The sequence below is a fragment of the Colius striatus genome, chromosome 3, assembly GCF_028858725.1.
Source record: "Colius striatus isolate bColStr4 chromosome 3, bColStr4.1.hap1, whole genome shotgun sequence".
Taxonomy (NCBI): domain Eukaryota; kingdom Metazoa; phylum Chordata; class Aves; order Coliiformes; family Coliidae; genus Colius; species Colius striatus.
In genome coordinates this window covers 56,434,614-56,495,561 of record NC_084761.1, presented here as the reverse complement: position 1 = coordinate 56,495,561, position 60,948 = coordinate 56,434,614, and the positions used below count along the sequence as shown (strand labels likewise).

The following is a 60,948-nucleotide window of genomic DNA, read 5'->3' as shown; positions in this document are numbered from 1 at the left end:
AAGACTAATCTCCATATACAGAAGAACTTTTAGAACTGTGTTTGCTTAGTTTCTTGCTGTTCCTTAGTATTAGAACGGAGATTAAGATACCTTTGTCTCTATTTTCAAAGCCCAAGGTCCGTAACTGGAAGTAATGGTCACCTATTTAAACTGATATCTCTGTCATCACGTTTCCCGAGAAATTCCACTCTTCTAGTGCTTAAGCTCATGGTATAAAGCACAGTAACAAAACCACTGTGTATATAACAGAACAACAAATCATAGCATTTGCTAGAAAATGGGCAATAAACAATGTTTCTGAGGACTCCAAAGCACCTGGAAGACACAGCTTCTCATAGAAAACAACAGAAAATAATTTACTGTTCAGAAAACTTAATCTTTCCCCTTCCTGCATTTATCCAAGATGCAGATTTTTCCCAAGTTGAGTATCAGTGCAACATTTGGAAGCATTAATCTTTCTGTATTGGTTAAAATGATTCCTAGACATTGGAGGGTTTTTTCTAAAAGCTCTGTATTTCACAGCGATAATGCCTCTAGAACTGATAACATATCCATGGGACTGAGGTGATATAAATCACAAGCATCAAGCAATGCGTAAATTTTTCTCTAAACAACATAGATGTGTTGCATATAAAGTACTTTCTCCAAGCATCTCTTGAGTAAAACTCCTCCAGGTTTTAAGACCTTATATCTGAGCAAGATTGTGTCCTGTCAAAGAGATTTGCTGTGAATTTTAATGTTTCAGATCTTGGGCATTATGTTGCGCTAGTGCTTGTAGCATCTACAATGCAGTAGACATCTTTAACTATTAAAAAGTACATTTGTAGCTGTCTTCTGGATTCCCCAAACCTAGAAATTAAAAAGCCTTATTACATTTTATTCAAAGATGATGAACAGTCTCCAAATCCTGCTTAATTGATACCACTTTAAAGGAGATATGTCACCTGAATAACATAAAATATTCTGTAAAGTTGCGCACCTTAAGTCTGTCTGGGAAAGGAGAACATATATCTTCACTAACCTTTCAAAGTGGTTTTCAAGTTTGATGACTGCCAGGTCAATCTTACAGAAAGATCTCTATAAGATATTGCTGATTATCTATGGCTTCTATGATTCAACAAAACAATAATGAGATATACAGTTCACTGCCACCTGTAATGTACTGCGGACTCATCTGTGCTCACTCTTCCAGTAGCTTTATCTAGACAAGATAGAAGAAAATGAAGGAAACAGACACACGTAAGAACCTAAAAATCCGACTTTTGAAGAAAAACAGCTTTTACCTACCGTTACTTCATCTCACAAAGGAATGAGAAGTGTATCTGGGCAAATGGCACGTTGATATTTCAGCATGCACCTATTTGAGATGTGTAGTGAATGTCCTTGTTCTGTACTTTTTCACTTAAAAGGATATTTTCAGGAACAAAAGCCATGGTTTGAATGTTGAAAGCAAATGACAAGCACTTAATGCCTGAATTAATAGAAACATTTTGCAGTCTGGAGTGTTAAATCACATAGGCAGTTCATGTTCACTTTTTATAACACTTTGCAAACTTTCAATTGATGCTTATAAGAAAGAACATTTAACTTCTGTGTAGAACATATGAATTTGTGTAACAAGGTGCCCATTTTTCATTCTGACACAGCTTTAGAATGACGATCACTGCTATACAAAGACTAAGTGGATCAAATTTTTGTTGTGCTTTTTTTAAATTCAATTTTCTAGTGCAGAATTTTTGTCATAAAGATTCCTGCAGCACTGACAGGAAGATTTGCTGATACAGTGAGAATGAGATAAGAAAAAATACAAGTGTTTTCATCTAGAAACTTCAAAACTAAGAAATATGTAGTTGGCTTTTCTGATCATAGCATGACAGGAAACAGTATTTGCTTCAGAAGTTCAAAGCTGCCAACATTAAAAAAAAATCAGGCAGCTTTACATAATATTTTATTTACAGAAAATATTTAATTATCTGTAAAAAAAAAAAACTTCATACAAATGTAGCATTAATTTTACATCCTTTTAGAGGAAATAGGAAATTGGAACAGTATTCTCTCAATTTAGGCCATAATGGAACATATTATCCTGTGGTAGTTATGTCATTATTACCATTGGACACAACCCCATGGAGCTTCAAAGTCTTTTACGTACCTACATTTAATACAAGCAAGTAAAACTGATTATTTAAAAAAACATATGTAAGGAAAAATTATGTACTGCTTTCAAGTATTTCCAAGGCTACAGAAAAGGAAAAGGACAACGGATGGTTGTTGCTATATTATAACAAAATATTTATCTAAAAAAGGTTTTGCCTTATCTGAAATCTATGTAATATTTCATATGCAAAATAAGAGTCCCATCCCAAAATGATGAATCCTGAAACCCATGGCCCTCCACACTTCTCTGCCTTTTCCCAGTGTCTCAGGTAGCCTCCTACTAGCTTATCTGAATTTTGTTTATTAAACCAGAAGCGGGACTAGCTGAATGAGTCCCGTCACACCAGAAGCATGTAGTTGAACAGAACTAAGTCTTGGTCTTTTTGCAGATACTTTCACTTTACTAACACATTTCTCTTCTTGCTGACTTAAGGACATGAGGTGAGGTAGCATTACACCATGATTTTGAAGGTAGCACTGGGAGAGGAAACTTCAAGCCTCTCTACTCGTGATTGACTGAGCTCCACAATGGACACAAGGCAGTCAGCTTATCAGCACAGACAAAAGCCCTCAGTGCTGTTCTCTGGCACACTGCTGGAGCTGCCAGCAGAATTTCATGTTTTGGTAACTCAACACGTTTTCATGTTATAAAAGAAAGAGGCAGATTCACCGCAATGGCTGTGTACTTATCACCTGTTCAACCCCAGTTTGAAAGAAACGTGAAAATCTGAAAAGTCAAGCTAACTGAAGCATTCTGAGGTCGCTGCTGAACCAGAATTTCCCACAACGCTATCATTAGGATCAGATTTGGCTTATGGGTTGCAGTATGAGACACTGTATTACTAACTGGTACTACAAACAGACTAAGTAATTTCCTATGATTGGATATAATACTTTCCATAAATTTCAGGCTTCACCTAAGAGTGTGAAGTGTAACTCCAGATCTATATGTGTCTAATTTAGAAATCCATTATGTCCAAGGTCTGTTGCTGACAATAAATATCAGGGTCATCAATTCTTAAAAATACATTTATACAGATTTATATATGTTTTCAAGGCTTTGTTTGCTTAATGAAAGCTGATATGTGCTTTCACAGGGCCAAAGATAAGTTCTTTTCTCAAGGGCTTTCCATGAGTCCTTCTGCACAAGAACAATGTCTCTGGTACCTAAAATGGCACTCATTTCTTCATTAGTCTGATTTGACCACGTCAATTACTCAAAATTACACACAGTGCAGTGTCAAAAATGTTAAGAGAAGGCTTTTCATCTTGAGAAGTGTGATTCTGTCAGGACACAGATCCGGCAAAGCCTGTTTACAGCCTTGAGTGTCTGAAATTTCACAAGGTGAAGCAAAGCGCAAGGCATAAAGTCAACTATTGTGGCATCTGTGCACAAACTAGCAAGTTATGGCATTTCCAGGAACCAGATGAAGGATAGGGGATAATACGTCAACATTGTACCAACAAGAGTAGATGATTATCTCCAAATTCTCTCAGAATTCACAGGACTCAACTTTCTTTTGCACTATGGAAAATTAGAATTTGAAAACACTTAAGCAGTGAGACATACTGGGTTGGGTCATGTCCTGTCACCCGTGCACTGTCCTCTCTGAGGACAATTGTAACAAACTCTGCCTCAGATGTTCACTGTCACTGGTTGTGTTTCCGACCCAAATTCTCCACTGTCTCTGTTGACCTGTCTCAGCATTTCTTGCCCAAGCTCTCTGAAGTACCTCAGCATTCCCCACAAGGTAACCTCTGCTCTCCTCAGAGATACATGAGCTCTTCTGCTGATGCTGAGGTGCCTCAGCCTTTCTTGCCCAAAGCAACACCTGAAGCACCCTGCTCCTTCTCACCAGTGCCCTGGCCTTGCCCCTTCTCTAAGTACCTCAGCACTCTTGCAGCACCTGAGTGTGCTCCTCCACTGAGGAAACTTGGTGCTTCTGTCTGACAGCTCAGCACTTTCTGTCCAAATACCTTCTCTATCCTTTAAAGAAGCCTCAGACAAAGGGGTATTATGGACTTATTGAATTCAAATAATTAGAATATTACTTAAATTCTGTCTGTGGCACTGCAAAACGAACACTTGCTGAGGCACCCCAGCACCGCTGTACCTCAGAGATATGTTAGAACATCATCTGTGTAAAATACAGTCAAGATATCTGTAACGGCCAGTAGGATTCAAACTTGCCTGAATCCTCCATAAAAGCATCCCTATCAGGACTGTTGTTCCAAATTGCTAGCTCAACCACCGGGCAATTATGGCTGATTTGAATTAGATCATATCCAGAAAACTGTCACAAATTCTGAGAAGCACTGGAGAAAAATGTTTCATCTGAAAATCTTTATCCATAATTTACTCTGCAAGAAAAGATGCTTCTAGATGAAACCCCCTCTCCTAGTATGAAACAGTAAATCTCCTGAAAGATAAAAAATATTAGATATGGAGTTGAGTAGATGCATAATATCAACACTTATGATGGCCAACAGATCGAGAAGCCTGTTTACAGAAATCAAAATGTCAGTTACACTCTTTGAAGGTTCAGGATTAGAGGTAGATATTAATGTTCTTGGTCTGACTCATTTTTGGTGATATAGTGACAAGAAGAATATTGAACTTAAAAGAAACAAAATAAGTGAGTTTACTCACTGAAACACATAAAAACCCTGCAACTATCAGCGAGTTTAACATTTTAATTAGCTGTTTGTGTGGAAATTCCTAGTATCCATGTTTAGTCTTAGATCTGTTTGTATAACTGGGCAGGAGATAACTGGATCTCCAGTTCACAAGTGATTCCAAAGACAACTCCATTCTGGGCCGTAAGCAGAATAGTAATTGCTTGCCTAACTTCCTCATCACTTCTATTTTCATCAGAATGTCACAGACTATGTGACTGAAGTATACACTTTGATTTGTGAGACACTGGGAAGATTTCTCAACCAGTTTTTGTATCTCTCAAACAGAAATGTACAGGAAATACAGTACTTGAAAAGTCTGTAAAATACATCAATATATAAATACTGCCTTTCTTCAAAGGGAGGTGAGCTGGTACAAACTTATTTAGGTTACATGTTAATTAGAGATCAGAAAATGAAACAATTTATCTGTGAAAACATTTTAACTCAGAACATGTAATTGGTGAACTTGTCTTCTGAATATGTTTCAGGTAGGACTATATCATCTGGAATTATTAGCAATTTGACTAAACGCCAAGTTTCCAGTTTTGAATTCACTGATATTACTGTAACCTATTTGATACATTTGGATTCATGACTAACAATATAATGTACTTTTTGTAGAAAACAAAAAACAAAGTGGCTAACAGTAACACCTAGCTATTTCTATTTCTGGTATTCTTATTTTCTAATTAAAAAGCATCTAGGAATATCTAGCTAAGTAATCACTGAATCACCTAAACAAACTCTTTTAAAACATGGTGTTTTGTTATTATTGTTCCTAATCCTGGTCAGCTTCACAAAGAACACCAGCCCTCAAAAACATGGTTTATTAAATATAAATAAAGAAATAAATAGAAATCACTGTTTCACTGTATCATGTAACAAGAGATGACAAAGAAGGAATTGAACAAAGATTACATGCATGTGGCAATAAAGTAATAAATCAAAACGAGCATGTATTTTATTTGTTTTAGTAATTGTTCTTCAAGCATCTTTGTATTTGATTATCTTATTTATGTACAAGCTAGTAAGTGCAATAGAAACAGATTTTAAGAAGGTAGAGATAATCATTCAAATAATGTCACATAATTTATGTTTTACCTTCATATTTCAGATTTACTCAGTCTTCTGGCTAGATTGGATTTTTTAAATTTTACAGTAATATGGCTATGTAAACCACTAAAAATACTCTATTGCTTAGTCTTCCCCCTCCCCTCTCCCCAAACTACTCTACTAATGCTCTCCTCTGCTCTTGTATATTATCTTTTCCCAAGTAGTTTTTTAGGTAGTTTACAGTTTGTTCACAAATTAAGGCTTCATATGTCGATGCCACATGCATTACAATGTCATGGTCTAACAACTAATGCTCTTAGATTGCCTTCTTTTTCACAACTACTGCTTCCTCTTCTACCAGTAGCCAGACTTCCCCTTGCTGCCATGGGCATTGTCTTGTGTTTGATGTTCTAGTGTCACAAGTCTCGTACTCTTCTCTACGGAAATTGTGTTGTGGAGTCTGGAGGTTTTCCAGGAACTCCTGGATGTGTTCCTGAGTGACTTGATCTACGTGGACCTGCTTGAGCAGGGGGTTGGACTAGATGATCTCTAGATGTCTCTTCCAACCCCTACCATTCTTTATTCTAAGATTGCCTTGACATATATGAACAAGGCTATGCATTATATATGAAGCAAAGAGAAATAATTGCCTTTTCACTGTTTCATTTCTCTCAATCTTCTTAAATCTGTATTTTCACCATCCTGTTTGTCACAAAGGCTGACTTGTATCTTTTCATTAATTGCTCTTATTCCCAGCCAATCTAATCATCTCCCTCTGTCTTGAAAGTAATCGCTGTCCTGATGACACTGTGACCTCTGATCTAATATAATTTCTACCAGTTATTTGTACTTTCCCATTATTGTATTGAGCTTTTCAGAGTACAATGTGATTTCTACAGGACTGCTACAGAGAAAAGATATCAATATCAGTACTATTACTACATTAAGGTACTCTATTTTGAGTTCTAGAAAATGGAAAGATGAGAAATCAAATCAGAAGCAACAGTTGCCTGAATGAATAAGATGTACATTGAAGATAAAAGGGAGTCTGAGAAAATGGCTTCACTTATAAACTTGACATCTGAAGTCTCTTTTTTTCATCTGCAACTGAAATTCCTTCTTCTCACACAGTACAAAAAACATGGTTACATAAGAAAGCTAACAAGCAGGGACGCACAGCTGCCTTATCTTTGAGAGTGTCCATATAGCCATTTTATGTATACATGATTTCAGCTATGTGGGAATAAGGAGCTAAATAATTTACAATAAACAAGTATTCTCAGATGAATAGAAAACAAATGAGCATCTCTGGATTGCATTTTCTTCAAATATAGTGAGCTCCCTGAGTAAATAAATCCAGTTAAGGAAATTATAGGCCCTTTTTTATCAGAGAAGGCCATGATTGGTTCAAGTGTCACTTTTTGGCCACAAAATGAGGGATACCTTTCTCACTGATGGAACTAAGCTCTAATTCTTTACCAAGGAGTTCCCCATGGGCTATAAAATCAGATGTCATGTTGCTCTAATCTTTTGTTAATATTTTCTTTCTCTAAATTTGAGTGACACTTTCCTCACTATTTTCTCTTCTTGCCCACAAAGAAAACAAGACAAAGCAAAGTGTTCTATCTTGTATTATCCATCAAATTATGATCTTGGATAGGGGCAGTACACATTTGTTTGAAACAAACACATTGCTTCTGAGTGGAAGGGACTGAACTTTTAGCAAAGTTTTCCTTCCTTTTCCATGTTATTTCAGAATTATGTTTCTGATAGAAGTATGTCATTTGTATGAAGAGTTTAATTAACAAAAGAAGCTAATGATAGAAGGAAGTACATTCATAAGGAAGACAAAGTCCTAGAATATCTCTACATTCACAATGACAGCTTGACAGAAAACAGAAGCTGAAGAAAAAAGAGATGGCTTGAAAGTAAAATACCTTTCAACTGAATACAGATCATGAATCAGGATAAATCTGTTAAATTTTAACTGTTGCTAGCATATGATCTTTTTTCTTGGCTTCATCAATAAAGCAACCAAGACTTCTCCAGTTTTCTCTGAATCTATCTTGAACACTAAAAACAATTTCTCTGTTGCGTATCTCCAAAATTCAGAAAGTAAACCTCACTTACTGACAAATGGAATTTTGAGATAATTTAATTAATCCAGGCAATAAGAGAAATAAAATTACTAAAGGACATACAATAATTCCTCAAGCAAGCAGAAATCCAGTCTGAATACACCAGGACGTGGATGGATGGATGGATGGATGGATGGATGGATGGTCTTCTAGCACCACGCTTTTCTTTTTTTTTTGGTGCCATATTGTGATTGAAATTAACCTTCCGAGTGTGAATGGTAAATCATTTCTAAAATAGATTGGCTAATATGCCTATATGTCTCTCAAGAAAATTCTGCACAGAAATAGGAGTTATTACACCATGTGGCATGTTTATTATGTCTGTCTCCTAGCCAACATCAAACCAATTGTGAATATATTAATAAGATGACTGATCAGTTTCTTAGTGCATACAATAACTCAGAACATTCCTTCTGTATATGACTTAGTGTACATAGAATCATAGAATGATTTGGGTTGGAAAAGATCTTTGAGATTATTGAGTCCAACTGTGTCCCTAAGTGCCACATCAACATGTCTTTTAAATACCTCCAGGGATAGTGACTCAACCATTTCCCTGTGCAGCCCATTCCAATGCTTGACAACTCATTTTTCTCAATAAGCAGATCAGGCAGAGAGTTCCTGTTTTGTAGCATTGCTTCAGGAGTTTTGGATGTTAGAAAGCCTCAGAGGAATCAGGCACTCAGGAATTACTCCTCCAAGAAAACACAAAAAAAATTGTATTGGTTTGGGCCAAATCTAACTGAAGTATCTTGTCTGTAGCAATAGATGCTAGTGCTTGTCTAAAGAAAAAAAAAATCACTAACAAAGCCAGCATAGGTGCTCCCAGCCTGCAGCAATCTGTGGCTCAGGAACTTCCTGAGGCAGTGACATTACTTTCATAATTAATAAAGAATTCCTGATATAAAAAAAATCATGGCAATGAGTTCCATAGCTCAGTTATATATGGTGTGTGAAGGATTATCTTTGTCTTTTTTTTTCTCTATTTTTACCTGCCTGCCAGTTTTAATGTAATTGTTTTAATGCCTCTTGTTACTGTCAAGTGTTGTTTCTTATACATATCCCTCATAAATCCCTCTGAAAGTACATCTGACTGAAGAAGATTCTCTGTTTAGTACAGAATCTTCCCTGCACTTATTCTAGTTCTGCTCTATCCTCTCTGATGTGAGGGATTGCATACAGGATTCAAGATGCAGAAGCACAGTTGATTTATTCTGAAGCAAAATATTTTTGGGGGTTTGTTTTCCTTTGTTTTTTTTTTTTCCTATTTTGGTCTTTCTCTTTTCTTTTTCCTTTCTAAGATTCTTATGAAGTGCTCAGCTACTGTTTCATAGATTTATTTGTTATAATCCCAAGATGTCTTTCATGATTTGAACAGATCAGAATCCATTACAGTATCTGTAAAATTAGGGCTGTTTTGTCTTGTGTGTGATTTTACAGTATTTTGATTCTGAAATTCTCCTGCCTTTATTGTCTAACCACTCAGTGTTCTGCAACTCTTCACAGTGTCGTGGTTCATGCCCAGCTGGCAACAAAGCCTCTTGCTCAGCGCCCAATCCCCCATATAACCCCAGCTTCCTTTTGATGGCAGAAGCCTCAATGAGATGGGAGGAAAAAGATAACCAAGGACCTCGTGGATCAAGACAAAAACAGGGAGGGCTCACTGTCAATTATGGTTCCAGGCAAAACAGATTTCACTACTTGACTCAGAGAGGAATGTAAAAACAGTTTATTCTACTACTAACTAGAAATAGAACAGACAGAAAGCAAAACCAGACCAGGATGATGAGAAAAATACAATATCACTTTAAGATCTCCTTTCCCCACCCCTCCCTTCTTCCCAGGTTCAGCTCCTTGCTCCCAAAATCTCTACCTCCTACCCCCTCAACAGTGCAACAAGATTGCACCTTTTGCTGCAACAGTGCCCTCCCACAAATTCATCAACTCCTCTGGGTGCAGTCATCACCACTGGTGTGGGGTCTTCCACAAGCTGCCAACAAATTTCAGCTTCACCACTTCTCTACATAGGTTTAAGGGAGACAGCCGCCATCTCACCATGAGATGCAGGGGAGTCTCTACTCCAGCACATCTCTTCCTCTCTTTCCCTTGGGGTCCTTGGGGTTGCTTCTCTCTCATCCAACTCCTTCCACCACCTCCCAGAAAAGAAGGAAGAATCCTCCTCTTCCATCTTATTCTTAAAAAGTGGTTGCAGAGATGCCCAAAAGGCTCATCCCCAGAAGTGGGTCTGACTCAGAACTGGGGAGAGTTTTGAGCAACTTCTTACTGGAGACATCTTTACAGCCCTTTCTCCATTACCAGAAATGGCTCCAATGAACCCATGAAACACAGTCACCCACATCTTTATTACCTTCTTTAGTGTAATGGTCAGCAAATTTTGCCACTTTGTTGTTTTCCACATCACTTGTGACTATTCATAAACCAAAGTCCTCATATATTGTCCATCTAACGCTTCAGGCTAAGAAGTGTCATGTGCAGGTTAAGCAGTTCACCTCTTTCACATATTCTAAATTCACTTTTAAAAAAAGAATCAGCAAATAGACCAGAGATCAGAATTCCAGAGCTCTCACAGATTTTCATGACATATAGTTTGGGACTAAAATAATAAAAATAATATAGATTATTTTATGGTCTTAAATAAGGGGAGACTTGATGTTGTTACTGTTGATTCCATTTGCACTGTACTTCTCCCTTTGTCTAGTCAAAAATTATGTAATTTATGTAACAAATGCCTAATGTTGCTATAGGGAGAAAGGTTTTGATCATTTCATAAGGTTTGTGTTACTTTCTTTCTGAAGCATGATAGAAGCATTGCTTTTCATTGTATTGTACAGTTCATCAAACAAAAAGCAGGATTTTCCATTTTGTGATGTGGAGAGTGGATGTTTTTCTAGTGCTCCTGGAGAAAACATGAATCACATGATTGTCTAAGATTGGATTTGATGAGCCAGGTCTCTTCCACATCTCTGCTCCTTGGTTCTCAAAGTGACTTGTAACTTCTTAAAGAACAGATGGGATTAAGTCGAACAAATGGAAAGAAAAGGAAAGGAACATGGCATAGTGAGAGAACAGAGGGTCTATAAAACTCGTGGGACAGACGGAGGGACAGCATGAAACACAAATTCTCTAAGTGAGAAACAAAGTTAGGAGGGAAAGCAGGGGCAACAAATTTTAGCAAGTCCTGTGTAATATGTTCATACTAGTTTCTCTTTGCACTTTCTTTAGATCATTTTGGTGTATTGGGTACAACTGTGTATGTAATGTGGTATGTCCTTGCTTTTTTGTCTTTCTGATAACTATTAAGTCAGAATAATCATTGAGTAAGTGATCTCAACTGTGTTTGTTTCTATATGTATCTTACTGGTGAAATTTCATCATGTGAAATTTCATCACGTGAATTTCCAAAATGACTATTTTCTACAGACAAAGGGTTTGGTGTTGCTGCTTTTTTTGTTTGCTTGTTTTTTAGGTACAAGAAGTATAAAGTCAAAAGTACATTGTCTCCCTGTGGTTAAGTCTGAACACAATTGAAAGATCATCATGTTCCAGACAAATAGATGAAAAAAATCAGTGTGTTTTGTGGAAACAGCTCCCTGAGTACCAAAGAAATGCAAAGGCCAAATAAGTATGCATAAAATTCTTGAGGACATAATGACTTCCCAAAAGCTATTCAAGGAGTCCAAACATGCAATTTTCTCACCCGCTGGTCTCCTGAAACTTCTTGTTACCTTAGGTTAGACTGTTTTCTTCAGATACTTCAAAGAAAAGTCTTTTAATGTTTTTTCCATATAAACCAGATTTTGTATCAAAGGGACTTTTTAGAATTTTTCATAGTTCTTTTGTTATTTGGTTTCTTAACATTGGTCTCTTGAAAAAAAAAATCAAAAACCAAGCCACCACAAAACTAGTTCTTCTTCATGACTGGGAGGAGATAAATTTAGCCCTCAATACCAAGAGTCTGCATATTGCCTCTTGTCTCTCAAATACCATAGCTCTTGGGTCTTGATATTTCATGTCCTACAGCCCATTTATGCCGATACTAGCATTTGTAGGGCTACACAGTGAAATATGGGATCTGGGACTGATCTGGCTGAAAAATAACCCTAGGGGAGTGTGGTGGTGCTATAATTTTCACCATATTTCCCTACCCTGGCTTACTCATATCTGCCTGAACAGAAATGCTAGCACAAGGAACAGGATAGAAAATGAGAAGTGGGGGAAGGGCAAGCACATGTATTTTGCTGTCAGTGCTGGTTTATGCTGCAGTGAAGTTATGCAACTGTAATGTAAGAAATACAATCTGAAATACATCAAGTATGCTGAAATCTGCAGCAACACATCTGAATACAGGGAGAAAGATCTTTTAGATTCAATTATTACATAAGTGGATTAAAATTTACATTAATTTGTTCACAGGTTTCATGCTGAATGCCTGTCGTATATTGACAATTTAATGAGTGCCTGTCTACCCAAAACATTATTGCAAGTATGGAAAGAATGCTAGGCTGTGCAGCCAAAATGAGACCAATTGGCTGAGGGCATGTGTCAGGATGGAAAGAAAGGTCTTCCATGTTCAAGAGATAGCTGGTAAAATTATCTGATAGCCACAAAAACTTCAAACAAGGTTTTGGGAGATTTATGATAAACAGATAAACAACCAATTTATTAAAATTTGCTCTTTTTCTTATATTGAGGTCATTATGGGGAAGCCACACTGACTTTTGCAGAGCATATTACTCTCTCCAAACTCCATTACTCTCTTACAAACTCCAATACATCGACTTCAGCTATGCAGACATTTGAAATTTATGAGCTATTTATACCTACCAGAATAAATCACATTTATAGATACAGCCTGGATGTAGTTCATTTGGCAACTAACCAAATTATTCTTATATTGATATAATTTAAAATATTGTACTGAAATCATAACTAGAAAAAGCATATAACAGACTAATAAAGGAGTTGATAGATGAACAGTACAGACTCTTAGAATAGATAGAGCTGAACCAGCCTGTCCATCAGTGAAAAGATTTGGATTCCTATTAAGGAAATTGGTTGTGGGCAGATCAGTCATCAGAAAATTACTGTCTTTATTTGGAAGAATAAAGTAAAACAAGAATATGGGACTATAAGATAAAGTTGTGCAGTTTTCCATATTTAAGAATATATTTTAGGGGAAAGGGAAGTTATATCCTTAGAAGTCATATTGTTTCTTTTCATCTAGTTATAAACTGCCCAAACCTTAGGCAAAAAAAATGAACAAGAGATTCACGTAATTTAACTCTGTACAATAATTTGAAGCTTTTGAAACGAGTAAAACATTTTGTACTGTAGCTATTTTAATCTTGTTGCAGAACTAGGTATCTCAGCTGTGCAAGCTACACCATTGATTCATCTGAGTGGAATGAAATGTGACTAGCAATGGTGATACAGAAAATTCTGTTCTGATTTCCTGTCCTTCCCACTGCTCCTGACCATGAACAACTGAACCTCCAATAGTTCAGCAATGAGTGGTAAAAAAAAAAGGCTTTGAGACAGGTGCAATACTTTCATAACTTTTGCAAATTTAAGCCCAGAGCTTCCCGTTAAAAATGGACTAAATGTAAGGAATAAAACAACTGTATTATGGTACGAGGGAACTGTGGTCATCACCACCAGATAAAATGAATATTCCAGGTACTATATGAACATTCAAGCAAAGTCTTCACTACAAATTCGCACACAGGCATATTAATAGGCAAGTGTCACCAAGGATTGTCTAACACAAGAGAAGCACTGATAACTCATTTCTTCCTGACCTTGTTTAGCAAGGGATGTAATAAGTCAGACTGTATTCAACTTCTATTCAACGGGTGGCAGGGACATGCAGCTTAAGGCTACTTCATGTAATAGCAAGAAAATGGTTTTCTGAAGGGACTTTTTTGCTTTTTTGAGTCTCTTCAGTGGGACCAGTCATTCAAAGAAAGTTTTAAAGTGATTTGTTCAGTTCCATGTAGTAATTATTCTCAGATGTTAGTGAAAATTCAGATGTCAGCATTCTAATATTGATGGTCATTTTAGAAGACACTTTCAGCTCATGTACTTATCTATTTTTGTAGGTCAAAATGAAAGCAATTTAGGGGACTATAACAGTAATTTTCTTTCCTTCATCAATTTAAAAAGTGAAGTATTGTGAAGAGTGATGTGAAGTGCCATCCTTTTGCTCTGGGTCTCTTGGAGCAAGTCTACACTAGAAACTTGAGGCATGACAAAGGCACATAGGGATGTGATTTTGATACCACTTTGCAGGCAAAAAGCCTCACTGTAATTGCAGCAGCATGTGTTTAAAATGTTTTGTCCAGTACCATTGTTCCAGAATTCATCAAATCCATACAATCTCTCTCTCTTTCTTCTCTCTCCTTACAGGAGGACTGTTGCAGACCTGAGATGAAGAGCTGACCTGCTGTTGATCTGTACCCACATATATGAAGAAGTCATAAAAGCTGTTCTGACCAGTGCAAATGAAAAAACTAAATCAACACTAATGGAATTTTCATGACCTCTTAGTCCACAACAGGGAAAAGCATCATCAAGAGAAAATCTTCTGAAGAATTTCTCTGAGCCCACCTCAGGATATTAGACAGGAAGAAAAAAAAGAATTTTTGTTAATCCATTCAATACTGTACCTCTGTATGTATAAATAGATTTCCCAGAAGTTTTATCACCTCAAGGTACCCGGAGACCACATTTAGAGCTGTGAGGAGCAAATTGTCACTACAAACTCTCTGCAGCTTGAGTTACTAATGTTACAGTTGGGTGCCTATACTGTTGGAGCCTGTCCTCAGGAGGTCCAGATTACAGAGGAAGTAAGGATAAAGGGGGACTTTTGTTTGGCTGATGAGGACTGGGTTAAGGATCAGTTGAGCAATCTGGATATACATAAATCCATGGGCCTTGATGGGATTCACCGTGGGTGCTGAGGGAGCTGGCAGAAATCATTGCTAAACCTCTCTTCATCATCTTCAGTAAGTCACGGAGAACAGGAGAGGTGTCTGTGGACTGGAGGAAAGCAAATGTCACTCGAGTCTTCAAAAAGGGTAAGAAGGAGGAGCAAGGTAACTACAAACTGGTCAGCCTCACCTCCATCCCTGAAAAGGTGACTTATCCTGGGTCCTGTCTCCAGGTATTTAAAGAAGAGGGTCTTTGGGAGCAGTCAACATGGCTTTACCAAAGGGAAGTCATGTTTGACCAAGCTGGTAGCCTTTTATGAAGATGTAACCAGGTAGATACATGGTGGTAGTGCAGTGGATGTAGTTTATCTTGATTTCAGTAAAGCATTTGACAGCATCTCCCACAGCATCGTGGCAGCAAAACTGAGAAAGTGCGGGCTGGGTGATCAGGTAGTGAGGTGGATTGTTAACTGGTTGAAGGGAAGAAGGCAGAGAGTTGTGATCAATGGGGCAGGGTCTAGTTGGAGGCCTGTATCTAGTGGAGTTCCTCAGGGGTCAGTGCTGGGACCAGTACTGTTCAATCTACTGATTTATGACCTTGATGAGGGAACAGAGGGCACTGTCAGCAAGTTTGCTGAGGATACTAAACTGGGGGAAGTGGCTAACACACCAGAAAGGTTATGCTGCCATTCAACGAGATCTGGACAGGTTGGAGGGTTGGGTAGAGAGAAATCTGATGAAATTCAGCAAGTGTAGAGTCTTGCATCTGGGAAAGAATAACCCCATGTACCAGTACAGGTTGGGGAATGAACTCTTGGGGAGTACTGTAGGGGAAAGGGACTTGGGGGTCTTGGTGGGCAGCAGGATGAGCATGAGCCAGCCTTGTCCCCTTGTGGCCTGTAGTAGGCATCCGGAAGATCTCGGGTTGTATTGTGAGAGGTGGAGGGTACAAAAGAAGTGGGCACGGGGTGGAGGGAGAGGGGGTGCTGGTGTTAACAGATAAAAGCACATGGTGCAAACAAGGGGTTGGAATAAAGTACCATCCATGCTGAGTGTGTGGCGATCCTTGTCCCCTCAGCAAGGTGGGCTGAGAGATCAGTGCGGGTGGCCTGATGCTGTTGCCGGTAGCGACAACAGTGGCCCAGAAGGCCAATGGCATCCTGGGGTGGATTAGAAGGGCTGTGGGCAGTAGGTTGAGAGAGGTTCTGCTCCCCTCAATGCTGCCCTCATGAGACCGTATCTGGAATATTGTGTCCAGTTCTGAGCCCCTCAGTTCAAGAAGGACAGGGAGCTGCTGGAGAGAGTTCAGCACAGGGCCACCAAGGGAGTGAAGCATCTCCCTTCTGATGAAAGGCTGAGGAAGCTGAGGCTCTTTAGCTTGGGAAACTGAGGGGTGACCTCATTAATGTTTACAAATGCCTAGAGGGTGGGTGTCAGAAGGCTGTTCTCAGTGATGTCCAATGATAGGACAAAGGGCAACAGGTATAAGCCAGTACATAAGAGGTTCCAAGGAAGCAGAAGGAAGAATTTCTTCACTGTAAGGGTGATGGAAGACTGGAACGGGCTGCCCAGATGGGTTGTGGAGTCTCCTTCTCTGGAGACATTCAAAACCCACCCGGATGAGTTCCTGCGTGACATACTCTAGGTGGTCCTGCTCTGGCAGGGGAGTTGATCTTTCAAGGTTCCTTCCAGCCCTTAATATTCTGTGATTCTGTAAAAGATAAATTGCACGGTTATAAGTAAGAAAAGAGGATATGGCAATTGAAACCTTCAGGTCACTCTTAACAACTCACTTTCAAATCCTATTTTTATACACCTTTAAAACAGTATTTCCAGGGTATTTGTTTTCTTGCTTATTATTTTTCATTAAAAATAATACTTAACATGAGAAATGTTGACATTTGTTACAGATAAAATACTGTCAAATTACATACCAATCTGAAGTGTAAGAAAAAAGTTTTCAGAAATATATTTTCTCCAATTTACTGTGTTCCTTCTATTAATTAAAGTGCACTGTTCTCATACTATCAATATTCTCTGATATCACTGTGTATAGGCATTAGAATACGAAAGCCTAAAATATATAAATGACAAATGTCACAACAGTGTTTGTTTTTACATTTCAAATATATTATGAAACATGACTTCCTCTTTTATTCACGCCCTCTCTAAAGACATAACAAGCATATACTGAAATCTCAAAGTGATTTTCCACCTTCAAGTTCAAGAGGGATCAGAATGAAATTCTGTTTTTCAAGAGATTCCTCTATTGCATCCAAAGAAATTCAATAAAACATTGTAATAATAGTTTGAATGGTGTCATGTTAGCTTTAAAAGTATGATAGGAACAATTACACACACCTGTCTTAGCAGCAGGAGCAGAAAAAATAAATGTGCAAAACAGCACCTCCAGAGAGCTTCATCAAAGAAACTGCTGGCAGAAAACAGGCCTACCAGTCACTTTTAGCCCTGCCTTGACAGATAATACTCGATTCCAGTCCCAGCAGTGACATTTCTTAACTGCTCAGACCTTGAAAACAAGCGTTAGAATGACTGTGATTCAAGCGTTCATCTATGAAATGACTTTTTTCCTAGAACATGTTCATGGTTTTGCTGCTGCTTTGGAGATTACTTAAAAAATGCCCCGTCTGAATAGATGATGACGTTTACTATGCATCATGCCTTTTGATAGAGGAATGCTATCTGAAAGGCTAAGCTGCACTGTTCAGATGAAGTGTTTTCTTGTCTGAAAGATGCTGCCAGTTCTGCATAAACACAGAGGAAACTGTCAAAACACAATCTAGATGCCAGAGTACAGCTACAAAACACTTACTAAAATCCTTTAAAAAGCAGAAAAGGTATGATTCACAAGGCAGTTGAAGAATTTGACTTACATAAGTGCAAGGTAGAGACTTGAATATGCTCTTATATGAAGTTTACATTTAGGAAATGAAAATAATTTTCATTTCCTCATTGTCAAATTAATTCAGTCCTGCATCATAACATCAATTAATTTACTTTTTATTAGGAAAAGATTTGACCAATATAAGGGTTTTGTCTACTTTAGGGAAAATGTCCCCTCCCTGTCACACCCACAGATCTTGAATTAGAGTCCGTTTCATGTACATCCCAAGATCTAGTTCTGAAAAACAAATACATGAAAACTCTCTCAAACTAATAATAAACTCTCCTTGCTCAGTTTTAAAATGATACATGTTTTTGCAGGATCTGTTTTTGCAGGACTGAGTTTCAGCAGGATTCTGCCTCTACTTACTGGGATTGCATTTAAATATCGTTTCTGTCACTTCATCAGGGATGAAAACATATTTGCCACTGAGGTTATAGAAACCATTGTTATGACTGCTCAGTATTTAATCCTCATGCAATTGACACGTAATCATTGTTGACATTTAATTGCATGACTTTCTGAAGATCATTCTTGTTAAACAGCTTCGAGTACAGGGCTGTAATACTAAGACAACATGCCCTGTGTACCCTTACTTTAGGATCCCAGTGGTGTCATTGGAGGGAAGATGGTTCTGAGCAACTGTACAGTGAGAGTTTACTTTGGCTGTTTATACACAGCGCCTACATAGGCTCCTCACTTAAGATGGCGCAAAAAGTACCAAATATCCATAGTGTGCCTGTTCTTCTTGACCTGGCACAGGAGCACAGTTGTTAGGTTGCCATTTGACCTCTGGATTAAAGGGGCCTTGTAGGCTCATGGTCAAGATGCAAATATTTTGCATAAACTGTGTTCAAGACAAGACATGTGTCTTTTCACCAAAGTTATTATCATGGTGTAGAGCTTTAAGTCCCTAAACACAGAGAGGCTGGGAGACAGCAGGGGAAATTCCTCTGTTCTACAGTATGCTATGTATGTCACATCCCTGAATGCCAAGAAAAAAAGGCCAAGACACTAATAGGCTCCCCCACAGACAGACACCAAAAATGCCTCAAGCTCCAAAGCAGTAGGTATTTCTAGTGAGCACAGACCACAGATAGACATTTATGTGATTTTAATGATGTGGTTAGGTTTTGCTGAGCTGGGTAACAGTACAGGGTAACTACAACAGTGTTAGGAATTACTGCAGCAATTTGATGTTTTACAGCTTAACTGGTTGGCTTTGGTGTGTTTGTTTTATTATTTGTTATTTACATGAACTTTCTGTGTGTTGTCAGCATAGTTGTAAATGAGGCAAGCCTCATAGAACCAAACCTTCAGTGTTCGATTTAAACGAACCGTAACATTTTTCTTAGCATTTACGGCTTAAGCTAACAAATTTTACAAGGGTGGCACGACTCGCTCCTGTCGGCTGCCACCGGTCTCCAACGAGACAGGTAACCCCCTCCTGCCCTGGACCGCCACCGCCCCTCCCCGCACCACCCCACAGCGCCGCGTCACTGCAGGCAGGGCCCGCCTCCCCCGGAGCGCACGCCGCAGCCCACGCATGCGCGCTGCCCTTCACCGCCCCCGACCAACCCGCGCCGGCGGGTGCTCAGGACAGCCGGAAGTGGCGAGAGGCTGGGGGCGGGGTGGCGTGCCGCGTGGGGCAGCTGGGCCGCGTGCCGCGAGGGGCGAGATGGAGGAACAGGTGGCGGTGGTGGCGCAGCTGGAGAGCCTGGCCTTTGAGCCCGCCACGCAGGGGGCTCCTGCCCCGCAAGGGCCGCCGGGCGAGGAGCGGCCGGCAGCGGCGGACGGGCCGGCAGCGGCGGAGGGGTCGACGAGCCCTCCGAGCCCCTGGGAAGGAGGAAGGCCAGGGGAAGACCATGCCTCGCCGTCCCTAGCCGAGGGAGTGTGCAGCCTCCCGCTGCCGGCGGAGCGTCCCAGCGCACCTCCCGCCGCCGTCCCCTCGTCGGATTCGGACAGGTGGGTTTAGCTTCCGCGAGGGAGGCGCGTCGGTCTCTGGGGGCCTCTGTGTCCCCTCGGAGGCGTCGCAGGCGTCGGCGGCTGTGGGCCCACTACGCGGGCCGCCGGTCCGGCGGCTTAGAGCTCTTCGAGAGATACGGCCGAGCCTACCCTCTCCCCGCCACAGACTTTCAATTTCCGTGGCTTTCTCTTTCCCGCTAAAGATGACATTTTCAGTTATATTTCAATATTGGTCAGTATTACAGTATTAGGCTGTAAAGGTATAAGATTTAATGAAAGTGTGAGTTTGGTGGTGGTGGTGATCTGTAGAGTGACGTGATTGATTTGGGACACCATGACCTTTCGAGTAACTTGTTTGACATGGGCCTCACAGAGAGCTCCTACATCAGTTGTGTCAACTGTGATGTTACTGCTGAAAAAACTCGAATGTAGAATTTAAAGTAAAGGCTACAGATCTTACAGATGTTGGCATCTTGGTGGAAAAGTTCATTCTTAACCTGTTTTTTTTTATAAAGTGTTAGATCTTTCTATGAACATCAGTGCTTCGGTGTTCATTATATAGCTGGTGAAAAGTAACATGGGTTAGCTGTGAGCTCAGTTCCAGTCTTAGAATCCTGCACACTTTATCAGAGGTTAAAGCTTGAATTTAGAAATGCTTTGTTTGCTTGGTTCAGAGTTTTTCTAGACCATAATGAAGTGATGGAGAGCAAAATTCCTGACCTATCTCAGACACTTCAGCTGTGGTCTTTTTTTGCTTCCGGAATATCTTCCACTGATGTTCAGATGAGTATTAAAGATGAAATTTTGATGACTGTAATGTAATTAGCTGTCTACATATATCTCAGAGTTTTTTTTATTTTTTATTTTTCCTTTTTCTACTGATTGGTCTCTGCTAGTCTGACTGATCTTTATGATATGCTGATTTTGTTGTAATGTCTGTATTAGCTTTTTCAGAAGGTTTATTTGGAGAGATGCTCTGGAATCTTTCCTGTCAGCGTGTTGTAAAAAAAAAAATGCGGAAGCAGATGGTGGAAAGCCATGCAGTTGCTTCTGAAGGAGACAGTGTAAGACCAAAGAATTAAAAGGGAGCAGATTTTTTGTATTTTATTTATTGCTTTGTTTCTAAATGCTGCTGTTTTAATGACTGGATCAGGTAGATAAGGATAGGTGCTATTTTAAAAAAGTTTTTTTGGCTCAGTGTATTTTTGTGTAAAGTTTGGAATCTATGTTTTCAGTCATTAGGATCAACTACACGTTTTATTCCTCCACCAATTCTTGAAGAACTTAAAATATAAAAGCAATAGGTTGACGTCAATATGGGCTGGTTTCTTACTGTGCTCTTTACTTGAGATATTAAGAGTCTAAGAAAGTAAACATAAATAAATATATATGCCAGCTAAAAATATAAAATTACTAGTCTATGTGAATATATACTAGGGGAATCTAGACAGGCCATAAATTATGACAACTATAGACAGACTAAACTATAGACAAGCCATGAAAACTGTACCCTTTTTTCTCTGCAAAAATTAGGGTTTTTTTAACCCTCATAGTGCAAGATGCGTTGCTTGGACTAAGTATTTTCTTGACTTTCACTTAGCTTTAAGATAATGTTGGGATTGTACAAAAAGATGAACTGTGAGCTATGCAAGGTAGTTTAATGTATTATCTTTTAAGGGTTTTTTTTGTACTCAATTACATCAAGTGGTGTTTAATATTGAGAATTTAGGTGGCACATGAAATGGAAATACGCTGATAGTATCTAGTCACCACAGTCCTGATTTGACTGTATTTAGCTAGGCACTGTACTAAAGTAATCGCTCAGTAACTCTAATGTCTCATTTCATTTGCAAACCAATGGAGCATAGGTGCCAAACTGTGACTATCACATACAGCTGACAGAGGGAGTTTTGCATGGGATGAAAAGTAGGACAGACTGGACTAGGTGAACTTAAGGAGGCAATTGCTGTCATACTGCATTCAGCAACAAAACAGTGAGAACCCAAATGAGCCATTGTAATTGTTAGCGTTTTCTCTGAACTGCTGAAGCTACCTACTACTCTTCTGAGATTTTTTTTATTAATATTATTTTCTTGTGCAGTGGCTTGTAGGTTCATGAAAGGCTGCTGCTCCTCTGTATACAAATGTAGACTTTTAATACCAAAGGTATTGATGTGTAAACTAGCCACTATCTGTGATGTAGAAGTCTGTATTCTAACTCCAGTGTTTGTTTGATACAGCGATACAGATTCAGACAGTTCGTCAACTACATCCTCTTCTTCATGTTCTTCTTCAATACTGTCTGATGAAGACGATCATCCAAATGAGAAGGGTAACAGATCTTACTGTGTTAAAACGAAAGATGAGTTGACTATTAATGTAAGTACAAGGTGTTATCTTGTAAACAGTTTACTAGTAACCCAGCTTAAAATATCTCAATATATTTTTAAGACATTGAATACATAATGATCAAATATATGATTTTACACTAGTTTGGGTATAGCACAGTTAATACACTGAAAAACAAGACATTTTAAGTTAAGACAGCCACTCTGAAATAACATTCACGTCTCATTTTAAGTTCATATTTGTATCAAATCACAGTTGGAACTAATAAAATGAAATACATTTCTGGACAAAATTCTGGATATTTTAGTACATTTTTTGTTATCTGTTTATTGCAGGCCTTTGTCCTCTTTTCTCTATGAGAGATGCTTGAAGGTCTGATACATCTTGCAGACATATTTCAGATATGTATAGCCTTGAGGTAGAAATTTCAAATCTTGTATTAATCCTCACAGAATTTTTTTTTTAGAGCATTGTTTTAGGTGTTGTAGATCAGAATGTTAATATGCATCAAGACAATGTCTTTTTTTTGTTCTCGTTGAGTATTGCTGACATTACTTCTCATCTCAAAATTAGGAGATTTTAAAGGAATCAGTTTTAATAATAATCTACCAACAGATATTAGCTATGCATCATTTGTAATGGATTACAAATAAAAGGGTAATGTAACACTGCAGTGTATGTAGCATACAGCATATGTATATCTGCTCTTCTGTAGATCTGTCTCTTTCATTAAAAAATGCTTTCTGGAATGAGAAGTCTAGTGAAAGGTACAATAAATTATTAGAAAGGTAGAGAGGAAAAAAAATACCTGAAGAGTGGATATATTAGTATATGTTTACTTTTGCTTCAGTGCCCTGTAAGAGTTGATAACAAAGTTCCTTATAACGGTCTGGAAAGGCTGAGACATTGACATCAGTAGTAGCAACAACAGGAGGTGAAAATATACTAACTCAAACTGTTGCTTTAAAGACACTTAGTAAAGTATAGTTCTTGGGATATTCTTTTATCAGTGAAATTAATCAAGGACTGAGAAATACACATTATGTTGTTTTCTGAAGGAGTATGAACCTTTTTTTGAAGTGCCTTTATGACAGCGTTTTTTATAGCACTGGACTTTGGAACAAAAATATTACTTAAATATGTTGACTTATTAGGTTGTATTTACCTTCTATCACATTTATTTATTTAAACGAAATTCATGCTAGTCTAAAAATGCTTTGTTGATTTGCTCTTTTGTCTCATTAGCTTACTAGCTTTAAGTCCACGTGTTTACAAAACATTACCTTCCTTTTAAATAATGGCCTGATTAATTTAATTGGTTCAGCAAAGCTTTTTGCCAGTGATAGCTGACAAGAACTGAAGTTCCAGCAACTGCGCTATTTACTGTCTTGTACCAAGGCATTCTACAGTAATGGAATCGGTCTATGTAAAAATGTTGACTATTGTTTTATCTCAGTTGGAGGGAATACAATTTGAAAATGAAAATGTGTCTGTTAGACTAATCATTATGTTTCATTTTTTCACCAAAAAGTCTTGCTAAAGCATGGGTCAAAGAAAAAATGAAAGGTTAAAGAAAATATTTAACTTTATTCAGGAATGTTTGTGAAACTATTTAGAAACTTCCTACTCTGATTGGCGGATACTGTAGATGGTATGACAGATGGTACAGTTAACCAGTTTAAGATTTATTATAAAAGATTTGCCTTTCTTCCTTCTTGTCTTTGGCTTTTGACTTGCTCTGTCATCTATGACTTGGTTAAATCTTAGCAGTGAATTTGACTTGATCTTGGAAAACTTACTGTCCTGTAGAAGGATGTGGTGTTTCTGTATGAATTCACATCTTGACTATGCTCTACTATATGATCTGGGGAAGTCTTGCCCTCTGTCTGGTACTTGAGTTGCTCTAGAAGCCTCTGACAAGCACTTCTGGAAAGAGAAAAGATTATCAGGTGAAGTTTTGATAAGGTAGTATGAGATTATTCGATTAAGAGGGATTTGATTTCTGGTAATGGCCTTTGAAAGGCCAGTCCTAAGAGGATTCAGTGCCAAGATTTGGACTCTACCTCCAGATTCAGAAGATGTTGAATTTGAGGATAATTCTTAACTCTAGTTGCCTTTACCTTGTATTCCATACTGAATTAGAATCATAGAATGGCAAGGGTTGGAAGGGACCTTTAAAGATCATCTAGTCCAACCCCCCTGCAGAAGCAGGTCCACCTAGATAAGGTTGCACAGGAACGTGTCCAGGTGGGTTTGATAACCTCCAAGGAAGGAGACTCCACAACCTCCCTGGGCAGCCTGTGCCAGGGCTCCCTCACCCTCACAGTGAAATAGTTTTTTTCTGATGTTTCAATGGAACTTTTTGTGTTCCAGGTTCATCCCATTACTCCTTGTCCTGTTGCTAGATACCATAGAAAAAAGGCATGTCCCAACCTCGTGACACCCACCATTTAGATATCTGTAAATGTTAATAAGATCTCCCCTCAGTCTTCTCTAAACTAAACAGCCCCAGTTCCCACAGCCTTTCCTCATAAGGAAGATGCTCCAGTCCCCTGATCATGTTGGTGGCCCTGTACTGGACTCTCTCCAGAAGTTCTCTGTCCCTCTTGAGCTGTGGAGCCCAGAACTGGACATGGGACTCCAGATGAGGCCCCACCAGGGCAGAGTAGAGGGGGAGGAGAACCTCCCTTGACCTGCTGGCCACAGTCTTCTTGATACATCCCAGGATGCCATTGGCCTTCTTGGCCACGAGGGCACATTGCTGGCTCATGTTTATCTTATTATCAACCAGGACTCCCACGTGTCTCTCTGCAGAGCTGCTCTATAGCAGGTCAATCCCCAGCCTGTACTGGTGCATAGGGTTGTTCCTTCCCAGTTGCAGGACTCTGCACTTGTCCTTGTTGAACCTCACAAGGTTCCTTTTTGCCCAACGCTCAAGGCAGTTGAGATCCCGCTGAATGATAGCACAGCCTTCTGGGGAATCAGCCAGTCCTCCTAATTTAGTGTTGTCAGTGAGCTTGCTGAGGGTACGCTCTGTCCTGTCATCCAGGTCATTGATGAAGATGTTGAATTCACAGCAAAATAATATATACATAGAAATCTTAGTTTATAATAGGATTTAGTTGAAGAGTTTAATGTTAATCAGGCTTGATAACAGATTTTGATGCTTTCATACTGTTTTGTGCCCTGCTGTGTACATTTTTTCTTGTCATGTATTAAATGTCTTTACAAGTTGTGTGAATTTTTGATTACCAACTAACTAATTATCATGTTGTACATTGAACTTAATTTATCTAACTTGAGAGTTTAAAAACGTTAACGAAATGTCTATCTGCTTTTGGTTTTCTCCAACTGAAGAAAACTGGCTTCTATTTTAGTTGCAATGGAAATAGGTACAGTAGCATCTCATTTTTTTAATGACATTCCCACAAGGTGAGTTTGTTTAGAATTTTTCTCAAAGAGACAAATCAAACTAGATTTATTTTCTTACATCTTCAAAATGCTTAGAGTTTTTTCTGATTGTCAAATTTATGCAGCAACAAAGTGATGAATGTCTTAATGTGATGAGATTTACATTCCGAGCATTGACTTGGTATTTTTCAGAAACTACCTCCTGTTGAAGACTTAACAATAGTTCTTCCTGATGATATTGAACTGAAGCTCTTTGGGACAGTTTCCAGCATCATTGAGCAGCTAGGTGAGCAACATATGTTTGTGTTGCTTTTAATTAAAATATTTTCTGTGTATTTCTGTATTAATTGTGTACTTAACTCTTCCTTCAAAGTGTAAGTACTGCAGCATTCTGTTTCAGGGAGTAGCAGGTTGCTAAATGAGAACCTGGACTACGAAATGACATTTGTGTTGAGTTCCCTTTTAGTTGTCTTAAACCTTCTAAAGGGTAAGATACTGTGACTATTATGTGTGTGTTTATGTGAGTTTCATGTTCTGATTTTTAATAGAAAAGTCTCTTTTTCATTGTGTATTATGAACTTTATATTAATTCTGACAACAGTAAGATTGAATGTTTGCATATTTTTAAGAAAGTCTTCCAGTATACTTATTAATTATCTCTGAGGATATAGGAAGTGTAGAACTGAAAGCACAGACACAGTACAATACTGTCTAAAGCACTTGCCTGTTGATATATGAGGACAGGAAAAATACTTGTTTCTTTAGCAGTGCAGGTTCTTTTTTTATTCATCTATCTTCTGGCACCTTGACCAACTGCAAACTGACAGTGTCAGCAGTGATAAGACAGCATGACTAACATCATTTCTAGGTGCTTGAGGGTGAGCTTAATGGGATTTAAACATACAATGGATGTAAGCTTAACTGCAGGCGATAAGCGTTTAGGGGACTTTTCATATCTAACTGGGACCTCAGTTTTTGATGCATGAAATCAAAGTTTTGCTGAAGCTGATATTAATAAAACATCCATAGTATATTTGTATATAAGTTTATTTCAAGTGTTCCGTTGTGCTTGAACTGCTTTCAAAGCAATCTGCCTATGAAAATTAGAAATTAAGTTTGATTTTTAAGTATTTATGTTGAGAGGAGTACAAAAGAATTAAAGCAAATAACCTTGGCTATTAGGTTTTCTTTTATTGTAAAAGACTCCAGGTAATACAGGCAATTCCTTGACAATATTGTTGATGTTGGTGTGGAGTTAGATTTAATTTCATGTATGTGTAGGAAGCTAGCTTGAGAGTGTGGAAAGTAGTAATCTGGTCATCCTTTTGTTCTACTTTGCCCTTTCTTGATTATAGATACTAATGGGAACTTCAAGAAGGTTATTTTCAGCTAAAATGATATTTGAAAATAAGTATCAAGAAACAATTTAATTGTAGCATGCTATTATTCTTTTTTTATCTAATGTGTGAAAATTTAAACAAAGCTGTTTCTAAAGACTTCAGTTTTGAAAACTGCCCTTAATTTCTAATCTTCCTTGTTGCATATAACCTTTTCAAGTCTTGTGAGTTTACTGTTGAACGAATTCTTCAATCTGCATCATATTTTAATGTAACTGAAATATGTGAAATGTTTAGTTTAGACTGCTAAAAGTTAGAAAGCAGACTAATAATCATACATGAAATAAAATCATAAGAATTGAATAAACTCCCAAGATAACTGTGTTGTTTTTCTGCTTTTACTACCTTGCTTTATGACTTTCTCTTTCTATGTGTTTTTTGCTCTTTTTATTTCTTCTGGAAGCAGATACCTGAGTAGCCAAAATTTCAATTGATTTGTGGCTGTATTAGGGACTTTGCCAGCTAATTGTGGGTTGACTTCTAATTTTTTAATTGATACCTGTGTATACCAGGTTTGTATCTAGTATGAGAGTAGTTGAGGTCTCATTAGGAAACCACAGATATTATTTCTGCACAACAATCAGTATTCTGAACATTTTCTGTCCCTTTGATATATTGGAAATCTCTGTTGTTTTCTGTGGCAAGCTTCCAGGTTCGTCGGTCTGCAGTGTGTGCTATCTATTAAGTTAGCTATTTCATACTGTGAGGTGAACTTAAGGCTAGAACAGTGCTTAGTGTTTTAAGCTACAGTGTTGTTTCACAGTAGCTTAGAACAAGGTGACAGTATGTTCTGTGAAGTTCTGGTTAGTGTATCAGAATTTAACAGAGTTTCGCTATGTTTTGCTTCAAGGTACTTGAGGAGAAGAGAAAAATTAATTGTGGGGGTTGAAGCCTGGAAAGTAAACAGTTTTGATGTATATAAGAAGCCTGCCCTGGACGGCACTTTATGCCCTTGGGTGGGTTGGAGTAAGGGAAGCTGTAAGTCAAATAGGCTGTAGGTGATAATGTTTCTCCTGGGTTTCATGAGACTGACATGACTTATGTTTTCAGAATATTTTCCTTAGCCTACTGAAAGACTGGGGGCTATGTGTGATCAATCAAGTTGAGAGCTTTCTCTGAGAGTTTTTAGGATGCGGGTTTTTTGTTTCATTTTACATTTTCTGTTGGTTGGCTTTTGTGTTTTTTGGTAAAGTGTTTTTCTGATGAGAGTTAAGCAACACATTAGGGTTCTTTCAGTGGTGTATTTTGTCTTACAGGTAGACACAAAATAAATTGATTTATCTAATTCTCTTGAAATTCAGTGAACTGTTAAGCCTGTAGCATTGTCACAGCATTGTTTGATGTGTCAATTTTTTTTAAGTCCTGTTACATAAGTTTAGCAGTGATAATCTTGTTTGTTATTGTTGGAGTCTGAGTGACACTAAGTGCTTGAATGGCTTTATTTGCTGATGGAGAGATGTTGAGAATGCTTAATTGAGCATTCTGATGTTTCAGAGATAGAAGAGATTTCTTTCATAGTTAGAATTTTGAAGCGTAATGCTGCTAGGCCTCTGTATTGACAGCTTTAAGCATAATTCCTTCTGAATGTAAAGGAAGACCCAGTATTTTTGTAAAGTGACAAATGTGCACCATTACCAAAGAAGAAAGTGCAGTACTTGAAAGATTTTGGTAAAGAATAAGCTGTTTATATCTCTGAAAATTAAATAGCTTGTATATCATAATTATCTATTTAATGGAGGTAGAACATGCTTCTGTGTCCATTTGTAACTATTCAAGTCTAGGAAGTGTTAGGATTTAATGTTTTGAGATACTAGAATGATGTATTCACTCTGACCACTCATACCGTTGTTAATCGTGGGTTAGGCCCAAATGTAGTATGATACTTGAAACACATTTCTGCAATTTAATATTTTAAATTGTGTATCTGGATACTTAATGACTGTGACTGGACTACCAGGCATATTTTGTGCTCTGGTGTCTTTCTTATGACTTGTTAGGGGGAACTATAATTAATAGCCATCTTCATTGTTTTTCTGAGGGCAGTTTCACTTGGAGTACTAAGAAAGCAGAATATACATGTACATCTGTGCTTGAAAGAACATGTTAGTGCTGCTATAGACTTTAAGTGCACATGCACTTCTTAATCAAGAAATGTCCCAGGTAAATACAAGAAGTGTCTCTCATACATATGAGACTTCTCTGTCTATCATCTGGTCTTCTTTCTTTCTTCACCCTGGAGAACAGTAATTATGTAAACAAATGTAAGCTTTACCACTTGTATATCATTGGAGAAGGGATGTATGGTTCTAAATAGTTTTGTGTGTGTGCAAGAACTTTAGAGTAAAGCTCTATTAACTTAATAGCCAAATAATGGCATGGTTTAAGTTTCTCTAAAAGTTAACTGCGTGTTACTGTTGAAACAAAGCTCTAACTGTTCAGTTTTTTCCATTTTAGTAATAATTGAATCACTGAGAGGCCTACCTCCTGTAAATGAAGACAGCATAATTTTTAAAGAAGATCGGCAAGCAGCAGGAAAGGTGTGTGTAACGCATTAAAAGATGGTATTCTAATATAAAATTCAAAGTATTTATGTTCTAGTAAGTAGTGATTAAGTTGAGTAAATGAAAGATAATTTTTTTGATAAGTAGTTTTTCTTTGTGCTTTTTCTATAGTCATCCATTTTTATTTTTTCTTTTTCATCTCAAGGGTTCCTAAGTTGGAATTCATTGCATCCTTACAGAATTACAATGTGTTTGCAACAGAGTTCCTGGTGAAAAGAGGATGTTGCTTTCAGATGTGTGATGTCTAGAATAACAGGCTGTGCTCTCTTATTGCCAGGAGTTTGGGGCAAAAATTGGAAAAATGAGGAATGTTTACATATCTATGATCTGCTGTTCCAGTTTAAGGCCAGTGGGTGCTTTATGCAAGTATAATGAAGAATGTGTGCTCAGAGGGATGTTGCGTTGAATTTTGTGTATTTTCTGAGGAAGGAACGCCATCACCTAGAATGGTTACTAGTATGATATCTTTGAGTGCAATCTCAGTGTGAAATTGCAGATGTTCTGTACAGTTCAGAATCCTCAGCTCTACACGTAATTGAGGAACAGATTGGGGGAATGATGTAAAGACATCTTCTTGTAACGATGAATTTTAAGGAATAAATGATCAGGAGGTTGTTCCAGATGTGAGAGATTTGAAAGCATAACAGAGAGAGAACAATATAGATTTGACAAAAGGTAAAAATACTGAAGTAGAGAAAGCAGACAGTGAAAGCCATGCAGGTGGGTCGGTGAAGGCAACATCAACATGTGAGAGCTTTTCCACATTATAACTTAAGAGTAACTGGGGAAATACACTGTCAAACAAAATGGGATAATAAAACTGAATAATGAAAGTAACTTTATTTAATGCTACATTTTGAAAATCTAGCAAACTTCTTAAATACAAAGCACCTTAAAGCTTCATGGTTGTCCACAGCAATATTAGCTGTCTACTCCTGGTGATTTATTTAAATTTTTAAATTTTGTTTCTCTTTCAGATATTTGAGATATTTGGTCCTGTTTTACATCCCTTTTATGTGTTAAGATTTAACAACTCTGAGCATATCAAAGCAAAACGTATTAATGTGCAAGATAGCATGTATTTTGCTCCGTCAGTGGAGGACTTCACCCAGTATATATTTGCAGAGAAACTGAAACAGTGAGTCTGATTTCTTTCCTGTTCGGGTTGTAATTTAATTTTTAATAGAGCTAAGAGTACTGGAATAAAGTTGAGACTTGAGTGCTTGACATTTAAACTTTTTTTTAGATATTCTCAATTATGTTGTAATAACAAGGTTGTACTGTTTTGCTGTTCAGAGCAGTACAGAGTAGCTATAAAGTACAAATTTCTGAAGCATTACAGTTAATAAAATACTTTATTTAGTAACTTCTTATATATTAAGCTTTCTTTCTTTTCATGTTGCTGTGTTACTTAAAATAACATAACCAGAAAAAAAAATTATTGATACTTCCCTCTCCCACTCCCTCTCACACAAATAAATATACATGGAATGGTTTTGCCAGCTGAACCTTATAGAGTTTGTTGTTCTTCAGATTCTTGTTTCATTTTAATACTTATAACAAACTTGTCTGAATTCTGTGGAAGCAGCAGCATATTTTTTTCTTTTCAGGAAAGACCAAAATAGATCACTTTCTCACTGCTGCTTGTTTGGTTTTTCTGCAGCATTTTGATGCCAGCTGGTCTTTGATTTCTGCCATCAACTTTGTTGCTTAGCACAGTAACTACACAGACTTTAATCATCTGCTTGCTACATCAATAACTGTGCTGTACTCAGCATCTGAGATGCAAGACTCATGTTCTAGTTAGATACATGCTTTGCAAGTAGTTTTGAGAACTGTTTGTCTTTTGATGGTATTTGACTATCATGTATGGTGTAAAATGGAGCACTAATATTTCACACTTTTGTGACATATCAATGCAACACTGTTTCTTGTCCTGCATTAAAATGAGCAGTGTGAACACCTGTGTAATCCACTGTAAACCGTAATTACTGAATTAAGCTATGTTTCCCTGGAACAAGTTTTTATTTCTGAGTTTTATCAGTAAAATTTCCTAGCTTTTGTGAGGAAATTAGTACTATTTGTTGAAGCTGCCTTTTCACAAAGGAGGTGACATTGAACAAAGATAAAAACCTTTGACCTCTGATTTTTTATTTATATGAATAAACCAAGATGGCACTGATATTAGAAAAGGCAAGCTTCGATCGGTGCTTCACAAGAAGGCTTTTTGGACCTTAGAAGACTGCAGATTTGATGAGCAATGATTTTTATTTTCTACTTTTTGTTAATTTGATTGTGATGTATTAAAGGCTAAAGTTTTAGAACTGCTACTCAAAACTGTGATGTCACTTTGAAAAGGAGAGTAGTCAGGATTAAGATCTGAAAGAAACCTGAAGTTTGAAGATTTTTCTGAAATCTGCAATGCAATCTGCATGCATTGTGCAAAGTTGCAGTGCTATGAATAAGCCTTACACTTAATAACGAAATAAATGAAAGTGTAGTGTAAAACTTCTTGAATGCGAAATAAATTGTTGCTAAAAATAGATTTGTGTTGCATTGCCTGAAAGACAAAGTAGTTCTAAAGAAGCTCATGTATTTTCATGATTCCTCTGAGTCACCTTTTCTTAGGCTTCGAGATCTTAAGAGTATCTGAGTTCAGAAATCAAAGAATTGCTATCTTGTTCTTTGAAGAAAATTGTTAAGTATCTCAGAACAGGAAAAATGTTTTGGATTTTGATGAAATGGGAAAGGCTGCCTTGGGTGAGTGAGATAAGCTGCCTGAAGAGCTTAAAAGGTTTAAAATTTTCAGTCAGTAGTACTACATATTGTCTAAAGAACACAGGTCTTGCAGTTTCTTGCATGCTCTGGTATTTCTGGCAGGTGTATATTGCTCTAAAATAACAAGGTGAGAGAGAGAACCAAAGAAATTAGTTTGTGATAACTAAAAAAAAAAAAAAAAGTTACTTTTCATCTTTTCATAGACAGAGAGTTTTCTGCAGCTGAGAAATTACTCATGTAGAGCCCTTAATTTCCTTTACTCCCGGTAATGTTTTGTTCTAATTGAACATCAAAATGTCTTGCTTGCTAATATGGTTTTCTCGTAATCACAAATCTGCTGCATCTTCGTGGTTTTCTAGTGATATGTTCAATTTTATGGTTAAGGATTGAGGCACAAAGTACCTCCAGATGAGTTTCCTGTGTTCTCATGGGCAGCCTTTGAATAATGATGTCTTCAATCCAGAGCTGATGGTTATATACTTTGTAGGTATTGCAGACTGATTTTTTGCTGACTTGAGTACATTAAAACCCCTATGGTTATTAGAGCACTGATGGAAGACATTTCACACTGAACACATTGATGTTTTGAACTATGTGGTTCCATTTAACAAGTAAGAATTTTGAGTATTGCATTATTTTGTATAGTTTGCATAGATAAGGACTGTTGTCTTAACATTTCAGACCAAAATATATTACACTTGTGAGCAGTGTGGAAAAACACAGACTTTTGACAGCATAATTTAAATTTGTTCCACAAATTTGTTGCTAATCAAAGAAATTACTTGATTTTTTTTTTGTGAAGTTTTTAGTGATAGATGAAATAAATAATACCACTTCAATGTTATTGCTTGTTGGGCAAGACAGTTGAGATTTTGCTTCCTTAAATGTCTTTTATCTTATTATTTAAATTTATATTTACAACAAACTAGAAGATGAAACCTAATTATCTAGCTAACACTGTCTTACTAGAATTGTAAGTCAAGCTGAGAGTTTTTTCTGTCACAAATGCACTTTGCTGTAGTTATACTTAAAACCTGTGTCCTTCTATATGAGTTCATTGTCCTTTGTAACTTGAAATATGTATTCTGAAGAAGAAAAAGAAAGTTTGGGACTGTAGACAGCAGTTAGCCTAAGAGTGGTGCAGTGAACTACCTCAACGGAGGTTCAAAGCAATTCAGGTTCAAAAGAATGTGTTGAGAGAGTATTGATCCAAGCTTAGTATTAACTGCATGAAATTTTTGGTCTTCAATGAAAGTAGGAAGATTTTAAGTGGCATGTAGGGAATTCCTAAGTTGATACATAAATTACTGTTCACTTAGAAACAACATTTAAAAAAAATGCTTCTTTTAAAACTGTTGACTTGTAGGAGGTCTGATACCTTGTAGAAAGTGTTAACCATTTGTTGCAGTTCAGTTCTTGCAGTTTCTGAACTGGAATATGTTGCTACTGTGTGACTTAAATGAGATGTTTTACAGTTTCCTTACATCATATTCCTTTATCTTGGTTGTATAATTTGTTGTGTGTTTGTTTTTTTCTTTTAGGGAGAAAGGTTCAGATGCATCTTGGAAGAATGACCAAGAACCACCACCTGAGGTAACTATAATTTGTTTGTTTGTTGGTTTTGATTATATAAGATAAATGTAGAAGAGTTTCCATGCAGAGTAGCTCATTAGAACTCAGATGGTTTCTTGGAGATGTATCATAGTTACTGTACTAGCTCTCTTTTTCTTCTTGCTTTCTGCAATTAGGAAATTCTTTTGGTTCCTCTAGTCCTTCAACAACATGTTTGTCAACCTGAAAGTTCAACTTTCAGTTGCAGTTCTTTTACTTTGCCTAATAGCTTTGCTTCTGATAGGGATTTTTTTTGTCCTTGCTGTTCTTCCACTGTGGTCTTTTACCTCACCACAAGCAATTGCTTTTAAAGGCCTGGTAGTACTTGTCAAACTGTACTACTTGTCTTTTTAAGATGTCTGCTCTCTTAGATTAACTGGACATCTCCTCTGTTGCTTTCTTTGAATGACTGCTTAGTAAGGTTTCCCTGCTGTTTCCTATTACAAAATACTAGTTCGATGAGAGGAGGTGAGCTTCTTCTATTCAAAGGCAGTTATATAGGATAATGTAGAAATGGGAGCTTCTCATGACCATTGACATAATTTACTGTATGAACAATTTCTTCAATGACATCCAAGTTTCCTGTTCACTGCTCCTAATTATACTTGTTGTAACTCTTCTCTTGAACAAGAATGGAAAGACTGGTAGTTTTATTGGAGTATTTTCATGAGATATGTTTTCTAGCACAACACGAGTCACATTTCCTTGCAACTTCTGCTTTAAGCAGATTTTATCCAAAATGGCTGAAATTCCCAGAAGCCTTGTGTCTACCATAGTATTCTGAAGATATCTCTGTCTGCTTGTTCTGAATCTTCTGAAAGCTTGCATGGTTAGTATAGTTCAATGCTATGTAGTATGTGCTGCTTACTTGATAATTAAGTAGTAAAAGTATATTTTGTGGGTTGCTTTCTCTAGTGTTCTAACCAATTTTTAGAACAGACTAGACCATTTCAGTTGGAAGAGACCTACAGTGGTCCAACAGTCTGATCAGTACAAGGCTGACATAAAGAATGTCAAAGCATGTTGTTCAGAGCCTTATCCAAATCTCTCAAACACTGACAGGCTTGAGGCAGTGACCACATGTCTAGGAATCCCATTCCAATGTGTGATCACACTTAGTAACTCAGTAAGGAAATGCTTCCTGATGTCCAGTCTAAACCTTCCATGTCACAGATTTGAACCATTCCCACATGTCCTATCACTGATCTCAGGGAGAAAAGCTCAGGACCTCTCTCTCCACATCCCTCTTCAGGAAGCTGTGGAGAGCAATGAGGGCACCCTTCAGCCTCCTTCACTCCAAGCTAGACAAGCCCAGAGTCCTCATCTTCTCCCCATAGGACTTTAAGCCTTTTCACCAGCTTTGTTGTCCTCATCTGGACACATCCGAAGACCTTCACATCCTTCTTAAACTGTTGGGCCCAGAACTGCAAACACTGCTCAAGGTGAGGCCACACCAGTGCTGAGTACAGCGGGATGGTCACCTCCCTTTACTCTCTGATTCTGCTGTGTGTGATGCACCCCAGGATACAGTTTGCCCTCTTGTCAGGGCACGCTGCTGACTGACCTTGAGCCTCCTGGCGACCAGCACCTCCACATCTCTTTCTGCAGGGCTGCTCTCCAACCACTCCTCTCATAATCCGTACTTGTGCCTGACATTGCTTCATCCCAGGTGCAGAATCCAATATTTAGGCTTGTTAAATTTCATCCTATTTGTCACTTTTCAGTACTCCAATCTGTCTAGATACTTCTGCAAGTCCTCTTCGCCTTCAGGAGAGTCAACAGTACTCCGTTTGGTTTTGTCAGCAAACTTGCTAACAATACATTCAACTCCTGCAGCCAGATTGTTTTTGTTCATAAATATATAGAATGACACTGGCCTTAGCATTGAGCCCTGGGGAACACCACTGGTGGCTGATTACCAACCAGATATAGTCCCATTCACTACAACCCTTCAAATTCTGTCCTTCAACCAGTTCTTCACCCAGGGCACTATGAACGCACGCATCCCACAGTTGGACAGCTTGTCCAGAAGGATGCTGTAAGGAACAGCATCATTCTGTGAGCAACAATATCAATTTTTACATTCACAGTTCCTCATCCCAATCCAGTGTTCTAGCATGAACTAGAGATGTTGTGACACAGGCTTCTCTATGCTTGAAGATAGATCTTGTAATGATGTATTGCTTTATCAGAATGTTGTGTTTTCCACTGTGGTGAAGATTATGCATTTCAAAATACCTTTTTTTTTTTTTGTCTTCCCACAAATGGAACTGACCTGAGCAGTGTTAACTTCCCTCAAAGAATATTTACCTGTCAGTTTGGACTGTAAATTGACTTTCTTTCTTAGGAAGAGTCGTCATCTCACAGGGAGTCATCATTTGAGAACTAGAAATGTTGCATAGAATTGCACTGTATGTATAGGATCAGTAAAGCTTTGAAAAACTGTTTACTTAAAAAGTTTTCTAGTCTTAGCTTTCTTTCATCAAACAATTTTCTGTGATGATGATACAAAATGTGCTTATTGGCTAATGGTGAGACCTTTTTTATTTGTTTTGGTCATATTTTTGAAACTGTTTGGGAGATGAATTTGTAAATGTGTAATTTGAATTTGTAGACACCTAAGTAACTTTAAAATTTGACTAAATACAATCAGTCAAGTCTGCAGGTATAGATTTACTACTTTTTCAAAAGTTGATTGTTTTTAATGATTCTTCTTAATTTTAATTATGATGCTATTACCTTTGGGTTAGAGTTGGAAAGTACAGGGGGAACTTCAGGTTTACTGTACTTCACTACAGGAAGGAAGGAAGCCTGAACGAGATCAGTGATGGCAAGAATGGGCAAAACTGATCACTTGATTCCTTTTTAGGACACCTGTTTCTTTGGGTGTTTCGATTTGATGTGTCTGTGTGCTCCGTTTTGGAGAAAACATGACATCTAACATCTTTTAATCCTTAAGTAGAATAATCTTTGGATAGTTTTAGCAGTTAGATATCAAATCTGTGACAACTGATAGAACGTAGCTTTTACTGCAATGGTAATAGCTGTTGACAAAGGTGCAGATTAAATTTTATGCCAGTGATGCTTGAAATTGTCTCTTAGAGCCAGACTCTTAGAACTCTCAGCTGGCAACTGATCCTATAACTTTTCTGGCCAGCTACCACAGAAAACTGTGCAATTGCAGGAGTCAGTTCTTGTTGTGATACTGTGGAGCTTAATTTTTCTATCGATGTTTAATTAATCCATTTTATGCATGCTACTTTAAGGTATGTGGTACATGTTCCTTTTCTGACAGACCAGGATTGTAATTAGCCCAGCTTAACTGCAGACTCAATATTACAGTCTCTCGTGGCCTTGTCAGTATGCTGCAAGGCTAGCAGGAGCAGACAACTGTTGATTTTGTGAGGGAGCTTTTTTGGAACGCTACCTGGAAATTAGCTATCAATAGAAGGTACCTATTATTTATTTCCACTCTACTGAAGGCTGGTGTATTGAAGTCCTTGGAAAAAGCAGGAGGTAGTGAAGGACTTGACTTCACAATATGTATCATCTTGTTGTATTCCCTGTGGCTTTTTATTTAAGAAAGAATGTAATCTAGTTATGTCAAAGAGAAAATAATTGTATTCCAAACTAACTTATGTGTGACTTTTTTACAACTGTTTTAGTGCAGTGGTTTTGATATCCATGCTCTGTATATAATGCAGAGATATATCAGTACAAAGCAAAACTCTTCCTTTCAGAATTGGGAAGGGGAAGGTGTGAACAAACCTTACTCCTTTAGTGATACGAGTGAACTGTTTTTCAGGGAACTGATTATAGTTACAGACTTCTTTCCGGTTCTTCATTCTAAATGTAAACCATGATTCAAAAGGTAGCAAAACCTTGTGTAACAGGAGCAGTGACATTGAAATTATTGTAAATTACAGCATTCTCCAAAGCTGAAAATTGCTTTGGAGTAACTACTACTGCAGGTTTAGCAGTAACAGTGTTCTTAAATGTAATGTGGAAATTTCTGATTTAGTGACAGTTTTAGAGATTTGGTTTTTAATGTAGTATGTGCTGAGCTAAGTATTGATTGCCAAATTAATTTTAACTTGTTTTAAAAATCTGTATTTTAATTCACCTGGTCTGCAGCCCTTGGAATGCTTTTTCATGGCAATAACCAGACAGCTCTCACAAACAAACATATTTTTTTTTTCTTACAAACATGTAGGCCATGAAAAATATGTGTTCAGTACTTAAATGTTGCTGTCTTTTTTTAAATTGGAAGGAATAACTGTGTATTGTATAATTGTTTTATGAGAAGTTTGTGTTTGGAGTGTTAAGTTTTTATTGTTTTGAGAAACCAGCTTAACACACAATGGCTCTTTTGAATGCAAACCAGGAAAGTGCATCTTTCTTTTTCTTCTAAACTGACTACAAGATGGATTGTTTTCTAAATAAAGTTGTGTTGCTAGAACTGAAGTTCTCTGCAATCTTTATGTAACTTTGTTCTCTTATTTAATTTTTCTTTTTAAACCAGGCCTTAGATTTCAGTGATGATGAAAAAGAAAGAGAAGCAAAACAGAAGAAGAAGAAGTCTCAAAGTCAAGGAAAGAAAACATTCACATCAGAAATAAATGCATCAAGTAAGTGAATGCTATGGGAGAATGCTTTTGTCTGTTACACTTGAGTTTGAAACACACAGTGAAATCTGTTTAAACAACTGAGCTTTCAAGCAATTGATTTGTGAATTTGTGGCTACATTCCTTATTTTTTAAGAAAAAGAAAATGAAACATTTTTCCATTGAACTCTGGAAGGGAATTAGTATAGGAGTGTTACAGTTGTCAGGGAAGATTCAAAGGCTCTTGTAACAGTGTCAGCTGACACACAGTGAAGATCCAGAGCAGATGCCACCTTTTGCAGTTTAGAGCTTGTTCATTGCAGGGTTTATTGAAGCCCAAGTTCAGCTTAAGCCTTTGAGTGCAGGGAGAAGATAGAGGAAAGCCACATGCAACTTTGGAAAGCCATTTTTTTCACAATCGGGATGAAAGTTTTAGATCAGGAATTTATTCCTTTATTTGAAAAGCAAGCTCTTCCTCACCTCTGGTATATAAATACTCTTTTAAAGTAACTGTTACATGTGTACCTTATGGACAACCTCTGTTTACTTGGCCATTAGAAAAATCTATAGTACTTTAGTAAACTACTGTATAGTTTTTCATAACATACATAGCTTGCTTCACCTTCCTTTCTCTTGCTGTCAACATATCAGTTTTAGGTATAGCTTGCAGCTGTGCTCTGTTTGCAGTAACCAGACTTTCCTATCTATCTTCTCTCATGCCTCACTACTGACCAAGTATCTTGCTTTATGGTTGCCAGTTTGGTTGACTAACTTAAATTACATCCCTCCTTTGTTCTTACTGCTCTACCTCTGTTGCATGCTTCTTGTGACACTCCCTTTAAATACTGCTGACTGTCGTTATTTCTTCTCGTCCTCTTGTGCTTTCATACTACTTTGGTAGCACAATGCTTCCACTGACTTTTCATGGCCTGACTCCTTTTGTTAGCTTGCTGCTCTTCCTTTGTAAAGCTGCTAGACATTGTGTCCCACTGAACCCCTTTTTGCTAATCTGGGAAGTCAATGACTGTCCGGTTAATCCTTTTATTCTGTGCACAGTGCATACCTCCCTTGTACTCTTTAAATACAGCTGTGATCTTTCTTGTACTGGCTCTTGCCCTGTGGTTTTGAGAGTTTCCCTTAAGAAGGATCTGAATTGTGCCATACTTTCCATTCATTGATGATGTTTTCATTCTGTCATAGTTTCTGCTTATCTAGCTTGCAGAATGTTTTCCACCATATTCTTACTCTGCCAGCTTTAATGAAGACCTGCCTTTGCAAAGGGCTTACTGAGGCTGTTGCTGAACTATGTTCTGTAACCAAGAATGCAGTGGGACAAACTGTCTCAATCTGTCAAGGACGTATTTGTTAGGATTTGCTGTGTTTTCGTGTAAATAATATGATGGAAATTGACATTGTGTGCAATTTAGTTTGACTATGGAATTCAGCAACAAGGATATCTGTCAAACTGAGACATAAACTCAAGTCTCAGGTGGAATTTAGCTTGGTTGCATCTTCATGTTAAAATTGTTTAATTGTTACAGTCTTTCATAGAAGAAAAAAGAACAAAAATGCGCACTTAAGTACTTTCAATTTGGTGATTCTGAGAGACCTGCATGCAGCAAAAGAGTTTTAAGTCCTAATCCCCTGTGAAAATTAGTAAGAATTTTATTATCCCACAACCTTTCCAGACTTAGCTTTTCAAAGCTGAAATATATCTATGTAGGTGAAGTATTTCAAACATTTCTATGTAGTACCAAGGATTAAATCCCCATAGGTTCTTAAAAATTCTATGATTTTATGCAGTTATGTCCCTAAATATCTTTTTGCTTCTAGCCCTAAAATCCTTTAGAGATCGTATTTCAATTTAAATTCTACAGCCTTTTTAATATCTTAACAGCTCTGTGGAAAATTTTTAATATTCTTATGGTCTTAATTTTATAGCACTTATGCCATGACTATTGCTAGGGTAGATATATATAAAGTGACATGACATTTGATATGAACCTTAAATATATGGTTGCAGTGACCTATACAGGGAAAAATTCATCATTGAAAGATACTGAAAGTTAATTGAATTAAGGTAAATGCTGCCTTATTTCTGATTAATTGGAAGAATCACAACAAATAAACCTGTAATGCAAACTCAGATCTGAAAGCTGTATACCTGTATGCCACTTTAGTGTAATGCCGTGGTGATTTATTTTTAGTTGTTAAAATGTGTTAATTTAAATCTTATTTTAAAACAACAAAGCTTCCAAAATGCTCGTGGTTTGAGTGTTCCTGTGGTTCATTAATACAAATGAAAAATACCTGGAGGGAAGGAAAGTGAAATTTCTTTTTTAGTGACTCATCCTTTCTTTATTAATGTGATAAATCAAGATGAGTTACTAAACAGTAGACTTGCCACTATTACTTTCTTGTTTATGTATTATTTGCCAATATTATTTTGGTGTTTGTAGTATTTGCCAGGATTATTTGTTGATAAGATTACTTTGAAAATTTCCTTGACTTAAGCTTGAAAGATTTGTGAGGACTAAACTTAGTCCTTTCAAAATAATCATAAAGCTCTATATGTGTGTGTGTGTGTGTGTGTTTTGTTTTTGTTTGAAGATTGTTTTAAAGGACGTCGTTGGCCAATGCAACAGCCTTCTTCAAGTTATTCAAGGGGATACCGTGGCAGAGGATTCTACAGGGATTCCTTTCCTCCTCCATCAGGACCTCCGGGTTTTTGGACACCAGAAGCAAGACCGCCACAGCTGTACTCTTCAGACAACAGAATGCATCAGGAATACCCAGTGTTTCCACAACCTCATAGAGAAGAAGATCCAATGATGCAGCAGTATCCCTTTCCTCCTCCGGGTTTTGGTTCTGTTAATGATGTGCCTCTATTACACCTTCCACCTTCAAATCCGAATATGATCTGGACAGACCCAAACACGTACAACTCATCATACCCATTTTTACAGCTGCCACCTCCTCCACCGCCGCCTCCTCCCCCTCCCCCAGATAGCCATCCGTCTCAGTTCAGGCCTTACTAAGTTTCCATAAATGTGCATGCAGAGCACTGCAGTTTAAAGGGAGGACGAACAGGCTGCCAAGACTGTGTTCCTTTATTTTGGAGGTGCTTCATTTTTCTGCAACAGTGCAAGAGAGTTTGATGCTCTGTGGGACATTCATAGAAAACTGTTTTTTTTCTATATATGTTTCCTCTTTCAAAAAAGAAAACTATATTATAAAAATAACTGAATATTAAATAATGGTTTATTTTTATAATATCTGCTAGTTTGGAAATAAAATCATTTTGGATACTGGTATGTGGTCATGGAAATCTATTTTGTAATAAATGTAAGAGTTTATAGAAATACTGTCTAACAGTGATGACATATCTCATACTAGGTATTTCAGTACTTTTAAAGTGGCTGTATATTGCTATGCTAACTATTTTTCTCAATTTCTGCAAGTCTTGAAATCTACTTACATGGAATCTAAGAATCTGACATTAAATTTTAACATAGGTTTCCTGCTATGTATATAAACTCTTGTTACTCAAATTTTAATATTTCAGTAATTTAATTAACCAAAAGACTGGAGCTGAATGGTCTTTAACTGGAGTAGGTAGCTAGATCAGAATTTGGGCTAGCAACTGAATTATTCTGTCACATTTAGTGTCCTGCAGTACCTATAGAAGATAACCTATTCATTAGATGTTGTGCAATTAATTTAGGATGTAAAACTATGGTATGGGGAAATTAAAAGTCAGCAGAACTTTTCTAGCTTGTCTGGGCTCCTAATGCAGAAATGCTCATAGATAAATATGGAACCTAGTCAGCCCTTCTAGGAGGAAGTTATCAGACCTGTGGAAGTGTGCTGTTTCAGAACTCCTACGTTTAAATTTGTCTCCAAACTGCAGATAGTACTAGATTGGTGTTTGATTGTCTTGACGGTCAGAACTGTCTCTCACAAAAACTATGAGTTAAACAGCTGTCTCAGTTTGTTTCTAGGAAAAGAACAGAATTGTCAACCAAAAGTGGTCTGGAACAACCTCTACCTGTCCAAAGAGTCAACCCTATGATTGCACTTGATCTAAGTCTCCGTGACAGTGTCTCTAAGTAGAATGGAAACTGTTAAAATTGCGTGAACATTTTAAAAAGAGGAAAACAAATTAATGTGGGACAAACATCTTGAAGATAATTTGAATCATTGAACAGAACTGATAGCAGTGTGTGGGATGTATTTCTAGTCTCAACCTCATATTGTCCTCATTACTTTGATATGTGTTTAAAGGCTAATTAAGCTCTGCAGGTGTTGCTTAAACTTTAATTTCAAGTAACTTAAAAATGAAGCAAAAATTTAAAGCACAGAGGGAGGGACTGTCTTGTAAAGATGCTGCTACTGTGAACTAGAATTGAATTTCAGACTTCTAAAGTTTCCTGTGAGTAAAACTTTTATTCTCTTATATCTGAAAGTACTATGTCTTAGGTGTGCAACTGAGAAGGTTATTTGGATCTCAATTTGAATGTCAAACAAGTACTATACAGTGGCAACAAACTGTTTCAGAACAATAGTGTTCCAGACATTAGTGTTAAACTCCATTCTTGCAGATTTTTTTATAGTAAAAGAAAATTAGTTCTGTTTCAAATGCTTATGTTTTACAGGAAAGAAGGGGGAGAATTTCTGGCTGGCTAAGCTGTAGTCCAGCTGTTACTGTGCTCGTGATATGTTACAGGTGTGAGTAAACTTGCTGCAGCTTCATGTCTGCAGCTTAGCATGTTTGCTTTGAGCTTAACAGCAGTTAATTAATAACCAGGTGGGTATGATTAATTTGTTTTACATGTAGTTTTTTCTATGCTATACATGTATGTGTTTACATAGATGGTAATGGTGAGTAGTTAGTCTGTGTAGAATGGAGTATTTATGGACTTAATGAAATAAGATAGTGTAGAAGAATACGGACTTGACATGATAACAGAAGCCTTGAGTGGCTGCACAGGATACAGTGTAGAGGAGTTCATGCAAGACTGGTACTGGAAATGTGATCAGTGGTCAACTGAAGGAATGCAGTCCTGGCCTAGACAAATGCCATTTTGACTATAATAAGAGAAAAAATACAGAACACATGTAAAATGCAACATAAACAGTAAAATTGGATGTGATTGTGAATGTGTGGAGAGATAATGAAAGAACAAGATGTTACAAGTGTGTTATCAAATATAAAAGTTATCTCAGGTTGATTACAGATTTAGGAGAAAGAAATCACCATATTCAGGCTTGGGATGCTGATGACTTGCTGCATGTTCCTGGCACAAAGGAACACTCACCGTTGAAATACAGAAAAGCAGCTGAAGAAGAGTAAGCACCAGGGCAAGGATTGAGGTGATAGGAAGTGTATGTACAACAATTTTAACTATTATCACCATTGAGACCCTTTTTTAATCTGGACTTTTTCCTATAGTAATTGGATGTGTACTAATGATAATTATTCAGTTAGGCTCTTAAGATTTCCCTTAGACTAAGGTGTATCCTCTTCTCATAACATTTTGTGTGTAACAAAACCTGATAAGAAAATGTAACAGCATGTAGGTTGACAGAAATATATCGTGGTCTAAGCTGTTTTATTAATACTTGATATGCAGTACTGGTTTTGTGTGTGCTTGCCTGTTGAAAAAATATCTTCGGATGTTTCAACATTCACTAAGTACAGGTCACACTCTTGCAGAACTTTGCTGGGAATCTACTTCAGTCTTCATAATAAAATTATTTGATAACTAGGTATGATTACTGAGTTTGAAATATTAGGAGAATTGGCTTCCTTGCCTCAAAATACCATGTTACACAACATTGCTTTACACTTGAGAATAAGCATTGCAATAGATTGCTAGAAGCACCATCTTAATTTGAAAATAAAGTTAATGTAGCTCCCTCAAAAAGTTCTTAACTGTAGTATTTGATTATTATTTCCTCCTACAGTTCTCTGTAGTCAACACTGTTGCACAGATACGGTCAGACTTCGATTGGGTGTGTTGGATACTTGCAGTACAAACTTGAAGTAATTTGGAGAGGTTAGAACCTTAGGTGGTTGAAAGTTAGTTGTTTGGGGAAGGAAAACTCTGTACACTTTACAGAAATATAAATTGTGGAAACGCTCCTTTTGTGTCTTTAACTCGGAAAAATGTCCCTCTTTTTGTCCACAGGGCTTTAAACCCTTAAGCTTGGGAAAAGTGGCCTGACAGTTTTAGCAGCAAGAATAGCTAGTTTTGTTTGGTCTCAGCTGTTTTCATGTCAAGCTGGTTTATACTGTGTTACATCGAATACATTGCTATGTTAAAGTGTTAGAGCAGTAGGCTGTACTGACATTACAATAACTCATCTGTTGAACTACACTCTCTCCTCAGGAGCACCAGTTTGGTCCTAGACTTGACAAAAGAGATAGATCCTTAGCAAAGAAAGCACTTGAGACATCTTCATTTTTCTCTGCTACTGGAAATTGAACAAGACAGACACCAGCTCAGTTCTTGACCAGTGCTACTCTTAGATGCAGAATGAGCTTTTTAATCTGGAATAACTTGGTATATAATGCACCTTCTCTAGAGATACTCCAAATTTAAAAAGCCAGCCAGCTAGAAAAGAGAAGCCAGGAAATGTGCAGACATCAGATCCTCATCACCAACACTCTACAGATAATTTCTAGCTGGTCTACACTTCTTGCTAACGTAGGTCTAATTTAATGCTCAATGTGTACCACAAGAAATCTTCTTTCTCATCTATCCTATGTAGATGTTACTGTAGTTAGTGTTTCTAATGTTGGCACACAAACACAAAAGGACTTAAAAATCTCTGTTCTTTCAGTCTATCAATAACATTTGATCTTTATGCCAGTTAAAAATATTTCTCAGAAATATTTTGTTATTTCCCAGAAATTTCACTATGACCTATATCTCAGCAGTGTCATATTCCACTGATATCAGAAAAGATGTTGAGTGAAATAATTTGAATATATCTATTTAAAAACAAAGCGATCTAACCCTCACCACTTTTGCCCTCTCCAAAAAAAACCGCGAGAAAACCCCCCCACTACCAAAATGCTAAATCTGTGAAGCAGATTTGTGCAATGAAATATTCAGCTGTGAGGGAAGATGAGCTTCTACAACCCTTACTGAATACATATTACTATTTTACTTTCATTACATAAGATATAGTTGAGAAGCCTGTTAAAGGCAGCCCAGGAGAACTACGCTACACTACTGTGGTGAGGTCATGTAGTGAGACAATTAGAAGGGCTGAGTCTCAACTAGAAGTTAAAGTTGGCCACTACTGTAAAAGACAATAAGAAAAGTTGATACAAATACATTAGCAACAAAAGGAGGCCTAAGAGGAATCTTCTTCCTTTAATGGATGAAGAGGGAAACGTAGTGAGTAAGGATGAGGAAAAAGTGGAGGTATTTAATGCCTTCTTTGCCTCAGTCTCTTAATACTAAAATCAGCTGTTGTCTGGGCACTTGTCCACCAGAGCCAGAAGACAGGGGCAGGGGACAGACTGAAGCCCCCTTATACTAAGGGGAAACAATGTGCAACCTGCTGCTCCACCTCGATGCACAGAAGTCGATGGGGCCGGACAGAATCCACCTAAGAATGCTAAGGGAGCTGGTGCATGTGCTCGCCAAGCCACTCTCCATCATCTACCAGCAGTCCTGACCCACTGGGGACGTTCCAGCAGATTGGAGGACAGCAAATGTGACCCTCCATCTACGAGAGGGGTCAAAAGGGGGATCCTGGGAACGACAGGTCTGTCAGCCTGACTTTGGTGCTAGAGAAGGTTATGGAACCGATCGTCCTAAGCACCCTCTTGAGACACATACAGGATAACCAAGAGTTCAGGCTGAGTCAACGTGGCTGTATGAAGGACAGGTGCTGTTTGACTAATCTAATGTATGACAAGATGATCTGCTCAGTGGATGAGAGAATGGTTGTGGATGTGGATTTTAGTAGGGCCTTCAACACAGTCTTCCATAACATCCTCCTTGAAAAAATGGCTGCCCATGCCTTGGATGGACCTACACTGTGATAGATGAAAAACTGTCTGGATGGCTGGGCCCAGAGAGTGGTGGGAAATAAAGTTAAACCCAGTTCACAGCCAGTCACCAGTGGTGTTCCCCAGGGCTCAGTGCTGGGGCCTGTTCTGTTTAATGTTTTTATCAATGATCTGGAGGGTGGGATGAAATGCACCTTCAGTAAATTTGCAGATGACACCAAGCTGAGGACAAGAAGGCTCTTCAGAGGTACCTGGACAGTCTGGATTGATGGGCTGCAGCCAACTGCATGAGATTCAACAAGGCTAAGTGCTGGATTCTGCACTTGAGCCACACTAACTCCATGCAATGATACAGGCTTGGGACAGAGTGGCTTGAGAGTTGTCTTGCAGAAAAGGAACTGGGGATGTTGACAGGTAGCTGAACATGAGCCAGCAGTGTGCCCAGATGGCCAAGAAGGCAGATGGCATCCTGGCTTGTATCACAAATAGTGTGGCCAGCAGGACTAAGGAGGTGATTGGCCTCCAGTACTCAGCGTTGGGGAGGCTGTACCTTGAATACTGTGTCCAATTCTGGGCCCCTCACTGCAAGAAGGACATTGAGGTGCTGGAGCATGTCCAGAGATGGGCAACAAAGCTGATGAAGGGTCTAGGGAACAAGTCTGATGAGGAGCAGCTGAGGGAGCTTGGGATATTTAGCCTTGAGAAGAGGAAGCTGAGAGGAGACATCATCACTCTCTACAACTACCTGAAGGGGAGTTGTAGTGAGGTGGGAGTCGATCTCTCCAGTAATGAATGATAGGACATGAGGAAATGGGCTCAAGTTGTTCCAGTGGAGGTTTAGATTAGACATTAGGAAGAACTTTTTCACCAAGAAGGTTAACGATGGTAACACGGGAAAATGGAAATTGTAATCACGTACTTGACAACATTCCTCTTAAGTTTGTAAACAAACAACATTAGTATTTTAACTTGAGTTTGGACAAGAGTCAGCAGTGAGAAAGGGCTGAACTTTTCCTAAAGATGAATGGGAAAAAGACAAGCAAGTTTCTTAAAATTCTGACATGGCTGTGTGGAGGCAGGTAAGCTTAAGCTGCAATGGTTTGATCTGAGAGATGGTGGAAATTACAGTTTTGGAAGGACCAGAAATTGACTTTGGACAAGGACCTGTGTGATATAATGTGCAAATTAGTCTCACATGGAGTGGAGAGATGTACCAGGCAATCTCGTGAAAGCCATCCTAGCCTAAACAATTTGTCATTACTGTCATTCTTCTGGAATTCTGTCTTCTCACCTGAGACTTTGTCTTTAAATGCTAAAACACATGAATAGCTTAACCTGAACTATAGATGTTAAGGAAGCCTAGCTTTTCATTTGTGTTACTGTGGTCTCTCGTTACTCTGCGGATTATTTTATCTAAAATATCCATGCTGTGCTAAAAGTTGGGCTTGCTGTGGAAGGTAATGACTGCTTCTGTTTCACTGGATGTAAGCTGATTTGAAGAATCATTCCTTTATTAGTTGTTTGGGAACTAACGCTACTGAAAGCCTCAGTTGCTGTCATTTTCCCCTTAGGGGGTAAAACATTTTGTATTGTATAATTTATTTTGAGTATAGTATAATGAATAACAGTACCCAACTTTTTTTTTTTTTTTAAAAAAAAAACCCAAAAAAACCCTGAGGATTATTTTTAACAACTGTTCTCTAAATAAGAGATTTTTGCCTTAGTAGAGACCTTTTGAATCACACTGGACAGTCATACCAAGTTGTGTATTAGTGCCCCACAGGTGAAAACTAAAAATAAGTATGTGTTTTCTGCAGGTTATACTTCACTATTTGCAGGTTCTGTTTTCTATTTCTTTGTAAGTCAAAGTTATTGTCAGTCCCTTTTGTCTAGTGAATTTACTGATGCACATAGTCTGACTTAAAGGATTGCCAAATCGACACAGAACAGCTGGTAATAGAATCTAGTGAAAAGGTGAAAATATGAAAAACACTACCAAGGATGACAAGGGAAATAAAGAGTATTACTGTAGGCATATCTCTAGGCTTTTACAGAACAGCTTACCTTTCAGAGCAAATATGTAGTTCAGGAACGCACAAGTAATGTTCTTTTTTTTTAATCTGTCATTTAAAAGTTTACTCAGCATTACTGAATGTGAAGTAGTCTTTTCTGTAAATGAAATCTGTGGTAATGATAGAGGAATATTATTATTGCATTTCCTGTTGATCCTATGCTCTAATTTTTTAGGTTACAACTGTCACATACTCTACCTTTCAACTTGGAAACGGATTTTTTTCTCGCTGCTCTTGTGTGCCTACCTGAGTCATGTGAATGTACACACAGACATAAAATAACTTGCCTCACCAAGTGCTGAAACTAATATGGGAGTGATGATGAAGTATCTAAGTTTGTTTATATCTTCTTGAAGGCTATTGTTTGCAGTATGTTCTAAACAGGAAGATTTCACTCTTCAAGTTTCCTACTGTGAAATGTAGGAAATAAAATTCTAGGCATTTCTTAATCATCAAGAGTGAACTGCTACTTAATTTCAGACTTTTAAGTTTTCATGGAGGTCTGTCTTTTGGAAGAAGGGATGCATAACTTTTCTTTAAAGAGAGGAAAAATGTCATTACCCATCTTAATTTAATTATCTTTACTCAGTCGTTGGTGAATAAATTAGGTGATCTTAAACCTGTTTTGATAAGATTGCATGCGTGTGAGGTTTGAAAAAACTAAAGATTTCATTCAACATAGAACCAAAGAGTACGTTTTTTACTTTAGTTGACTATTTGACCAAAAGTAGACTTTCCACAGTATTCAATTTAAATGAAAAATATACATCAACTAGGAAGACCTGCTTAACTGAGTCTTCACATCCTTGATTCCACCATTCCTAGGTTGTTCTGTATGACAGTATGCCTTCTTACAACTAAGCAATTATTAAAATTACAAAGAGGAGACACTTTTGTGAGTGTTTTTCTCAGAAATCACAGTCAGAATTTAGTTTCTTGATTGGACTTTTCACCATCATGTATTTATTTCACAGATAGTTTTACATTTATTTATTATGCCCTGCAGTCCTCAGTCTCCACAATTTTACTTTGACACATAGTAATGTGCTTGATCTTTGGTCTTGGTTAACATACTATGCAAGGCAGAGAGCTCATGTTTATGTTGCATTTTTTTTCCTACATCTTGACACTCCTTAACACTCATCTCTTCCTCTGTGGGATCAAAAAAGATGCAGTACTGCTTACATTGATATTCTGCTTTTGGCGACTGACTGTTTTTGTTTTTCCCTTGCAATTTATTGAGTATATACCCATTATGTTCTCTTTCTATTTATGGTATACCTGATTTTTTTATCTCAGTACAATTCTGACCCTGTAATATCTCAGATATTAAAGATTTCCCTCCCTCCAGTGTAAGGTGACGAAGTGGTGATATCAGAGTTTCAGATGGAAACAATTACTGTGCTCTAGAGGAAAATACAGCCTTAGATAAGCTATGTAGGTCACAATGCTCTTTTGTCTGAGTAGAGAATCTTGTTTGCTATTAGTTTTACTATTCCAATATAATGAAAGAAGAAAGACTTTGTGACTTGAGCAAGAAGGGGATTATCATATCCACTGAAACTGAGGCATGAGTGTGACAGCATAGGACATTTGGAATCTTATATTGTCACCCTTATTTTCTTAAGCAAATCAACCATTTCCTCTATTGGAAGGAGGGGGGAAAACAGCAAAAAAAGATGTAATTTATCAAGCTTTAGATTTTTAGGCAAACTATTATCTACTAAGTTCAAATGCATTTTTGTGGAATATGTAAGACATTGGAAGATGTCTTTATTATGATCCATAATAATTTAGTATAATCCATATTTATAATCCATAGAGAAAGTGTTCTTTTAGAGAGGAGATTATTCTAGTTTGTTATAAGTTAGGTCCATGTCCCCTGTGTCCTGCAACTGGTTCAGAATTTCCTTTTGAAAAACAAATTGTGGTAGAATCAATCTGGCTAGTATGGATGTCTGGAAACCATTAAACTTTGTAGCCCAAGGGGAATTCAGTTTGCATTTAGAGAGAACTCGGGGTCAGATACTAGGTTTCTCTTGTCCCATGCTCATGAATCTAAAGAAGTTCGGTTCTTTTAAAGACCTGTCCTTGTGCATTTGTGTGACATAAGGGTAGCATAGAAACAAATGTAAAATGCTTTCCCTTAGGGATATTTTTTTGGTATTTCTGCACATAATTTGGTTAGGAAAGAATTTAATCTATAGCAGGATACATATAAATGAGTACTGTACAGTGTTAACAAGAAAATATATATTGTTTCATTTCATACAGCTACAGACAAATAGGAAAACAGAAAGACATTTTGCAGCACTTTAATGTTAGCATTTGGAACTATAACTTACCTATGATGGATACTGAAAATAACAACATTATTATGTACTCTATAAATAAGCAAAACGAATCCCAAACTATCTCTTCTTTGTTTTGCAGTTCAGTGTCTTTACAACTGGCTGTCTTTTATGTCTTTAAAAAAAATTAAAACAAACTCTGTCTTAGTTTGACTAGGCTAATTCATATTTCTGATTTGAACATTCCTTGACATTTACTTGTTTTTTCTGTTGAGGTAAGAAAACTGTTGCCCATGAGAGATGTGTGAGGCAACAGACTAGAAGACAGAAATTGACTGCTAATACCTTCTTGATGTTCACTGTGTCTCAAACCTGAGAAAAATAAATTATCTCAGCATTTCTAAAGTACAAGAGATTTAGATTAATATCTTCCTGAGGAGTTGATGGGAACTGATAGAAATCTCATGATTTTTTTCAGTAATCCTCTATGGAAATATTAATCTAAAATTGCTTTGACAGTGAAGAGTGCCCTACAAATAATTAAAAATGCTAAATAATGCTAAGATATTTTCTTACTTTTATAATAAGAGTAAAATAATTTTACTTTTACTGAATAATAGCACAAATGAGACTTTAACGTGTAGGATTTGTTGACATACAGAATGTTGATTTGTCCTTTTCAGGAAATTAATTCTATTTGGAAAATTACAGACTGATCTGCTTCGCCTTTCTATCAGGATTCAGGTACTGGGTGTTTTGTTGATAACTCAAGTCTTTGCCAGTTATATTTTATGTACAGATCCTATATTGTCACTACATAATATTGCTTTTAAGGATCTTATAAGCAGTCTTTAATTCAAAAGCTATTTAAACTTAGTTTGGGGATTTTGGTGGGGTTTTGTGTTTTGTTTGTTTCTTTGTTTTTGTTTTTTTGTTTTGTTTTTAATCTGTGGATAAAAGTGTCTATCTGTAAAGGTATCTTGCATCCCTGAATTTTGTATGTTTCACTGTCCAGTGATGATGTTAATCTCTAAAGGTGGGGTTTTTTTCATAAATTGTGTTTAAAACCAGGCACATCTAAAGACAAAACTATTGCAAATGCATATAATAAAGTACAGAGGGACTGCAAAATAAGAACTCTTACCTGATTTTGGAGGGAAAACCTTAAGCAAACTGTTTGTCAAGGTCCATGTAAAGATTTTTGAGTAGAATATTTTAGCACTAAATTTGACATTTTGAACCTTGGGAAAAGACAGTTTTGGAAACATTAGATGCTTCCTTGTAGAGATGTAGATGTCTTACTTTCAAATTGTTTCCCAATCATAACCTGTCATGGTTTAGTCAGGAGCTCCTTTTGTTTGGTAATGGGGACGGGGCTGGAGTGCAGACCCAGTAAAGATTTCTTGGACTTTCCCCTGGCTATTCGGTTCAGACCCACCTCTGGCCCAGCTGGGCCAATCTGGTGCCTCTGCCATTACTATTTAAGGACAGGAATTTGAAGTGCTTGGGAGGAGGTGTAGGAGTGGTACAAGATAGAGATGACCATGCCGACCCCACAGTCAGAGAAGGAGGGAGGAAGGAGAAGCACTGGACCAGAGACCCCTCTGCAACCCTTGGAGAGAACTCAGGCTGTGCCTCTGCAAACCGTGGAGGGCAATGGCAGGACTGAGAGCCACCAGCAGGTCCAGATGAGTGTGCCCAGATGGGCGAGAGACTGTGTGAGGAGGTGGCCATGGCGCAGGCCATGCTGAAGAGCCTGTAAGCCGCAAAGCGGATCCACACAAGAGGCAGAGAGGAGCTGCAGCCCTCAGGATGAATGCACGTTGGAGCGACCTGTGGCAGGGCTGCCGGGTGTATGAGGGATCCCATGGAGGAGCCTTGTCTGTTTTGTCTGGGACTGTAAGCAGCAATTAAGCCCTCCCTGCATTTTAGGAATTCTCCTGTCTGTGGTACTTGAGTCTAATCATGGACTTTTGTCCCTGGATGGGCCTAAACCACAACATAACCAGAAAGCATTATTTATATATCTGTCGAATTTCTGAGACTATTCACTTTTTTTTTCATCTTGACCCTTTTTTTTTAATAGCCAAAACCCTATGAAAGTGTCTGAGTGATCAGCTACTAATCCAGTTAATATGTGATGTTCTGCTTCAGTCTTAGAGAACATGAGTGAGTAAACAAAGAATAATCATGACTGAGCTAACTTTTAATGTAATAAAAGAGAAGACAGAAAATCTTGGAAGCTATGTTTTATGTCTTGCTTGGTTTCTAATTTTCGTAAGTAATCTTGAGAAGGAAATCTTTTTTTTTCAAGGAAGAAATTTTTTAGATAGGGTTGGTCTTAAATATCATCTAATGTTTTATTTCTAGTAAATAGTTTTGGTATCAATATAAAGGTATGCATGTATACTATAGGAATCTATAATATGCGCTTTATAAATATTGAATTAGCATTAGTAATTATATGTGTGAGCATATATATATGTAAACAAATATTTGTTAGTTATTCTGAGCTAATGTACCTTAGCCTGTCTCATGCTAAATTTTGGCAGCAGGCAGAAAATTGCAAATTGCTAAGTTTGTGCTGCTTAAACAGTTACTACAAGGATACTGAATCAAAACAACTTACCATGTTAATGCTTTATTCCATTAAATAGTATCAAGCAAAATGTTAATTTTAACTGTCCTTTGAGGTAAGGAAAACACTTATGTTTTTGAAAATCTGTTGGCATTTTCCTTACTTTACTTGTGGCTGATAGGATAACTGTGTCCTGTTTTGCCCGTGTGAATGATTAAATGGAGGAATCCACACTTGACCTATGGGAGCTGTGCTTGACAGTCTTTTAATTTTATTTTTTCAATTTTCAGAGTGTGGTTTCATGAGAGCTTAAACTGCACCAAAAAGGTGGCCTAGTCCTCTCTGCTTTGTTACTATCCGTTTCTTCTGAGAATGACAGTGCTTATATTTCAGTGTGATCGATCTTCTGACTTATCTGAAAAGCAAACCTGATAGACAAAAGATCTTGAAGTGATATGACTGATAAGGTAGCTTGGTAAGCTATCTCAAAATACCAGGACTCATTGGAGCAGGTCCAGATTAGGATCAAAAAGATGAGCAAAGGGATGGAGAAAAGGCCTACAGAATTGGGATTGTTCAGTGTAGAGAAGAGAAGGCCTTATTGAGGCCTTTCAGTACTTGAAGGGGGCTTATAAGAAAAATGAGGAGAGAATTTATTAAGGCCCATAGCAATAGGACAAGGAGTAAATAGTTTTAAACTAGAAAGTAGATTCAGATTAAATATAAGGAAGAAATTATGATGAGAGTGGTGAAACACAGGAACAGGTTGCCCAGAAAGGTGGTAGACGTCCCATCCCTAGAAACTTTCAAAGTTCAGCTGGATGAAGCTCTGAGCAACCTGATCTAGTTGAAGATGTTCTTGCTTATTGCAAGGGGATTGGACTATAGATGATCTTTAAAGACCTTTCCAACCCAAACTATTTTGTGATTCTATGAATATGTGTGGACTTCTATAATGTTTTGGAAGGTTTCAACACCCATTAATCTTTATGACGAAACTAAAATTTCATCATAGAATCACAGACTGGTAAGGGTTGGAAGAGATGTCTAGAGATCATCATACCAGTATATGTTATTTTTTCAAAAAAATTAAAAAAAATCATTTGCAACTTTCCTGCTATACCTTTAAAGTGAATAATTTCCATAGTATAACTTGTTTCCTATATTTACTTTTGTTGACATGTATTACTACATTTCAAATTCTGTCAAAGGTGTGCTTACATAAGAGGCTAGCTTTTTTTAAACTCAAGAAGCAATTTAATAACTTCCAGATGTAATTAAAGTATCTGTTGATGATCAAGTAATCTTGATTAAAACCACTTTACAAATATTTTCTTATTTTCACTTACAATGTCACACAGAAGCCAAAGACAGCAAGTGAAGCATTTTATTTCATGTAACTAGATGCACTTACAAATTTCATAGGAAAAGAGAACTATTTTTATTCTTGAACAAAGAAACATTTTTCTTGATATTCATTATTCATGATGAAATTTTGCATCCCTTAATATTTATTAGAATTTGCTTTTTATGCAGCAGAAACAGAATCAAACTTGAGCATTTTTTTTTCTTTGAAGAAGTTTTCCTTTTCTCACTCCTCTGGTATAGACATAATTTTCTAAAACAATCATATATGAGGTACAAACACAAAAGAGAGAAGTCTCTATTTGCATCCTGTCCAAAACAAATAAAAGAATTGTATACATCTTTTCTGAACAAGGTCCAAGGAAGCTGAATATGTCTCAGAGAGGTCAGATACTGTTTTATATTACTTGTAATAAAACCCAAAAAACAACCAACAAAACGTACTTGAGAGTAATCTTTACAACCAAAATTTTTACTTAGTAGCACTCCCAGACTAATAAATAGTGCTACACCACACTTGATTTGTGTGAAAATATGTTATGCTTTGCACAGAAAACAAGAAAATGGAAGTGGGCTTTGAATAGAGTACATAGGAGAGCAAGTTAGTACAATAACCATCAGTCAACACTGAGGATTTAAGGTTTGTATTTATGCTCACAAATTGTTCAAGTATATAATGGGGTCTAGCTTTTAAGGCTTAATCCTGAGCAATTTTGCCATGTGTCTGAAGAGAAAGTGGTATGAACATAATGACAGAAAAATATAATTGATAGCCCTTAAATTTAGTGGCTATAAATCATCTTCATCTCTCAAGGGTGAAACTTGGAAGCATCATTTTAATATTATTATAATTAATAATTTTTTTCAATTGGTTTATTATGAAAAAAAAATCTTTTCCATTTTTCATATATTACATTTTTGTTTACCTCATCTCCACTATTTGATTTTTGGTGAGAATAACAGTTAACATGAGATGCCTTTTGGTTTACAATCGGAAAGAATAACCCTTTGGAAAGGGTAAAGCCTTTATAGTTTCACAATGCTTGTAGCTGCAGTCCAGTTTAAATATTGTAGCAACTCAGTATGGACCACTGTTTTCCCATTATTAAAAAAAAACTGTTGAAATGGCTAAACTTGAGTTTTGGTAGGTAGACACATGTTTCTACTAGGCAGGTATTTTATTTTTAGATTGATAAGCTCAGTAGTCCAGTTTGATACTAAGTACTCCTGTGGACACAAGAATAGGTCAAGAGTACAGCCAGGAGCATAGGAATGAGCAAAATCATCTGATTGTGAAATGTCTTAAGCTCTGTAGGAAATCTTGCCTTTGGGTCTTACTTAGCAATGTTGATGTCAATATGGATTTCCCTGGATAAAGAATTAGATACAGTGTTAGAAAAGTGCCTGGTTGCTTGAGAAGAGTATAAGAAAGTTGCCAGAGCATATAGGGATGAAACTAGGAAGACTAAAGCCTTTTTGGAATTAAGTCTGGCAGGTCCCCAAGTTAGCTGTGCGACAAAGGTGCCTGCCTCCATGGAGGTCCCCTGGAAGTTTATGCAAATATTTTCACTGTTAATTATTTGTAAAATTCTGGTTAAGGGATTTTTTTTTTTTCTGAAATGTTCTGCCTGTTAGTTTGACATTCTTTATGTGCTGGATTTGTGCAAGTTTTCCCCTATTTGTAGCAGCTGTCCTCTTTCTTGTCTGCACTGGCACTCACTTACATGGAAAGACTTCTTCCAAACTGCAGAAGACAGCAGCACTGAGGCCAGACTAACTTGGAGGTGGTATGCACTTGTGCTGACAGAGAATTGGATGCTCAGAAGGGGATAGGAGTTCCTTGAATTGACTTTGTAACAAATACTCGTTTCATCCTAGGTGGAAGAGGTAGAATTTGTAAGGCTGTTCAAAACCACCTGAACAACAGATACTGCAACTCCTGGCTGGGGCTCCAGCAGTTTGTGATTGACAGTCTGATTTGCTGCTGCAGAGTGATATGATGTCATCTTAACTCTATTCTGAAAAGTATTCAAAATAGGAGTTATTTTAATCCTGAAAGAATTAAAGAGGAACAATACTGATAAGAAGAGGTATTAAACCATAAGGGAAAAAGCAGGGAAATAGAAATTGACAGGTCAGTAAGACTGAGGATTATCTCATCTGAGGAGAAATAGAGACCATTTTTTCCCCGAGTGATGACTGCCTCAAGAGTGTAAGGCATATTACCATTTAGATACTGCTTGTTACACCTAGGTATCTCTTGTGTATCATCAAAAGTGAATAATTGCTATGTACTTCTGAACTTTGTATATCTTGCCTTGTGAAGTCTCTTAGCACCTGGTAGAAGGTGCTGAACAAGGTAACTTAGAGAAGAAGGTTTACAGGGCTAACAACTGAAGCAGGGTCTGTGCAATTACAGGTGAGCTTGAAAATGCCTAGAGACAAGATTTTAAATAGACCTAGCTAAAAAAATAACAAACAAAACCAACCCAAAAACCCCAAACAAAAAAACCCCAAAAACCCAACCCCAAACAAACTCAAAAAAAACCCTTAAAAAAAAAAATCCCTGAGCACTCGTCCATAGCTTCTTAGGGCATTTCCAGTTTAAGTGGACTAGCTATTTTCTTCTGCTAGATGTCTTTTTCAACTTCAACATTACCCCAGTAAGACTCATGCAGAAGTATATGAATGCTTGCGCTGGCCTAGCACAGAGCAGTAAAGCATGAGAGCCTGTTGAGTTAGAGTTGGAGAAGCCACAAAGAACCATGAGAGTCAAGTATAGAGGTAAGAAGTACAGAACAGATTTTTTTATCCTGACATGTTACTCTCTGGAGTGACAGCTTTGGGGATTTCTAAACACAGAAACTGCATCTTTGATTGTAGATATAGCCTTCTGGGAAATAAGATTGCATTTATCATTATTATTATTCCTCAGTGTGGAAGAAATATTGTGTTGTTATTTTTATTATTACCTTGTTTAGAAATAAGATTATACTAAGGAATATGCCTGACTCAAGATGTAATTTTGCTTTCTACTGCAAAAGAACTGGGTTTCCATGTTAGTGCTCTGCTTGAACTACAGGGACTAATATAGAAAAAAATGTATTAGGTGTAGTAGAAAAAGTGTTAACTCTAGTGCTTGATAAAGAAAAGCCTTGGAACTATGTAGCTTCAAGTGATAGGATGTCATGGTTTTTCCCAGCAGCAATGAAGTACCATGACAGTCTTTTGCTCACTACCCATCATCCAGCCCTACCCTTGTTAGGATGGTGGAGGCCCCAGCAAAATGGGAGGAAAAAAAAAGATAAGCAAGGATGTTGTGGATTGAGATAAGGGCAGGGAGGGCTCGTTGCTGATTATGGTTCTGGGCAAAATCGACTCCAATACTAGACTTAGAGAGGAAAGTAGGAAAGTTTATTCTACTACCTACAAGAAACAGAACAGAACAAAATGCAAAAAGAAAGTAGGGTGATTGAGAAAATTACAAACAGCACTTTCAGATCTCCCTCCCCCATCCCTCCTTTCTTCCTGGGCCCAGCTCACTGCTCCTGATATCTCTACCTCCTCCCCCCTCAACGACTCAGGAGGGCAGGGAATGGGGGATGTGGTCAGTCTCTCACAGATGGGCTCTGCTACTTCTATCTTCTCAGAGGAGGATGACTCCTGGCATTCTACCCCTGCTCCAGTGTGGGGTTCCTCTCACAGGACACAGTCCTTAATGAACGTCTCTGGCGTGGATTCTCCCCAACAGTCCCATGGGACATGGCCTCTTCCAGGCATAATTTTAATGAACTTCTTTGGCATGTATTCTTCCCCACAGTTACAGCTTCTGTGAATTCACGGTCCCTCACATGGGACACAGCCTCCTCTGGGCATAGTCACTGTCCCTGGCATGGAGTCTTTAACAAAGTGAGTCTCTGCCCTTGATATGGGGTCTTTTATGAAGTGCAAACAAATATCTAGTCCTTTCCATAGGATGCAGGGGAGTCTCTGCTTCAGCACAGCTCCTCTTCTCCTCCCTCACTGACTTTGGGGTCCACATTATCGCTTCTCTCTCTCCCTCAACTCCTTGCACCATCACCAGCTGGAAAAGAAAGGATAGAACAAGAAGGAACAGAAAGAACCCTCCTCTTCTGGCTTCTGCTTCTTAAAATGTGATCGTGGAGGCATCTAATTGTCTCAGCCCCAGCAGTGGGTCTGGCTCAGAGCTGGAGAGAGTTTCGAGCAGCTTCTTACAGGAGCCATCTTTACAGCCCTTTCCCCCTTACCAGAAATGGCTGTCATGTCAAACCCTGACACAGGAAGAAAAGAGAAACTAGTTTAAAGGAAAATGCATTTTAAAATATATAGACATCTGAAGTTTTTGTTTTATTCAGTGATTAAACATAAAAGCCAGTATCATTAAAAGAGAACCTAACCATCAGATTGTGAAATGAATATTGATGTCTAGAGGAAAACATAGAAAACAAGCTACTACTTCTAGTAGCTTAAGTAGAAGAAGGCTGCTGTTAAAAGCTCTTAAAGGAAACAGAAAAAAAATTAGAGACAACAGGAATGTATTTTCCAGAGGACAATGACACCTTGAGAAGTCATCAGAGAAATAATTTTTAAGACCTACCATAAATATTGTAAATTTTTATTGTTTAATATACCTGTGAAATGACTCTCGTTACAGTGATCAAGTCTTGGAACTTTGCCAGAGCAGTTTACTTTCTGATGAGATGATTTCAAAAGCAAATTTCTGTTAAGAAGGTTAAACCATGTAGGGCTTGAAAAAAAGTTAAAAAAATATTTTTCCATGAAAAGTTTCTAATCTTACTGGTGTAATCCCTGTCCTGCTTTCCTTTAACAGACCAAATTTAGTGATGTGAGATTTTATTCATGATTTTGTGTCTTTTTATTCATCATTGCTATGCAAATAATGTGCTGCTATGCAAGCTCATCTGTAAGGTTATTAACTGAACCTTTGTGTATGTCAGTTTTACTGTGCTACCTCCAAGGGCCTAAATAGATGTTTATTGCCATTTGTTTGGGTAGACTGTTGTAGAAGGATCGACAATCATTAGACGATGCCCTACTGCTGCAAATAATCTCCCTTTGTTCTTCTATTTTGATGTGTATTTGAAGGAATATGTGAAACCCTATTTGCTTTTTTACTGTTAGATTGTAGCTGTAGAACTATGTAATAAGTATTAGCTTCATTTAAAAGTGAAGCATACTGCCATTTTTTGTCAAAGAATCTATTTTGTGCTGGCAAACTGGATAACTAAATGCAATGACTCCTGCTATGGGCAGTAACAAATGATAAGCATTGAGGTATGGAGAAGGCACAGGATGACTAGTTCACTATTGTGGAAACAAAAGAGGGAGGAAGTATTTGTGAATAACTAGATGCAGACATCCACAGAGGTGAATTGTTCCAGAATCTTTCTCTATAGCCCATGTCGTGACTATCACTAATCATCTAATTTAGGCCAGATATACAGCTGCTTTTCTGTCTCTTTGGACTCTAACTATGTAGTATGTTGTGCTTATTTTCCAAAAAAATCACTAAGTTTTCTTTTCTGAGAGTCTTTGTCCTATAGAAGACATCAGATTCGGGCATGAGAAGCGTTCCATAATGACTGCCATGTAGACCATGAAGATCGGCAAAAGTAGGGTCCTCTACAAGACAGTTTCTCATAGATGACTGTGAAGAAAAACTGAGGAATAATAGCATGTCCTTTCTCTTCAGAATGTCCCTGTGGCTTTGTGATGATGATAATGCAGGAATACTACTCTGTCCTGTACTAGTTTGGGCTGAATTTCTCTACAGCCTTGAATAGCCTCAAGATGTAGTTGTAGGAGAAGAGGGTCAGCTAGCTAACTGTTTTTTTAAATAGTCTGTTCATTTCCATGTGGTGCTATTGGCAAGAAATTTTATCATGTTCCTGAAATCGACACCTTCTGTACTTGGTCATTAACTTGTGCATTTGTTAGGATGTTGTTGCTCAGTTGCTTATATAAAAATAGCATTGTTCCTAGAATGTGCTTGAGTGCTGAAACTGACAAATTT

At 37.6% G+C, this 60,948-nt stretch overlaps 1 protein-coding gene across 1 annotated transcript; it reads left to right on the top strand.

Moving 5' to 3' along the window:
* The first annotated feature begins 19,535 nt into the window (after nt 1-19,535).
* NAF1 (nuclear assembly factor 1 ribonucleoprotein) lies at nt 19,536-42,050 on the top strand. The gene is made up of 8 exons (XM_061993373.1): nt 19,536-19,847; nt 22,088-22,226; nt 25,800-25,893; nt 29,459-29,541; nt 30,543-30,703; nt 33,885-33,936; nt 38,477-38,582; nt 41,169-42,050. The coding sequence occupies exons 1-8, from the start codon at nt 19,561-19,563 to the stop codon at nt 41,594-41,596; spliced, it is 1,350 nt and encodes a 449-aa protein (XP_061849357.1). The 5' UTR covers nt 19,536-19,560; the 3' UTR covers nt 41,597-42,050.
* Nucleotides 42,051-60,948: the final 18,898 nt, after the last annotated feature.

Coding starts and splice junctions, on each gene's coding strand:
- NAF1 (XM_061993373.1), top strand. CDS start 19,561: ATGGAGGAACAGGTGGCGGTGGTGGCGCAGCTGGAGAGCCTGGCCTTT. Junction 22,227..25,799: donor AAGATGAGTTGACTATTAAT/GTAAGTACAAGG, acceptor GGTATTTTTCAG/AAACTACCTCCTGTTGAAGA. Junction 38,583..41,168: donor ATCAGAAATAAATGCATCAA/GTAAGTGAATGC, acceptor TTTTGTTTGAAG/ATTGTTTTAAAGGACGTCGT.